Below are 72,089 nucleotides of genomic sequence, written 5' to 3'. Positions count from 1 at the left end.
ATGCTCGTCTGGTTTGCTATCCTTACTGTCCCTGGTTTTCAAACAGGATCCTTTAGAATATTTGCCTGGCATAAGATTTTTAGTGCTATTAAGTCTGGTTGATATCATACCATTGAATATTCTAAAACAACTTGCTTGTAACGTGGTAGAAGTGTTGCTGGCAAGGGTATCAAAAAGGGAGTAGAAGAACTATTAGAGGGCAGGTGGTCTGATGTATACAGTACCAAATCCAGATAAGACCAGAATTGGGAAGCAAGGGACAAGAAATCTGCCTACAGCAAACATTCAGGAAAGAAAATTATCTAGCCTAATGAAAAGGAACATAGCTATGAATAAGGAGATTAACTTAGGAAAGGAAAACGGCACTTAGGTTGAATATCAGGAAACCTTCTTGAGGATGAGCAGAAGTAGAAGAGGACACATTGAAATTGTATTAGAAATTAGACTGTTTCCTAAGGGAATCCCTCCACAACCATTCTTACCGTAGTTGAAGATGCTTCATTTTTCATATATCAGTTGGGCACAGCCTCTTTATGTTCATTATAAATATATAATCGTTTGCAGTATAATGGATTTGTATTTTATTGCATCTTCTCCTTCGGAGCACACACACAAAATCTCTTAATAGGTCTCTGTTTCTTTTCAGTGCCCTGATTCAGCAATGTATTTACAGGACGGGAAAGCGTAGATGTCATCTCACATTCCTTCTTTGAATGGCAGTATTGCCTAAGTACTGAACAAGTGATGAGGTTCACATTTATAGACCTTCCTTTTAGAGTAAGTGGTTGTGTATTTGTGATAAACAATTAAAGCAGCTTTACTCCAAGTACTTCAATGTGCAATAATAGATGGCGAAGGTGGAGGAATAGGAAAACAACAACACATTCATCATGTAATGAGAAAGCCTATGCAGTTCAAGAGGAGGAAATAATTGTGCCTTTTCTTTCACCTATTATTCAAGTCAAATGCATCAATGGGCATTGCAAAGGTGCCTACCTTTATTTAGGTAGGACAGAGGAATCAAACAGAAGCTAGGGAGCAAAGTGAGAAATATTAAATATTAATACACTAATGAGCACTGGGTTACTGAACTTTATGCAGTATATCCTATATTTAGTCTCCATCAGTTTCAATTTTTTTATTACCTACATTGACTACTTATCCATATCTAGAACCTAAATTTTATATTTTAGGTTATATGGGGAACATTATTTACTAATCCTGATCCTGATCATTTTGACTTCATATGGAACAATAAGCACACATATTGGGCACCTTTTGAAGAAATGTTTTAGAAAATTCTTTCGTAATGCAGCTCTTCCGATTTTAAGTGCAATTAAGTTGGATCTATTAACTCCAGTGTTTAATTACACAATTGTTATAATCCAAATTCTATATAACTTGTCTTCTGCTTTGTGTGTTTCTACTACATGTCCACCTGAAGAGATCAGGGTAAGTTTACCCTATCCTCTGTGACTACACGTATACAGAAGAAGCTAGTGGGAGTGTATTCTTACTGATATGATAAACCGTGGGGTAGTCGCCGATGAGCAAGTGCCAGACCGGCAGCGTGCACCCACCTGCCAGCCCCAGTCACCTGCAGTCTCCAGGTGCTGGGCCAGCATCAACTCCAGCACAGGTAGGAACTCCCCTGAAGTTACTGCAATTGCGTTTTCTTACAGCAAACACTCATTATTTGCTTTCTTGATTTATGTATTAAGTTACATTGGAAATTAACACAGGAAAGTGCTTTGAAAGCATTGCCAGGTTCCATTTAGGGAGTTTTGATCTGGTGTAACAAAAGACGACTGGCTTTTGGGTGTTGTGTGTGAAGTGATAACGGCTGCTCGACAATGACTGACAGCAGTGCAAAACACCAACCTCAACACGCCGACATTCAGGGGTGTGAAAATGAGCACTTTTCTGCTTCCCAAGCATTGTTGCTGAACTATATGTATTTGTAAAAGCTTTAATATTTGAATGTGTTCCATTGAAAAAAAGAAAGTCCTTTTGTATTTAAAAAATACATGATATGATGAAATGGAATGTTACTTGTTAGAATCGCAAGTATTTTCCAATATTGAGGCAGATTCTTTGCTGCCTAGAACTGGGTGAATCACTTCTGTAGCTACATCAAGACCCAGAGTTTGTCATGACCTTCTCTCTTATTCTTTTTTGGCATAACAGTGTGGTTCATCTGTTGTTCCTAATCTCTCTGAAAAGCTGAAGAAGCCTTCATTTTGCTTACACTTGTACACTGATATCCTCCAAGCTGAAACTATGGGTAGGTCAGCCATACTAACTTGACTGATGTTTCTATTATTCTGAGTTGTTTCATGTTTTTTAAGAATCAAGAAGATGTCTCTGCAGCTATTACTCTGAGTACATGCTTCCCAGCTTTTCCTCACAGCCATGAAAAGGAGAAAATTTTTTAAAGCAGCAAAGATTTCAATAAGTTTCTGTAACTTCAGAAACTGAGAGAGGACACGTGCATTTGAAATCCTCATGTTTTATTTCTCCTTGGTGATGCTGATGTAATTCCAGGATTGCTTGCTGCTCATAATCTCTAGGATATTTAAAAAAAAATAAAAATCTAAAAAAAAAAAAAAGTATCTCCTGTGAAAAACATGAGATCTGCTTAAATATTTTTGTGCAATACAATTTTCATGGTATATGTTTAGGAAGAAAGTTTACACATTGATTCTCTTCTGAGTCGGACAGACGTGAATACATGATGTAGATTTAGCCCAAACACAGGAACAGCATCTTTACATGTAGCGTGGCTTTCCATTTTGACAGAAGAGATATTTATTAAATAAAATACTTTAGTTACAGAGTTTATACTTTTATGTTTCCTTTGAGTGTGTTTTCTAAATAAACACACATAAAAATGAAAACTGTAGTAGGACAGCTGTATAAGAAAGACCTTTTTAGTCCCAAAATGGCCTTTAATTTGATAACAATAAAATAATAATAATAATAATAAATCTTTCTTACTACCATCAGTCACACTTAAATCACTGTGAGTACTTTATTAAAAGGAAAGACTGCAACAAAGTAAATTTAAGGCAGCAGAATTTAAGTCAGTTCTTGTGGGAATGGACTACTGTTCTTTCCTTCAGTCTGTGATTAATTTTTAAATAAATGGAACTACACAGGCATGAGACCTTAGAGGCTCCTGATTTTACACTCTCTGAAATGTTCAGATTAAATAGTAAGACAGAAGGTTTCCAAAGATCCAAATTTGAAAACTATTGTAAATATTGCAGTTTGTTTTCTACTAGAAACTTCTGATATAATGGACAAACGCTGTGATGTATATTTTATTCCATGCTATTATCGGGACTGGTGTGATACAAGTTATCTGAACCAGGGAGGACCTTTCAAGTCTGTGCTGCAGAGTGAATTCGAGGTACTGTAATGGCATTGTTGACAGCTATATGCAGCAACTATATAGCCTGTATCCTATAGACCCAAGTCTCAGCTCCTTTGCTCACACAAGAGAACGGCTAATCAACAGATTTAGCTTCAAATCTTCAGAATAACCATTATTTTTCTGCTGTGTTATGACACATGGCAGGCAAAGGAAAGAAAACATGAAACTGTGGCCAATATTGCCTCACTGTTCATCATCTCGCTGTTATGAGGTTTAGCAGGAGCTATTTGTCATGATCAGGCGTACAATAATATTGGTAGCATTCATTAGGGTGGCTTTATGTATTCATTTTTGCGGGCAGTTGAAGCTTTGATTTAAGCTCAAAGTCAGGTCTTGGTGACTCAAATTGGTATCTGAGCACTATAAATTCAGAAAATACAGTCCATAATCCTCAAACCAGCAGATGTTTACTGTATCTGATGAGAGCCTATGGTGCACAGGCTGGAACAGCATATATAAAAAAAATACCTTAAGTGGCTTAGGTAATTGTGCCAAATCTTGTTTGATTAATGTAGTTCATCTTGCCATTACTTCACTTATAGCTTTGGACCATTCTCAACAAAAAAAAAGTCTCAATTGAAACAAATTTTAGTGTGTATGCAGCACCTCCTAACAGTGGATTCATAACAGCCTATTAAAGCTTAATTTACATTCCTGTCTTAGAACGCCTATGAAATCTGAAGACCCAAAGTTATCATAGCAGACTTTTTTTTCCCAGAAAACAATTATTTTACATGACTAATTCAATCATATTGTTTTTAAAATTCTGGTGCAACTACGTAAAGTAAAATTGAGCAAAGCTTTTTGATTTATTGCAGTTGCCAACTGTCTCTGATATTTTTCATCCTTAATCATCACTGCATGAAATCAGGAATAGCATGTAACCGATCTGCTAAATGAGTCAAAGTGGTGCAGTGCTCCTGGACACTAGATGAAAGCAGTGTTATGTGACAGAGCTGATCTATTTTAGCAGACTTTCTGTGTGGATTATAGACTATAAATCTGTTATATGGTATGTTTTGTTCTGTTCAATATGCTTTGCATCTAGACTGTATTACTCAACATGCCTTCTATCACAGATGGTATCCGATTCATTCAGCCTAATGTGGTTTGTAGCCATTTGGCTATCTATTAAGCATAGATTTTTAAAAAAATATTATAATTTGTCATTTTATGGGATTAATTAGATTCAGACAATTTGTCTATTGAATTATGTGGCGGCTTTGTGTAACTGTGATAAGAACTGAGTTGGCTCAATATGAAGAAAATTTGAATATCTACCCCTTAGGCGGTAGAAACAATACAAACTTCTAAGGGCTCCCTACATGGATTTCGTGCTTTAGACATCTGCTCCGATAGCAGAAAACCCTGGATAAGTGATTAATACTGTGTCAAGGATTTGGAAAGTTTTTGCTTAGAGTAGGGCACTTCTAACAATGAACCCACTAATCTGTTTGCTGTGTTGGAAATAATAGAACAATCTGGAAAAAGGATAATTCTCATGACCCCCAACCTGAAAACCCAAAACTGTGCTACTTGAGAAGTTACTTACAAAACCTTGTTATTTCTTACATCCTAGGAGGCTTAGAATGGCACAAAATATGTGATGTTGATGGACAATAGTTCCACCATGCACAGGCTGTGAGTTAGCGTTTCTGGTGTCTGGAGTAGGAGTAATGGTTTCTAGATTTCTTATCTTATGATATACAAAATGTTTCAGATAAATCTCGCTGTGCATTAGTTATATTATTAACAGATCATTTAAGCTGTTGATAAATGGGCAGCTCTGCATTGCGAACGGGAAGCACTAATCCATATATCACACAGGATCATAGTAGCATCTCTGGTAGTTACCTGCATAACTCAGGAAAATGGCATTGTCAAACCACAGTCTGTTGATAATGTTGCAACGGGTTGTGCATAATAGCATAATGAAAAGGAAAAATGGAATTAAGAAAGGTGTTTGAAATAAGAAACAGTGGTATCAAACTGGAGATATCTGTATTACTCTATGAGGTAGTATCTGAGAACTTATGCAGGGAAGGCTTCATCTGTTGGAGCATCATCTCTGCAGGTCTGTCTCCAAATCACCCCACTAATGTCCACTCTGCATCACACATGGGTGCCATGAGTACAACAGCTACCACGGAAATAGCGTAGATGCTAAGCCAAACTTTCACTAAATGGTAAAAAAAGTGAGAAAAGTTGGGTGGCTGGGCTCAACAGACATTAGCCATAGGTGTGTATAATAAGGCTATGTGGATGGGGGCAGCCAGGAGATGGAGGTACCTGGATCTGGCCAACAGCCATACTGCAGGCAGACTGGAGCTACGCACCAAAATACAGCTCAGAGACAGCAAAATCAAAGAAGTGAAGTCATTGATGACTGCAGTGATATTTATAAATAATAATTAAAAAAAAATCTACTTGATATAAGCCTTTATTATGTTTACCAGTAGCTGTTAAACAAATACCATCAGAGAATATACAAACTAAGCAAGCTAGTCACTGGGGCACAAAAGTGCTTTTTTGCCAGCATTCAGTGAGTGACAAATCGAATCCAAGAATCTCCAGTTGAGAAAATGATATGCCATCTGCTCGTCATTCATTTGTGAAGTCCTTTCATACTGGGATGGGAAAGATACGATTCAAGTGATTACGATGCCATGGACAGAGATATAGTCATGTGTTTTTATCTTTTTAGGAAACCACATGGCCTCATACTTTGAATTTTGTATAAATACAGGTTTCAGATTCTGAAATATAGTATTTCTGTTTAAGGTGATGAATCTTAAAAGGAAAAAAGGCCATTTTCCTTCCTTGCAAAGTCTCCCAAGTTAATCAGCTGGATTCCTCTAACGAATCTTGGAGTATTTGCCATTGACCAGCAGTGTGTTGGCATTGACAGCAAAGGACTGATTGCCTAAAAGAGAAGCAAGCAGATGAGTCAAGGGAATCAAGTTAAATGTAGACTGCTAATGAAAGGGACAAGCACTTTCCTCCTCCCCACAGCTCTTCCTTGAAGTGTCTCTAGAGACAACTTCCAAAGCAGCAAAAATTGAACCAGCATAATGAAGAAGAGTGATTTTGTAAAAATCATTAATATGCACAAGGAAACTTTACAAAATGCTTATTGTAAGGCTGTTGATTCTAAGGCAGTAAATTACAGTTGTGGAGATGCATACATTTGCCTTTGCTCAAGCTTGGTAAGTACCATGAAGCATTAGGAATAATTTCATAGTTGTTACATTTGAAATTTCATTATAGTTCTGATTTTGTTCCTTTCTAAATTGTATCCAAAACCATAACAGATACCAGCTTTTGGCATTGGTTTTGAAGGATTAAGTCTTACTCTGATCAGATTTGAAATCAAATAGGTAAAGACTATGAGCTCCTGGTAAATCCCATCATAATTAAAAAAAGGAAATTTATTTTAAGCCTAGTTTGAAGGATTTCTTTAGGATGTTATTGCTGTAGTTTACTACCCACTATAATTGCAATTAATAATGTAATCACAAAGAAAATGGATCTGAAGTAGGAATATTGATAAGAGATAGTGACTCTGAAAAGCATTGCATGTCATGGCAAAACTTGTTGGCATATGACAATATCAAGGACTTTTGTCTCTCACTTTTGACGTTGTTTGACCAGATCTGGGAGATGCAAGGCCAAGAAGTTAAAATAAATGCCCTTATTTTATAGAAAGTAAAGTCACCGAGTGACTTTACAGTTCATGTCAGTGCTGCCAACTCCAGCAGTGAACTAAAATTAGAAGCTGTTACATGAAGAGTCTACAGGAAATTAAATTTAAATTATTTCCATGAATAAATATTTTCTAAACTAGATATGTATATAGCTTGCTGAATTGTTTTTAAGATACCTTTGACCTGACTTGCTTGCGTTCTACAGAAATAGTCTTTTTTAAGGAAGGTTTCTGTTCAGTGATTACTACGAGCCCTTGACTCCAAAGAACACAAATTGCAAGGTCCAAGCATGTTAGTGGAGATCATGATTGACAGACAAGGAAATAAACTCGAGCCTCCACCGTCAGTTAGGGATAACAGGTAAAGTCTTGAAACATGAATTGTTTGCTTTCGGATACGGGACGGGTACAATATGTCAAGATGAACAGCTAGCTTGTTTTCCCTGATTTTTATGAATGTTTGCCATGCCTATACGTTTGAATGTAGCTAGTGGATTTCGGTGAATTATTGAAGTCTTGCTCAAGTACTGAATTCAACGGAAAAGATAATGTGTGTTAGTAAGGAATCACAAAATAAAATATATATACATGCATGACCAGAAAAGTCAACAGCAACGGAAAGCTGCTCCTTTAGATAAAGGTGAGGCCAGGTGAGAGAGAACTAGAGAAAACAAAGTCTTGAGCAGAACAGCACCTTTATCAGTAAAAAGGGGAGCCGTATTGGCTGTCGGAAGAGTAAGAGAACAAGATTAGAAGAGAAAATGGCACAGCCTTTTCCTGTTCCTCTTATCATGGTTCAGCTGGGTGTCTTTCTGAATTTAATATTGGCATTATCTTGGGACAGTTATGAGTTACTGTAAATTAGAGGTGATATTTAATTGTTGGTAAATTTGCCACAAAATACGAAGTGAAATCTAATTCTCAAGCTCTCTTTGTAATCCACATCTTTTTTTTTTTTTTTTTTCCCCCTAAATAAGCACATAATTAGTTCTACATAGATTTGTGAACTGATTACAAAATAGTAAACTTTTCACTGGATAATTTATTTAGCAAATAGTTTTTGGCAGTATTTAACCAGCTGTCCAACTAGTTGAATAATAAATAAAAGCAAATTCTGTCTTACTATTAATCTGAATTAAATGGTATGGGATTTGCTTGTTGCAACTGCCCCATGAGTAAAATATCTGAAGTAACTAAGATTAGTACATATGAAAGTAAATATGAATACAAATTTGTTACTTATACGTTCCCGTGCACTGCTCCCAAGGCAGCTGCTGTATTTATTAGATACAAGATGTCGTGGTTTAACCCCAGCCAGTGACTAAAGCACCACACAGCCGCTCGCTCACCCTCCTCTCCCCTGGTGGGATGGCCGAGAGAATTGGAAGGGCAAAAGTAAGAAAACTTGTGGGTTGAGTTTAAAGAACAGTTTAATAATAGAAATAATAATAATAATAATAATAATAATAATAATAATAATAATAATAATAATAATAATAATAATAATAAATTGTAGGGAAAAGGAAAGCAACAACAACAAAGAGAGGAACAAAACCCAGGAAAAACAGGTGATGCAACCGCTCACCACCCACTGACTGATGCCCAGCCTGTCCCTGAGCAGCGATCGCTGCCCCCCAGCCAGCTCCCCCCAGTTTCTATACTGGCCATGACGCCATACGGTATGGCATAGCCCTTTGGCCAGCCTGGGCCAGCTGTCCTGGCTGTGCCCCCCCCAGCTTCTTGTGCACCGGGCAGGGCACGGGAAGCTGAAAAGTCCTTGACTGGCATAAGCACTACTTAGCAACAACTAAAACATCAGGGTGTTATCAACATTATTCTCATCCTAAATCCAAACCACAGCACTGTACCAGCTACTGGGAAGAAAATTAGCTCTGTCCCAGCCGAAACCAGGACACAACATCTGTATGCAAGAGTAAGTAAGAAAAAAATCAACAACACAGTTAATCTTAAAATAACTCCAGGCAAGAGCTGTTGCACAGAAGGACATTGCATTGTGAGAGGAAAAACACTGTGGACAGATGCAGTGAATTAAGACCCTTTATACAAACCCCTGAAATGCCATTTAACTATATCAAAATATTGTGTCAGTCAGCACACATTCAATAAAACACCTAAAGGGATTAGGTGCCATGTAGTATTTTGTGCTCCTGAATAAGGCAGGAATCTACTAAAATATTATTTTCACCTTTCTAATGCCACAGAAAGATTCTCACTCAGGCCAATATGCAGAATCTGGTTTAGATAAAATACTTGACACAAAGATATTTCAATTGTACCAACTCTCTGATAAGTTTGTCTAAACTATGGTTCTATAGTTCTACTGTATGTGTTAATGTATGTACATGTGTACACATATATAAGAAAGCTGATGAAACCTAAGTCTAAACTGGAAAGCGTAAGGTAGAAAAAATATGCCATTGCCCAATTACTGGAAATCATTATAAACTTGCTGTATGAATTGCAGCACTGTGTAACAGAAAACTGTTCAGATGAACTATTCTGATACTATTCAGAACATTTTTTTTTTATGTTAACATAACCATGTACTGCATATGCAGATTATCTGGGCTTTGCAAAGTGCTGACTGGCAAATTAGGAATAATGCAAAATACATTCTCAGTTTCGCAGATTCCTTGTTTGTATTGCTAGCAATCTGATGGTAAATCTAATGCTGGCAATGCGGTGATACCTGCAGAAAAGAAGTGCTTGTAAGACAAATTCTGATAAATTCTGTTTGACAATGCAATGTGAGAGAGGAAAGGGAACGGTCCTCTCACACTGGCAGCCATAACCAAGCGTGGCCCTTTCCATGCAATCATGGCACTATTAACCAGGGTACAAGACAAAATAGGTTCTCTGAAAAAAAAGTTATATATGAATTCTTCATTACAGAGCTGTATCTATACCAGTCACATTATAGATTTCCATTACAGCTTAATGTACATGGCTAGAAGGGAAGCCAGAGTAAAACGGAGCTTGCAGGTCACAAGCTGAAGGCGCCTAAGAGGACTGTGGTGTGGTCAATACTGCAGAGGAGGAAGAGGCTGTGGAAGATCGGGAGGAATGACTATTTCTGGGTGAATGGAGTCAAGCAAAGAACTGAAAAGTGAGTTTTTAAGTGATCGCCAGCCCTGTTCCCAGCCAGGAACCACTTCTAGCTGGCCCAGCAGTTGTAGCAATGAGAGTAAATACAGTGCCTAAGGAAATGCCCCAGGGTTAAGCCTTCTTCTGGACAGGGACCAGCACAAGACCTCACCAATGGATGGATGAAACGGGCCAGCAGATTTGTTCCTTTATATGTACAATACCTGGGCAAAACATCAAAAGTAACAGAAGAGGGATTTCTGTAAGCAGTATTATTTTTTTAATTAATGTAAACCCTTAGAAAACTTTATAAAATGTGTGTATCTATAAGGCTAGGAAAGCTATAATCATCAGGAAAACATATTTTCTATTACTATAAAATTAAGGCAGATATCTAATGTTCATCTCCACATGTTAAATGTATCCTCTCTGTCACTGTAATGCTGATCAGAGCATCAAGAGAATTTTATGGGATTTATTAAAATGTTATGTTCCAACACAGATCAGTTTTTTGGCATTTGGGGGAGATGTCATGTGGAAATATCTCCCTGTGAATCTCCCGTGCCACATTCCCACTCTAAAATGAATCTCTCTCATAGAGAAAGGAGATGCTGCCTCCCAAAATGTTTAATGGTAAAGAGAAATTTGTAGCTATGCAAAGAGAAGGAAGCAGAGAGCTGGACCGTGGAGTTCAAACAGTGATTATAGAGCCCTAGCAGGCATAAACAGCGGGACGGGAATGTGCTGACAACCTTGAAAGAAAAGACTTTGCTTTTATGAGGTCAGCTGAAGCCATTCTGCTCTTTATGGGTTTGAATGATCTAAGGGAGGATTTTGGAAGAGCAAAGATTGCCTCATGGTGTTCATTATCCCTTGATCTGCACAAAATGTTCCTATTCATATCAGTGACAATTTCCTTGGCAGGTTTCTCGCCCATGCTCTTCCGCGGGCTGTCGGCGCGCAGCCCCAGCGAGCCCCGTGGCCCAAGCCCCCTTGGTTGGCTCCTTCTGCTCCGATTTAACCGGTGTACGCTGAGATCTGTGAGCTGCAGAAGATCAAATAAGCTATTTTTGTATTTATGCTATTATTATGGATGTTATCAGAGACCCAGGAGGTCCTCACAAGTCTCCCAATTTGATTTTATGGTAATCTTTTCTAAATGATAATTTATGTGAGAAGTTCTTTATCCGTGCCAGTAATAAAGCATTGGCACCACATGCTCCTCTGCTACATTTGCCCAGAGAGATCAGGCTCAGAGTGGTTTCCTGGGGAAACCATGGAGACAATTTATAGTTTCCAAATTTGTGAGAGAAGCGTTTTGCCCTCAAGTGCAATGCATTCATTATTAAAAATGAACTGCAAAGGTTCTGCTCGCATGGAAATGTTCCTTTTAGTATCACAAATAAAATGAGGTGGGAGGGGGGCACTATATTGAAATTCCCAAATATAATTATTATTATACTTCAGAATAATTTGGGATACAAGTCAGGTCCTAAATAGTCAAAACTGCAAACTTGCTACCTCTTCTGTCAGAGAAAATATCACTATAGCTCTTTTAAAAGTTGGCAGAAGTCTTGATGTTCTAAATCTCCTTTTGCACCTCTAGGTAACTTAAAAAAAAAAAAAAATCCTTGTATTATGTAGCATCTCATACTTAATTTTAGTACAAAAATGAACTTTTGGGAAAGGTCTACAAATTTGGTTAAGCCACGTTTTTTATTATGTTCAGAATAAGGAAAACACATTCCACTTATATTTGACAGAGGTTATTTTAGGGACTCCAATAACCCAAAAAATGGGTAATTTTTACACTATCTAGGTTGTACTACATTTAGACCATTTTCTTCTTGTGGGTGAATGACTATGATGGATTTGAAACTAAAAATAGTTGCACAATAACTATAATAATACAAAAATTATTACAGGACCCTGACATGGATCTTTCTAGCCGTTGACAGTACCTCATATCTATAATTGTGGAGGAAGATGTTTCAAAGGACTAATGCCAAGTCCCACTGGTTTTAAACTCCATGGGCACGGAAAGCCCTCGCTGCAGTAAAAGGGCAGTCAGTTTTCAACCCAGCTGAAAACTTTTCTGCTTCACCTGAATTACTGCTTCATACTTTGAGATGTTGCTTAGCCTAAATTGTACCCTGATTATTGTTTTTCTGTGCACACATGTGAAAATTCTGTATTTTGAATAGAGGTAAATAACCTATATGGATTAAAAACCTCATAAACAAAAATAAAAATGCTTTTTTTTGTCTTGTAATCAATATCACCTGTCTGTTAATATTAGGTACAGCTTCTTGTACAGGAATTCTCTGACCCAGAAATTGCTGGAGGCTGAGAGTTTATTCTATACAAGTTTAATGATAAGGCTATTTACATTTTTTTCATTGGCATCTGCTAGTAGCCACATGGCTAGATGGCTCATTCAGTCTGAGCCAATGTAACCTTTTTCTTGTAATAGTATCCCTTTGTATGATCTGTTTTTCTTAATGTGCAGGCATTAAATTTGATTCTGGATAATTTTAGCACATTTATACTTATGAAAAAATATATATGCATATGAAATTTTACTATAAGTGAAATATGAAATTGCATTCTCCAGATAACCATGGCCCATTTTTTTTGTAGGGAAAGTGTTGCTTTACACTATGAAGAGCATTTGTTTGGCAAAATTTTATAAATTCCTGTCATTTCCAGGAGAAGAATAAGGTAAGTGGGCAAAATATTACGGGACCTTCCAGTAATGAGATTGTTTTTCTCTTCCACTCAGCCTTATTAGTGTTAAGCCCTACAGTGCACCTCTCCAATTGCCAGATTGATTGAATAATGCAAAACTTGATACAAACATTGTACAGTGCATTATCTAGCTCTTACATTTCTAATTCCTGAAAATTAGAAGTGCCCTGTCTATTGCTTAGTTTGGAATGGCCGCGATTTAACACTGTAAGGAACAACTGGATAAAATATCTGAAATGTGGACAAACAGGAATCAAAATTCCTCCATATACTAGGTTTTCTATGAAAATGTACTGGTGTACCTTGCAATATATCTCCTGCACCCAGATGGCAGTAACATGCTCTTTATAATAGAGGACAGTGCTTTGGCTAGTAGGTTCAACATTTGCACGTATGTTTATTATGATTATTCAAACCACTTAAAAAAACAAACACCACCCACAAACTAATAATTGTAAGGCAGCTTAATGATCTTGTAAAGGCTCGGTTAAATACAGCTGTATATTTTCCTACCACAAAAATCTATACAGAAGTGGAATAGTTTTATAAGGCCAATTTATTTTTTTAAAGAGGAGGAAGTACCTTAATGTTTAGGGCGGTAATATATCCTTGTGGGATTTAGGTTCAATTATCTGCTTTTCAGGAGGATTTCTTATATCTTCTCAAGTAATTTAGCTCATATCCACACTGAGCTCATGTCCATTTAGTTATGCAGACCTTGATCTTAATGGGTGGTGTAGTTGCCTAGGCAAGGACAAAGGTATTGTTGAGCCTTAAAGGTGCCGAGTATCAACTAAATACTGGTTGTGTCAGTAGGATCCTGGCATTTGGGACATGTTTAAATAGCTTCTAATGGAAACCTGAAGTTCTGTGTTGACTATATAGTATAAACTATAGGAAAATTCCTTGCTGTTGGCTGCTCTGTAACATGAAACTAGGTAATGCGTTGTTTGGTTTACAAAACCATTTCCAGGGGGGCTGGCTGCTGGCTATAGGATCAACTATTAATGTTATGTGCACATAAATTCTCTGAAGATAAAAAGATCCTGAGTTGTCTGCTTTGGGAGCCAGTTTGACTCTGAGCCCAATATCATGTTGACCAACCCTTTAAAATTCAGCTGTGTTTGTGTATTTTAATACATTTTCAGAGTATAAAGAAATGATTGTTGTTCCCTGCTGCAGACTGTGATTTACAATGGTCATTTTAGGTAACCGTAAATGTATGCTAAAACTCCTTAAAAAAACCCCACACATATATTGTGCCAGTTCAATTAGATGCTTCTAAAATTGAAGTATAGGATATTCTCTTTCTTATGTTCAGCTCCAAACTCGCCAAAATTACTTTTAAAAAATCTGAATGTTACTGCTTGAATATTACACTTTCCCAACAGGAACATAATGAAGATTCAAGAATAATTTGGACAAGGCAGTAAGAAGCTTAAAAAGGATGTGTAAGATGGGTAAAAATGATCCAAGCAGACTTTTTTTCTTAACTATCATAGACAGTCTGTAATAAAAACACAGCACGGTCTTCCTAGCAAGAAATTATGCAACACGGGTGTTAGGTGCATGGACTGAGAAACCATATCAGAAATGCTACCTCCTGCTACCATGCTGTGATTCATGGCAGAGCTGGTCAGCGCTAAGTATTATCGACAAGTAGAGTAACGGCTTTTTCTCCTCTCTGGCTGATAAGGTCCTTTAGGGTATGGAGAGGACAGAGGACATGCTGCAACAGGGCAGCGAGATGCCATTCTCCCTCCCACCGTTGCAGTGGACACAACAACACGACTTTGCTTGAGCTTTGCGTGCAAGCAAAGCATGATTTTGAGCACCAAAGAGGTCCAGAGCATTACAGACAGAGGGATGCCCTGTATTTCTTTTCAAATTAATGACCCAAATATTGATATGAAGATGAACTCTTTCCTACATACTCTTATTATATTATGGTATAATAACTGTGTCTACTTTGCATTCATATTTTATTTATGTTCCTACCCTTCTTATCTACTAAACTTTTCATCTCATTGTATAATTTTTTTAAGATTTAAAAGTATGAGTGACAAGGAGATGGATAAGGGGTGTAAGATGTCTGAGGCTTAGCTTGCCCTGTTGCATCTGAACTTTTGCAAGAGGAACTGCTCCTTATGGGATGGTGCCAGGGTCTGCGCTGTTGCAGATGGCATGAGATAGCTGGAAGGAGTGAGGAAGGGCAGATCCTATTCCTTCACCTGGTCAGAGAAGAAAGTCACTTCATCGTGAAGTGAGTTATCTCACCTGCTAAAGGTTTAAAAAGTTTCAAGGCCACTATTAAAAAACCAGAAGCATAAGTAACAAAGGCATATTTGGAGAGCAGCACTGAGATGATCAATCATTGATGACAAATCCAAGTTTTCATGTTAGGATGTGCAAAAGCGCATTGTAGACATCTGTTCTGTGTGCAAAATGAATAGCAAACACTTATTTTCTCAGCTCTTTTCAAATGAGTAATCTACTAGAAATTGAGCTGAATTACATGGAGTATAGTCATTTTAGTATACATAATCTGGAAAAGAATAGATCTCTAAACAGATGAATTCATAAATTATGTATTTTTGACATTTAGATACATCACAGGGACCCTATAAATCAGGCTCTTTTTGAAGTTATAGTGCATGCAAAACACTTTCAGACTTGCTGATATTATTAAACCAACATGTCTTGCATTGCACCACTGAAAACCACACTCCAAAGCTTCATCCCGCCACACTGCCCTTAACACCTTTTGGCAGACTTTCAGACAGGCACCTATCAACCCAACCTCCTGCTATGTTGCTAAAGCATTTTACTGTTGAATTATTTTTATAAGCCAGCATTCCTAGTTAGGTGTCCTATTTTTAGACCTTTAAGTTCAGTGTATATTTGGTAGTCAGAATAGTCCTCTATATAGAAACTATATATAGTTTAGTCACTATATATATTCTTATATTCTCTCTGTATATTTATATACAATTTATGTAGATATTCTCTCTCTATATAAACTATTTTTTATAAGTGTTATATCTATATGTTTATATATCTATGTAGAAATATGTAACTTTTATATAGATGTTATTTTTATATAAAGGTATGAAGGCAAGATCAATGCTATGGCTCTCAGGAAGGATGGTCTCGGCTCCCGGCCAGAAGCCTCATAAGCCACCTGCGACCCATGGTCGGGCACATCTGGCAACGCACTCACCTGGCACACACAGGATCCAGCCGGTCTTTGAGTCTTCATGTCCATACAAAAGGCAAGTCTGGTCCTGGAGATGATTTCAACCAGTTCAGGATTTATACAGTTTTCATTAAAGGTCTGAGTGCGGTGGGGATTTGATTTCCTTTCCTGCAGCCATCTGTAAGACTTGTGAGAACAGCTGCTCCTGCAGCGGGTGCCAACTCCGAGATTTCCTGGGAGAAAAGCTAACAAGGTTTTAGGAGGTCTGTCTTTTAGCTCAACCAAGGCTGTCATTGGATATTCCTGGTTTTACTTTATTAAACAGATACTATATTTATTACAAATTAGTAGATGAACACCTGGAACAAAATATCTTCCTCAAAACAATGTCTATGTAGAGACTGGAGATTGCCACAGAGAAGAACCTGTACTGAAAGACTGTGTGATGAAGACAGGGTTTCTGGTCATATTTTTAGTAGTTTATTCATAATTTCATCTATGGAAGCAAGAGCCAGAAGCAAACCGAATATATAAAAATAGATAAATACAAATAAGCAAGAATATTCAAAACTGGTCTAAAATGGAAACTCAGCTCTGTTCATGTAAACCATGGGCATGTATCATGTTACATGATAGAACACAATGTAGTCATTCAAATATTGAAATTATTTATTCAGGCAAGTTCCAATAGCCCTGTGTATGTGAACAATTTAGCAAATTCTAGAGTTAAATTTCCAGTGTTGCCCTATTGCTTAAGAACAGAGCAGTGTCATTATGTGAATAGGACAGCCACGGCTTGGCCCATCATCTGATGCTCCTTGCTGTGGCTTAAGATCTCTGTCCATAACACACTGTTGATTTTTATTTTTATTTTTTTTTTTTTATAAACATTCTGGCAAAGTGCTTTGGGTCATAATGCTTCTATTTATTCCTGCATTCGTTATCCTATTTATGTTTTCTTTACTTTTGTAGAGGCAAACTTTTTTTATGGCTCTGTTTAATTCAGGTATTTGTCCAGTTGTCTTTGAGGTTCAAGCGATCATCATGATCAATGCTTCAGATCATAACCAGTTAACTGAGGTTACCAATTTCCACTAAGTACTATGCTCCAAACTATAGAGTTTAGAAACTGCAAAATAGCATACCTTATCGCCAAAACTTGTCCAGACTCCAGTGAAATAAGGTGGTATTTTGCATAGAGAATTTCTAGGCTGATCATTTCACAGTTAACGGAGTGCTGCTTGCTTTCACCATAGTTGGACCCAGTTATAGAAATCTCATTAATTCTGAAGGCAGTTCCAGTTTTCATTGCTACATGTTTAAGTAATGACAATAAATATATTAATTTGCTATCACAGTAATTCACAGAATTGTCGTATAATTTTATTAGGTCAAATCAAAGATACTGTACTGAAAAGAACACATATGTATTAAAATTTGACATTTAAGTTCTGTTGATTTATGAGAAATATATAGACAGTAAACATTGATGAACATTCTGTTTATTTTAATCATCATTCTCAGCTAGCTTGGCCAAATATTTAAATGACTGCCATAGCTGAAATGCAGCTACCAGAAAAAAAATTAATAATCTCTCTGGGGTTCATAACCCAATTACTTAGGGCTTGAAACTCACAGGACCTTCCCATTGGGCTCTTTTAGTTTCCATAACAGAAATCATGCAAAGCTGAAGGTCTGTATCAAATGAGTTATACTTGGATTCAATGATATATGTTGCAAGAGATTTTCTGTATAATTTTACCATGCTTTTTAGACATTAGGGTTAATTTTCTCTTGTTGTTCACTTATAAAATTATCTTCGAAATAGTTGTAACAACAGTGTATTTGATACTGAAAGTTGCCTGGAGGCTTGGAAATGATTCAGTGGAGGCAGTTTCCCAAAAGAAAAGAAGGCTTTTTTTCAAATAGAATCTAAAGGTCAGACCATTTCAGAAATATTTTAGCTATTAGCAGAGATGCTTAAAAGCTTGAAGGAAAAATCTGAACCTGTCATTCCCAGTTTATAGTTGTCCTACAGTTCATTTAATTTTAAGATGGTCTCACTTTCATTAATGTTGTATTCTGCAGAAGACTTGAAGATAGAAATGTTGCAACCGAAGAAGTGAATTACCTATAACCTTAAATTTGAGAAAGATTCCATGCATTTTTGCATTCTAAGTAGGGACTATTTGAACACTGCTTTATCTGGTGAGAACATTTGAACAAGTAAATGTGAGATCAAAATACAGCTTTTGGGAAAAACAGTTTATGTGTCTGTGTAAGAAACTACTGCTGCAGTGTACTGTGATATATAAGGTCATTGTTTTTCATAATTTGTAAGAAATTCAGCAGAGCACTAATTATACATGTGTGACGAGCCTGAACATATACTTTTCCACAGCTGCTGTTCTGTAACTCCATTTTCTCTAGAGACATTTGAAATTATGCTGTTCTGGAAGTTGAATTAGCAGCCCTCTGGGGAATACAGGCACATTGTCTGAGAGTAAATAAGACGATGGCGAGGATTTCTTCTCCAAGAGCAATAGTCAAAGGCAGTGTTAGATAGGGTCTTGAGTTCACTGGACTGTGGTTAAGAAGATTTAATTTCTTAAGAAATAATACCTAAAAAGCAATGCAAACAAACAACTTATTGAAAAAATATTTTACCTGTAACTGGAATTATATCTGCTTCAGTGAACTTGAACAAGTTCTTTTGTTATTAATGCCTACTAACTAATTTAGTTGCTAATACCTGCTAATTCCATTTTTATCAGCTCAGAAAAAACCCAAAACCCATCATGAAAACACTGCCTGTAGCCAAATAAACTCTCTTATGACACATTTAAAATGGGTTACATAAAACTTCAAGCTTGATGGATATTAAAAAGAAATAGGAAAACCGTATGACAGTCACAAAGGGTTTCAGCTGCTCACTGCTTAGCTGCACTCAGCCAAACAAAGCTTCTGAGGCTCTGAAATAAATTTTGAAGATTAAGGCCAGAGGATGATGGAAATCTTTGATAGTCAAAAATGACTGTATAAACTCTGAGTACAAAGGAAAACCACATGCATGGAGTTACCTGCAAAGCCTGTCTCTTCAGTGCAAGCCAAGAAGTGTTGCCTTGGCAGAAAAGCACACAGCATCACCACTACAGGAATTAAACCTAGAACATGAGCAGCCAGCTTGGTATTGGGGACCTTGTATACAAACAGTCAACATGCGAGCACGTGTTGTCACTAAGCCATCTCTTTGGGCAGGACTAACTGAGCAAATGGGAGGACTTTGACTGCAGTGGCCCTGCTGACGCAGGCATGCTTGCCTCCTTGTGGCTTGGATTAGGATGACTGATTAAAAAAAACCCATCTAATTAGTTCATGAAGGCAAAAGAGAAACCTATATCCACATCAACCTCATCTTCTGCAACTGAAGAACTGTTTTCACTGCCTTTTCAAAGCCACTACGGAGCCAAGCCTTCTAAATCAGCAACCTACTGTTCTGATCGCTTCTGTTTCTTGAAGCGTAGTGTGAAAGTAATATTATTTGGTCTTGGAAAAGGGATGAAAAGATCATTTTACTGTTATTTACTGTTTGTTTGTTTGTTTTTTTTAAATTGTTCTTTTATTTCCAGAAAACCATGCAGCCTATGTGTCGACACAACCTGGACACGTGGTTCCGAACAAGATTCTGCTGGATTTCTTGTGAATACTGTGATATAGATTTCAGTTTCACATTTTCTGTATTCATTTTATTGATTTGCTTTATCATGTTGCAAGGAAATGCAATTACCTGCCAGAAGCATGCATCTGGGAATGTTTTCTGGTGATCCAATGTTATCTCCTTTCTATTTTTGTCTGCTAATGCCAGGCATTAAAAACAAAGCTGGCTCTTTTCAAAAGGAGTGCCGATGTTCTCTACCCACATGTACTCAGCCATAGTTTTAAGATCATGAAGGAAGGGATGGTATTATCATGTCCCAGTTTTACTTGTCTCTTAAAATCTCTGTGTAAATTCCTTTGGCATTTCCACAGCTGGGCAAGCTCTGCTCTTCTCAAACTGAGGTGACGAACAACCTTGGCCAGGCTTGAGCTTCTTGTTGCAGGAAAATAACAAATGTGTGCTTGCAAAGGTGGCTTGGCAGAAAGAATAATTTGCAAAATATACTGTGACTATTATACAGGAAGGCTTGAGACCAGCATGGTCACTGAGCTATCGAGATTATCAGGGTTGTGGATATAAAACTCCATATTACTGGCAGGAAAGAGACAGTGTGTTTTTGCTGAAATTACTTTTCACAACTTTTTCCCACTGTAGATGATTCCTCTGTAATATATTCTGTGCTACTTATTGGCAAGAAGCAAAAGATGTTAAGTGGGAAACTTAAAGAGAAAAGATATCGGGAAGACATCAGGCCTTTCCTGACTCTTCCACATGATGCTGTCATACCTATTCAGAGAGACCATGGTTAGTCTTCTAAAAAGTAAGTTTATCAAAAGTCAAATCAAGCAGAAAATGTTTATAGCCTGCAATTACTTCAGGACCCATAAATTTGAATGGTATTATGTGTTAATATCTGTCCATATGTAGTAGTGCAACAAGGTATCAACACTGAGTGTAATGTGAAGGTAATTATTGACACAAGCCTTTAGCTAGATCTTAACATATTTGTTAAAATTCCCTTTTATAATCACTGTTGGTCTCCAATTATTATAATTTTGTTCCTTATTCAGCTGGTGGGCTATGACCTTAAAAAAGATACTTGTAATAACATACTTGTCACATTGTTTTTTAAATATGTAGTACACATTTAAAAATATCTTATTAATTCTAGCACTCATTGGTGTAGATTTGTCTATGAAAGATAAGTAATTTCCCTCATCCGATAGTACAGGAATAAGAGATGAAAAGAGGACTGAACATCTTTTTAGACAATTCTGTGTCACTCAGCAAATTATCACATTTTCTTCATTCCGTATAATCAGAAATGAAAGTGTAAAGAGTTTGCTAACAGCTAAGTAGTGAAGGTTATAATAATTTCTTTGGAAGTTTGACTTGTAAAAAAAGGACTTAGTGTCAGATAAACACCTTATCATGAGACAAATAAAGCCTTTTTGCTGAATACCAGAGCTGAGGAAGCAAAATCGCATAAGAAACTTCTCAGAGTCAATAAACAATAAGTAATCTGTCAAACGTAAGTAAAAGGGGAAAAAAATTAGGCAATGTTGGCATCTACAAACATCTACTGGAGCAACAAGGCATAACAGCAAGAAAATTAATGCCAACACCTCTTACAGAAATTACCAGCCACTTCAGTTTCTCGCAAGTAAATGTCAACTGAGTCAAAGACAGCAAACACCTTTGTAGCTTGAATATTAAAATGACTTTGAAGGCAAATGCCTCAAACATAGAAAGAAAGGTGCTAGACTTTAAAATGAGTATCAGTGAAGAAAGCATTACCGAGTAACATCTGACGAGAGGCAAACTATAAGCCTAGGAGTTCTTTATGCTTATGTGCAGTCCCGTGGGTTGTATTACTCTCATTTTGGGCAAATTGCTTGCTGACGGCTGGATCCACCTTTGCTATAGATTGGTGGGACACAGATGAGAGCAAGATAGAAATCCACAGTAGGATCATCAAGCACAGTGGAGTTAGTTTGTGTTTACACTCCAGTAACCAAGCTGGGGATTTGGTTTCCAGCATTACATAAAGCAAGATTTAATTTTCATTACGTTCCATGTGGACATAAATAAATCCTTACTAGGAGTCCTTTCTAATTCATATTTTGTTAAGGCAGGCTAGGACCCACAAAAAGCATTTTTCCTAATTCATCTGCTCATTATAAATCTTTTATTATGCTTTAAAAAAATTATTTCAGTATTTTCATCTGTATTGTCAATCTTCTTCCTCCAAAAGTTTTTTTTCCTGGAAAATGTAGGTAATGAATATTCACAAACCCCGGTAAGAGCTGTGCCAAAGATGTGGTTCAAAACAATAAAGCTATAGCCAGAAAGCTATACAGTGTGTGAACTGCTTGTTCACCATTTATATGCCTCTCCTCCACCTTAGACCTAGTCAAACCTTTCTGTTTAATTGCCATTTTTTTCTTTTTCCTGATTCTGTTTATTTTGCTGGATAAAGCCAAAAGCAAAAGGGTAGGACAGCACCTTCTACGCTCACTCTGGTGTCTGCTTTCTGGTAGAATTGGCTGGGTGTGAATACGTGGGAAAGAAAAAGTGGATATTTTTCCGTTGCCAGAAAAGGCTGGGGTTGAGCTTTCTCCTCTTAAAGCCTGATGTACGTAGAACTTGAGTGGTAGAAGTGCTATTAAAATGATACTAAACAAACAATAAGTATATGTTTTAGTCCCACATCTACAGCAAGGTGAGTTAGAGGACCAATTCTATGTTAATTCTTACAATACTATGTCTTTAAGTATTGTGGGCCAGCATCATCCACACTATAATCAATCAAAATCATTGGAAATATGATACAAATTAATATGCTACCGTGGCTGCCACATTTCACTTGCCTGTATGAGTTTATATAACAGAATTCTCATAATACCTTAAAGGAAAAAAATAGCAGGCAAGAAATAGATGTGTCTTCCTCTTTCATCTGAATTTAACTAGAAAAATAGTTGCAATGAAATTAGAGATGTGCTGAACTATCTATAGGAGATTCCAATCCATTATTAGCCTACTCACCTTGCTACTTATCTTCAAATGCACACACTACCAGCAGAAAGGATTTAGGTTACATTTTAGTAATCCAAATCTTGTAGGTAGTGGGTTTTAGTGAAACTGGAGCACTTGTTACTATAATTTAACTACAAAAAACAGCACTTAGTAAAGTAAGAGGTCTGACTTTAATGCACAAAAGCAAGGAGTTTTGTGGCAGTATCAGTAAGGTTGGAGTGTCAGTCTGGATTTTCAGCCTTAAATCCGAGTTTCCTTGGTTTTGTGGATTTGTCAAATACTTAAAAGTGCTTAAATGGAAACTTTCTTCTTGATGATATTCAAACCTCCATAATACAGCCTTTTAAAGAAGGAAAAAAAAAAAAAAAAAAAACCAATAAGTAAAACAAGTAACATTGCTGTGGCTGTGGTAAGGAATAGGTCCTTGTCTTGTGGTTGTGTGGCCGTAGTGAGAGTCAGACGGAGTTCCTTCCTAGCCGTTGAGCAAGGGCAAGCTGGGACCTCTCAGGAGGGCTTTTGCCTCTCTCTGCCTCATTTTCCAGAACGATCAATTGGAGAGCATATCTACAAGTCTCAGAAGACATTCTAACTAATTAGTCAATACGTAATATGTGTAAAGAGGTTTAGCATGCTTGAATGGACAGTGTTATGGACCATTTCAGATGGGATTTTAATTGCCACTGACCAGACAGGACCCCAATGCAGAGTATGTGTCAGCAGAGTTTGCCCCTTCCCAATACCTTAAATTAAAATTGGTCAAGGACACAAGCTCTGAGATTCTCATTCCTGCCAGTGTGTTATAGAAAAGGTAGATTGCACTTCTGCAGAATGAATATCACACATCTTGTTTTGTAAATATTGCAAATATATTGCAAAATACACGTGTGCATGTTTTCTGATATTCTTGTGCCTCTGGAAAGAGCTATTGGGTTTTGCTCTTGGTTCATGCATAACCAAAATATAAGTGCACATGTTGCCAGCTTTTGGGTTCTTTGAGTTTTTCATCTTCAGCATAATTTTAAAAAAGGAAAATACACAGGCCTATTTGTCTGGTGGTAATATTGCCATTTAACTGAAATGAAGCTATATGAATAATATGATAATATGGCCCAGTATGTCTAAATCTAATTGATCAAAGCCAATAACTATGATGGAACATTTAATTGGAAAATTCATCATCAGAGATACAAAAACTATATCTATTTCTCTACTTAATCTGTGGCTTGTATTTCCCAAGTAATCCAAATTATTCTCTCTACAATTTCCTTTATTATTGGTGCTATATGGAAGGAGGAAGCATCACTATGTGCAACATAAATGCATTATGAAACGTTGTAAAATCACATTGTGTAGTGTGTGAAAATGTTCAGGCCTGTTTTTAATTCTATAAAATTTAACAAATACTGGACAACAGCATACTTTTACATATACGGCTTTAAATGAGTGCAGAGTCCTCATTTGTACGTGTCCTCTAGACAGTGTGCTGTGAGCTGCTCAGGCACTGATTAACAGAGGTTACTGTAAGGGTCTCCCAATTAATAAAAATAAAAATCAAAATTCAGTGGTCCAGCTGTCAAACATGGAGCTGCATCTCTGATGGCATATTCATTAGTTAAAGCACTCTCAGTTACTACTTTCTATGTTATATCACGCTTGCTTGCTGAGCTAGATTATGAAGACAAAGTTCACTCGTTGGTGGAATAAGTTACTCTAATTTGAATTTGAAATGGATGACATCCCATTATTCAGCTTAATCGAAATTCAGAAGAATATGCAATTAAAAGTGCTGTTACCTATAAAATTTAAATCCTGAACTGCTTCTAAATATCTGGCTCTGCAAGGTAGTATTTGGACCATCTATGAGAACATAAGAAATAATCACTTAGGGTGGACAGACAGTAATTATTACAGAGGACAGCAAAAAGCATGAGAAAGTTTTTTATTACATTTCCACCAGGATAAACAAGTCCTCAGAATGGCTAGGTCTAATAAGAAATTATGTAGGCGTTGAAATATATCACCATAATTAACTGACATGCAAAACCTTTTTCTTATTTATTTATCATTGTTCATCAAAAAAGCTATAGAGAGGAAGTCTCGAGACTTTGTTAAGGTAATGATGTGCTGTGAGATGTGTGACCCCTGCATGTTCTTTAGAGCCGCTACAATTTGCATACAGGTGTGCTAGTGTCAGCAGTAAAGAGAACAACTACAGCTGTGCCCGACTATTGGTGGGCATGGTGACAAATTATGTTATAAATACTTCTTTGGGAAGTTTTTTGCAGATTTGTATCCTATGTACAGACCTATTCCTTCAGTTCAGGGTGTTATCGGTTGCCTAAGACTCAAGATTGATATTATTATTTCTCCAAAGTTAACCACTTTTGGCTAAATTAAATCTGTGCTTCTTAATTGAAGTTTGTGTACCTAATGACATAGTAAACCTGTTTGTTATCAATAAATCCATGTTTTTTCTCCTGCTTCATGTACGAACCACAAAGGTTTACTGTGTTACATTTCTTCCCAAGAAAGTATAATCTTGAGTATCTTTGAGCAGGTAGAAACTTGTGTGCGTACTCTGTGGACAGGCACAACAACACAGCGTAATGGTAACGTTCACTTCACGGACCTTTAAGACCTGTTACTTGCTGCATATCTGGATATGCAAGAATTGGCTCAGTGGATTGTAATTTGAAATCATTACTCTCAATTTTCTAACAGTAAGCAGCCAGCTAATATCACAAACATCAGCCTTTGCAGAAATCTTCCATTTATTTCCACACCAAACCAAGAGTTTAATAAGTAATTAATTGCTGAAATGATGCATAGCTATCTGCAATAACCATTTATAGGCATTGCAACAAATTCAATTCAGAAGAAGAATAAAGCTGAGCTGGCAGATATTTCTAAATGTACCTGTTTAAAAAATAAGAATAATAATAAAAAGCTAGCAAGAAAGGTTATTTGTAGGAGGTCCTGAGTGATAGTGAAAAGGGCAAGCTGTCACTTTTTAAAGTAAACTTTTATAACTCCTACTTGTAAACTTTCAGCACCTGGACAAGCTGTAAATGAAGCCACGGGGAAGCATTTCTGGAGCGGTGTGGATAATCTCGCTGTGCAGGCACTGAGGGCAGCAGCAGCTGCCTGCAGAGCTCACGAGATCCACCTGCCCCTGAGGCTTTCCTAGGTCATCCCCATGGAGGCCAAAGGATAACACCTGAGCAGCTTCTTGAAAGTAAATGACTGAAAACAGGCAACTAATAAAGCATTGATAAGTAATGGCACTATCCATATGATATTTTCCTTAAGATACATATTTATGTAATAGATTATAGAATAAGCCCTTTGGGATCTGCTGCAGCTTAACATGCCAAGGAATTTGCATGAAGACAGCACTATTAGAAATCAGTTAAAAGTGCCAAATTAGTGTATTCTTAGAGAGAAATGGCGTCTAGCCCTTTGTTGGGCAGGACAGGAAGAGAACTTTTCCCACCATATTTGTGTGCAAGAGGATGGTGGGAGACAACTAATGCCCACCACTAGATGCAGGACAACATATGTTGCCCCTGGAATATCCTCTCCGTTCCCAGCAACTGGCAAGAGGCAAATGACTGTCACCCCCAACCCCATTCACTGCTGTCTGCAATATAGTTGCTTATAGACATTTAGCCAAATTATAAGTTAAGGAAGTTTGCAGTAAGTGTTTGCAGGTTCAGAAGTAGACAGAGGGTTTGTATTTGTTTTGGCTTGAGTTTAACCCAAAGAAATAAAACACATTTTTCTTCCTCCACAGCTGAAAAAGAGCTGAAGTCCAGGAAAGGTGTGCCTTTGCAAGAAATCTACCAACTCATAAATCTCTCCTGATCTTGCTTGAAAAATTTTAATAGCTTTGAAATACATTTTTATTGCTTCAAAATCGCCAAAGGTGTGCATTTTCCTCTCATTGCTCAGCCTTTGCTCCATGAGATATGGTAGTACCTCAGACCTTTAGTTTATACGCAACTTGTTAGTAAGTAGGAAGACTTTGATTTGTTTCAGTTTGCCAAGAAATAATGGAAACTACCCACTGATAATTACAAATTGGTCATTAAAAGGTAGTCTTCTATATATTCATGTTCAAATCTCTAACTGCCCTCAATTAGGCTTATCAGCACTGACTAATCCACCAGCCCATTCTGCAGTGTAAATGTGTAAATTTTGAAAACAAAGCCAAAGTATTTAAAATAAGCTGTCCAGAAAGGTTTGGAGTGTGTTTATACACTAAGGGAATGCTAAGTAGCTCTTATGGTAGGTGCTTTATAGCTAAAGGCAATATTATCTAACAGACCTATTAGGTACTTGTTGATGTAAATTGCTATGGTCTTTAACACTACTTGTAGTTCCAGAAAGTTCATTAAAATTGAGGTAGTGGCTTGATCTAATTAAGCAACCAATATCCATCTCTTTCTTTCAGCTTGTTTTCCGTAAATCTGGTTTTCAAACCAAGATTTTCTTTGAAAGCTCTTGATGACACTTTTATATTTTTATTCATGTCTCTAACTATATTTATCTGATCTTCTGGTAAATCCTTTAGGGCTGAATCTAGTGAATCCATTACCTAGTCTACATTACTAGAATACAATTCAATAATTCAATACCATTAAAAAAAAATTAAACCTATTTTTAGACAGTTCCTCATTCAGCTTTTTCTGTATAGCAAGTATAACTAACTGCAGCTGGGGACGATTTTTCATATTTTCCCTGTCAAAGTTTTATTAGCTATTTCAGTTTTGGATTTTAATTGAACTGAATTAATTCTTACCAACATACTGTGAAGAAAATGATAAAAATTACACCCAGAGTTTTATAAATGTTACCTCTATAATAAGTGCCATTTTTAATGGATACATGCTCTTCTGGGTACAATGTTTGACCTCTAAACTAAAAATAAAAAAGTAGACCATTCAGGAGGGATTCATGTGGTATGAGAAAATATACTTTAGTAATACAGTGGGAAAATTATACTGATATTTTGTTAGTGTTTGCACATGAAATGTGCTATGTAAGTTAATTTTATTACTAAATTGGTATACAAAACTGAAAGGCTGAATCGCCAAAGGGGAACTCGGCTCTCAATTTTTCAAGCACAATGCTACAACTGAAAATAATAAATTCAATGTTCACATGGAGTTTCTTGGCTTAAAACGTGCAGAGCAGATTGTGCTACCCTTCTTGCTACTGAATACTAATTTTACATGTAAACATTTCATTAATCTGTCTGGGATTGTTTGAAATGCATCTACTACTTAATGTGACTCCTGAGGTCGCTAATATCTCACAATCATTTAAAAACTAGAAATTACAAAATTATACCTCCTTAGAAAGGAGGGCTGAAAATATAATAGATATGAAACTATAGATGAAACAGTCTTAGAAGTAAATTGTATGCACAATGATGACTATCAACATCCCTAGTTATCCTTTGCCAGTGATTCCTGTTACCATGGCATTGCCTGTACTTCTTACGGTAGCTATAAAGTTCTTCTGCAGTAAAGTTAATCCTGGGTGAACTGGGTCCATGTGGTAAAATATTGTAAGTTCATCTATGCTGTGCATCAATCTAAAAATAAAAATGCCCACGCAATCAGTAAGATTAAAAAAGGAGATTGTCAGAGCAGAATTAGGCAGGTTTATTTTCCCATTTGCTACAGGAAAGATTCCATCAACAGGTTACAGAATGAAAACATGTTAGTTGTGTATAAGGTTTAGGGGAGAGCAAAAAAAGATTTTTATGAATAAAGTACCTCTAGTATAGTCTCCTTCCCATGGATAAGAATTACAATTTTCTCTTGGCATACTATGGGGCTGTATGAAGTCTTCGCAGAGACTACAATATGTCACGAGTAGGTGTTGCTTTATGCAAGGCCCTTTAAATTCTGGGGCCCAAAAGGAAAAAAGTAAGGTCTTGTCACTCTCTAAGATGGGGCATTCATTCACCTTGTGAAGTTATATTACGTTTGGCAGCCTGCATCTGCAAATAAATTTTGCTTTAGTATCTTGTTTCCTATTTACATTTGCCTGCACTGGTAATGCTATATCACATGCCAGGGGTACCCCTGGGCAATAAGCTGGCAAGAGCCTTGTTTTCTTGTCGCAGAAGTCCTGTGATTCCCAGCCAAGTGTATATACTCACTGCATTATATATCCTTGCCTAACAGCAACAGCCATGAAAAACCCTGCAGCTCGTAGTTGCTTCAGGCTGAGACATGTGATTTAGATTGGCAGAGAAAGGGTTTTTTTGCTGTTACCCTCTGCAAATAGTGACATCTTCATGTATCCATTCCTTTATTAAATTAGAAGGTTCCCCAAAGTCACCTTTCGTTGGGTGCATGTGTCTCTGCTGGTTGGTTCTTCCTTCTCATTAAAAAATAAAGCTCACTATTTTCAGTTCATAATTTATGGTTGGTTTGATGTGGGTGCACATGTATTTCTGTAAATGAAATTTGCATCAGCTGGTGGGAGTGGTCAGTACACTAAATGCATATTAAATCACGTACTATGGGAGCTGTTCAACACTCAAAGGCGCTTGGGGTGGTATATAGCCTCATACTCTAGATCCACCAACTGCCAGCTCCGCTTCTCTGCCTGTTCTTGAACACTGACCTGTTGTGTGCAAAAGTGGTGTTTCAGGTAAGATTTTGGGCTTCGAGCGTGCAGGAAGATTTTCCTGAACGCATGGCCATATTTTTAGATGAATTTAAGAGTCTCTCTTACTAGCTTTTAAAAGAATAATTCAGATCAATAAGTGTTTCAGTTTTTCACATGACTCCAAAGCCAGGGAAATGTTTCATATGGCAGTTGATAAGAGAAGCAGGTGCTGCACATCCAAACAACATCTCATCATAAAGACAAACAGCAAAATGTTCTTTCCTTGTGTTTTAAGGTCTAGCGAGCAAACTTCTTTGATGGCTTATCAGACACTATGAGTTTAGCATTTGAGAATTTTCAAGAGAGAATGTGATAGGAGAAACAGCATCTTTCCACAGTGTCATTAGGAGATGACATTTAGAAAAGAGAGTCAAAGATTTATTAAAATTTGATGTGTGCTTCAGGATCTTCTTTAAAGTGAATCATTCACCCTTCCAGCGAGGCTTTGTGCAGACTCCCAGGCTGGCACACATATTCCCGAATCCTCAAAGCTTTATGAATTCACAATTACAGAATGTCAGGAATTCAAGGACCAGCTTGCGACAGAGCATGATTAGGAGGGAAACATTTTAAATTACCTGCCTGTACGTTGTTCTGTGCCCACCAGTCTGCAGTAGACATGCTGGTTGCTGGTGGAGTAGAAAGCAATTAGAGAAGCGGCTGCTGCTAAAAGCTCTTGCTGTAGCTGAACTTGGTAGTTGCAGGATGCAGGCATGCTGAGGACTGTTTATTTGAGAAGAGGCTTACTAAAGGGAATGATAGTCATACATTTGGTTTGGTGACAATTTTATGAAGAGCTGTGAAACACTTTTTTTTTTTCTCTCCCTGGAAACATGGTCTGTAGCAAAAACAAAACCCTGCAAACAGAAGAAGCTGCCAGAAAGGTCAGAGAGTAATTTCTATGACCAGATCTGATCAACTAGGGTTGAGGAAAAGCTGGATAAGGAAGGAACTTGTGCAGCTTCTTTGTTTCCAAAAGAAGAGCTGATTAAGACATCAGCTTATTCTGCTTCCATCTTCATTTATTAAATTGTCAGCTTCTATCTATCCCACGAGATATGCCTGTAGTGAATCTTCACTACAGAGAGAGAGATTCCTGGAGCCTCGCATGATATCTCAAGGTTAGGTTCCCATTAAAATCATATTAATTTCAAGGGTTTAAAAAGTTGAGGTAAATAACATGTTTGGTCTCAACTTTTGTCATTCATCATATATGACTTTTTTTGTCAAAATTTAAAGACCAGTCCTTCGACTTCATGTTTCATCTCCACTCATGCTGTCATATGCAAAACATACATCAGTAACTTTCAAGTAACATTGGCTTCCCTCTGAGCAGGTCAGGCTGACCTGGGGTCTGGGAGGAAAGAGGAGCTGGTTCATGTTGGAGCCCTTCCTCCTTCTCCAGGCTGACCTGGACCCACTCTTCTTACCAGAATGCACCATGGGTCACCATACCCCACCTTGCCCTAAACTGGCCTCAACGTGTTCTCCTGGTGCACCCTGTGATTTCTTGCTATGTAAGAGGGTTGTGCACAGATCAAAAAATGACTTATCACATAACGATCACATATCGAGTCTCTAGGTCTCATCGTACTACAAGTGTTAATGACAGCACTTGAACTGAAGGAGAGTTTCCCTTGGCTTTCTTTTTAGTTGACCTGCTTACTCCTTTCAAGGTGAAATCATAGCAAATGTATATAAAGTCTAATAACTGAACCTGGGTGTGTGGAAAGGTGCAAATCCTGATTTAGTTTATTGAAGAGTCTTCAGTTTGCAAGCACCTTTATTGCATTCAACACAAGCCAGATTCAAGCCCACATTCTGGAAATAAAAGGCCCTAATTTGTGTTATCTGCCCCCTAAGACATACGTGAATCTGTAGCTGTCTAGTGAGGGAGGTTTCCTGGAGTTGCAGTAGACCTTTTCAAAATAATACTACAGCATGCTCAAAGTCACAGCATCCTTGAGCTTTCATTGCCTTACTGTTATTATTGTTGTTATTGTTACCGTTATTAGACTTTTTAATGCATTGAACTCCCAAGTGCCCTCTGCTATTGCTAAGATTACACAATACTTCAAGGAATTTTAAAGACAGCTGTTTTGTGCGTGCTCCAAAAAAACAGGGGAGGGAGAAGAAATTGCTTTTTATACTGATACACAGCATCACTGTACAGAATTAAACTGTGAAAGTAGATGAGCCCTCCCACCATGTGTAAGTGGTGGAGAAAAAGCCTGCAAAGAGACCTCCAATGTGCAACAGGAGAAGGTAGGGACAGCTGTTCACAGTAAGCCTGTCCTTCATGGCACAGCTGACATTTTGATAGAGATCGAATGAGTTGTTGATTTGGGTCAGAAACCAGAGAGTCACAGTAAAATGGCCAGAAAGGCCTCAAAAGGTCAAATGGTCCATCCCAGTCCCTGTCCCACAGCAGAACCACACTCACAACATTTCTCTCTAAATGCACTTAAATAATGGAGGTTGGAAAGTGGATGCAAGAGAAGATGGTGGAGACCAGAAGAGGAACAAAATAAGGAATGCTTTTAGCTACAGGTTTTTGAGAAGAGGGAGTGAAAGACCTTTATGTTCGCAAACCTCCTTTGCATTTTAAAAAAGATGCTGTGCCTGTAACTGGAATTGTGTAGCAGGATATATCATTGATATTACTGTTAAAATTTTTAAATTCATTTGAATTTCCAGGGGCATCTGAATGCTCACTTTCTGTCTCAAGCAGTGCGTCCTGAATTTCTGCCCAGAGTTTTGCTTAAGGCTGAGCCTGGGCTCGGACAGGCTGTTGCAGCCTGTGACATCTTCCCTGCATTTCCTTTTAGAAGAGATCTAACAGAGTAATACACAAAATTTCTGTGTATTCATGAAGTCTAAAGGGTTGGAATAATTGCCACAGCTGGGATATTCCAAGAAGAGTTTATGTGAAGAAAAACCCCTCTGACCCGTCATAAAAATAGTAACCTAATGCAATATTAAAACAATTCAGTTAAATATTTAAGGCTGAAGAGCAACTCACTTAATTTTCTGCCTAGTACATCTAATAGTGCAGCTAATATACATATGTGCTTACTTAAGAAGGAAAAGATGTGGTGGTGAGAAGAGCTCACCATGGGACCAGGGAGCCTAGGTAGGGCATTAGCCCAGCCTGAGGCGGGTATGAGGGCGAGTTATTGGCCACACCTGCAGGGCAGCCCTGAAAAGGTGCTGCAAAAGCCAGGCTGAAGGTTTGTGAAGCTGAAGTAGTAGGGTGTAGTTACAGCAGGAACCACCCCTGCCTCGGGGGAGTAGTTAAAAAATGTGCAAGAAAGAAGATGAGAAACGTGAGCCACGGGTGGGGAAAATATGTTTAAATCAAGTTGCGTTTGCTTGGATTTCCGCTGAGAAGATTGCTGCTCGAAGAGGGGAATTGAGGAGCATATGCTTGGTAGAAACCATGCGGGGTAAGACTGCAGAGAATAGAAGGAAGCGGAACGAGCACATCTGTTAAGTTATAGTCCATTTAAAAGAAAGAAGCTCTTATAATATCGTAGTGGGTAACATCAAGTAATTTAATCACAAAAAATGACAATCAAGCTGAGGACAGTGAAACCCCAAGGCCACAAGGGCCTACATGGGTATATCTCAAATGAATGGCTGTTGTTATTTCGTTTTAAGTGGATGTCTGCAAGTCCTGCTGACACCTCCTGTTGAGGTGGGGAGGCTCTGGGTGTGGGAGAGAACACCATGCTCAGGAGCCTTGAGTGAGATCCTCAAAAAAGCTTCTGCCTGAGGCATTGCAGGGAGGAGTGGTCCAACATTACAAAAAGCAAGCGGACACCTCCAAGTGGGTGTTGATACCCAGTCTTCTCCAGGGCTGCAGAGCCGAGGCCTTGAGAAAAAGGCAGGTAAAGTGAATTATAATGGAGATATATGGATCCTTCTGACACCTGAATACCAAAATTTACGTAAGTACTTCGGCTTTCCTTTTGACAAATCTGATCCTTAGAAACTAGTAACCATTGATATTCATTATTTTATAGGTATGTTCTGCTCTGTCAGAATAGACTGTGACAAACCAATGGGGGGGGGACCAACTAAAAGCCTTCCCTTTGTGCATAGCAAAAGTGAATTGAGGTACAAAAACTGCTGTCATTTTATGCTTCTAAGCTCAAGTTTTCCAAAGAGCATCAGGAAGCTGAATGGTAAGGGGGACTCATAAAACAGGGATGACTGGGTGGTGACCGCAGAGGCTAGGACCAGATAGCAGTCTCCCAATAAATAAACAAATAAATGTAAAGAGTGTCAAGAAGAACAAAGGATTATTTATTGTGACACTTGGGGCATCATGAGAGGTAATAGGCTGAAAAAAGGAGAAGAAAAATGTAAGCTTTACAACGGGAGGGGAGGGGGAACCTTGACAGAGAAATTTATTAGGCTGTAGAACAGTTCCTGATGGAAGTGAGATCGACTTTCTGGTTTGGGAAGCTAAAAACTATACTGAGTAAAATACTGGTAAAATGCACAGCAGGGAATGACCTTTTACAGTCAGAAATATAGTAGAGATGATGTATATGGTTGGGCTGGGTTTTTTTTGTTGTTGGGTTTGGGTTTTTTTCTGAACCTCATATGGGGAAAGGGCTTGGACTTTATAAATGAGGACTTTTCTAAGCTGAGCTTTGCCCTCATTGCGATGCACTCAGAGAACAGCAGGCAGACGCTGCATGGTAGCGTTTAATGCAATGGTGGCAGAAGCTGGTCTGTGCTGTTCTGATTTACCTCCCGCTGTACAGAATAGTAACCGCGTGGCTCCTTGCTTTCGGGGCTTTTGGCTGTCATACCTTACTGTCGGCTGTCATACCTTACTGTCGGCTGTCAGATCAGACTGAAGTCCAGCTGATTGACTAGTATTTGTGTGTATAATGCTGGTGTAGGTGTTGGTTTCATGTCAGGGACAATGTACCGGGATCAGTGGAGCAGTTTTAACACTGCAACACCTTCAGCTTCAATTCTTGTGTCCAGAGGCAGGTAGGCAAGGAGACTCATCCATTCCTGCAGTGTGGCATTTTTTTTATTCCTCTTTGTATCTTACAACTTGAAACAGTTGGTAAATGACATATAATCAAGAAAATCAGTGCATTTTGGTGTCCGTGCAATGTTTTCTTGGGTAATAATAACTCCCCTTTCTTCACTGTAGTTCAAAACATCATAATTCATACCATCATCAAGTACTGTGATACAGATTTGGGTACTTTAAAGAAAATCTGATCAATGATAGGGCATCTATCATTAATAAAACTATATATAAAATATCAATAACTGTATATTTAAGTAATAGTAATAAAGAAAGAAGTTTTCAAAATTTTGTACGTTAACAAGGATTTAAAAAAAATCAAAACTGAAATGTAAACATCGTGTTCAGCACAGCTTTTTGTTTTGCTGTCATTGAGTTTAGTGTAACACAAAAGTAGGAGATTGACTAGTGCTGGTTTGCATTTTAACAATGTGTATTTTTCTAAGATGCAGACTGAAATAAGGTCATAGTCTCAGATTGAAAGTAAATTAACTCAGGGAGCAGAATGAAAGTTCATACTAATCCACTAATGTGCATCTCAGTGGTAATTAATTCAGGTCTTTGTAGTGGCTTCAGGAAAGTAAATTAGGAAGAATCTACAAAATGTTTTCTTTGATTCTATGGCCTTCAATTATGATGAATAAATAATTGGCATAGTTTTGTTTTACAAAACCATTATCTAGTCTTGGAAAACAAATTGATTTCTATTGTGAATACTGTTCCGCAGAGCGAGGGAAGCAAGAGGCAAAGAAGGATCAGGTCACTTTTTAAGCTCTGTACTACTATTTAATTTAGCTATGATAACCACTTACCTAGACTTATGACCTTACAAAGCAGGGTCAGTTGCCCAGCTAACTTTAAGAATGACACAGTAAATATCTTAAAAGATGTGAAGATGCTCCTTCGCTTTATGTTAAAGAGAATATCATTGACGCATACTTAATTTCAGCATGAAATACTTACTTTGGCACAAGAGTGCCTTTCAGACACTATGTGTCTAATGCATATGGTATTAGAAAGGGCTGTTCAAGGGTAAACTCTGAGGGTGGAAGGGTTTGCTTTTACTATATAGGAGCAGGGACACTCAAAGTGTGATGAATATTTTTTCCTACAGTAGCAGGAATTATCAACAAAAGTATAGTGACAAATTAGATCATTTATGGAAAAAATCTTGAATAGACATAGAATAAGAGCTGTTGGCTCAATCACCCAAATCTACAAAATATCTGTAACTTAACATAACTTGCCTTTTTTTAGCCACTTATAGTCTACTGAGTTCATAGCTGACTTAGGTTATTAAAAAAAAAAAAAAAATTATATGAAATATCTGCAGAGAAATTAAATGTTTCCATTATAAGGTTTGCATGTTTTGATTTGAAGTTAATATCCTATTTCACAAATATTAATCTATTTTTTTGTAAATTAACCTATTTTTTTAGTTGAAATCAATGTTAAAATACCAATTACATGTCACACAAAAATAGAATGTAAAAGTTTCACTCTTTTCATGGTTCAAAGAGTGGATGATTCACAAGTTGCACAGTTTTGAGTCCACCAGCCTGCAGTGAAGTTACGCAGCCTTATGGCTTGACAGTAAGCCTTATGAAGAGGGTTAGAGAAGCTGGAGCCAGACTCTTCTTGAATGTGCCGGGTGATGTGACAAGAGGCGACAGACACAAGGTAGAGCATGGGAAATGATTAGAGATAAGGATTTATTTTTTTAACCACAAGTGTGGTCAGATATTGGAAGAGGTGCCCAGAGATGTTATGGGACCCCCACCTTACAAAGTGGTTAAGAATATTCGGAGTGTAAGGCTGCTGGAACAAACATTTGTTTTGCAAACACTAGTAGAACATGTCAGGCTATTATATTGGGCTTTACGTGTGAAGGCAATCAAAGAGAGAGAAGAGAACTAAAACCATCCATTATGGCTCACTGCCAAGCAACCTGAATCCTGGCTCTGTACAGGATAATAATACCAATTGGCTCATTGTCTTTTTTAAAAAGCCATTGCCATTCATTCTCTTCTCTAATTGCTACCCAAGCTAGCTTTTCATTTACATGTTACTGTGTTTGGGCTGCGTATCTGAATTCTGGGTTGCTCTCTGTTTCAACTACTGGTTTGAATACCACCATGTAGGACCCGTAAGTCTAAGTGCAGCAGTACACCATCCACGAAAAAACAAAATAGCAGAATGATGTCTTTGTAAGTCGTGTTTTGCTAACGAGAAAATCTGCAGGGAATTATAAAAGGGAGAATGTAAACTAATGATTGGAAGTGATCTTCAAATAAAGATGATCCAGGAAGCATTGTGGTGCACAGTATGCGGGGCAATGAACTGGCTATCTCAGTGGAAGACTCATTTCCCCTCTAGGCTCTGAAGAGCTGCCTCGCAGCTACTGCTGCTGTTTCAGATGATGTTAAAATCCTCATGTTGTTGTCTCGTCCATGCATTTCTTATAAGTACAAACCTGCAAAATTTGGTCTTTTTGTAGGGTATTACATGGAGCATGGCTCTTAAGGAAGCTAATCACCAGAAGCAAATGAAATTGAGGAAGAGTGGGTTTTAGTTTAGCTATAAAGTTCAGAAAATTAAAAATGAAGCCCAAGGGTGTTTTGGTAGCTGAAGTGTCATAATGTCTTTACAGCGTTGTCCCAGGACAGTACGCAGACCACGTAGTGCAGGCGATGGAAGGGGAATGGCCATATGGAGCAGCAGATTGCACTTCTTAACTAATAAGAAGAGTTAAAAGTGTGATGAAGGGTTTTGACTAGTCCACACTCATCTTTTGAAGACCAAGTATTAATTCCTACACTCTTTCTGGCCTGAGATTTGATTTCACTTCTCTCTTGCTTTGTAAGACTAGGTATTTAGTCTTTAGATATTTAGTACAAATTAATTGTCTGGATGTTGCTTAAAATCAGTGGATATATGAAGCGATCAGAAATGACTTCTGGATAGACAGCTCAGGATGGTTTGAATCACCCACTGGATAACATGGCTCTCTGTTGGCTACAGGGGTGAACTGCACCACTGGGCTAGCTGAAATATTTAAAGTTAGGTGAAGAATAAGCCATCACTAATGTCCTAGCCTAACAAGTTTCAACACCATGAAATTAAAGTTGGGTGTGAAATCAAGGTTATGTGGTTGCTTACCTCTTGTTTGTTCAGCAACATGAAACCCACAAACACACTAATAAATGTTACTCTCCATTCTGGACCCTGAATGGATGTTTTGGTCAAATTTGGCTTCACGAATGGTATATGCAACCCAAATAATTCATAGACAAAGTTAATTTGAATCTACTACTTGACACAGAAGATTGCAGTACTTGAATATTTCCACATATTTCTGATCTCTATGCTCTCCTTTACTCTGCAAATAGCCATTTATAAAATTGGGATATGGTACATCTAGAATGACTCAGTTCATTATTAAAGATACTGAGCCTGAGAGACTAGAGATAATTACTTTTGCATACTATTAAAAGTGTTCATAAAAATATGGCATTATTTTAAGGTTCAGTGAGAGGTATATGACTAAAATAGCATTAAAATTTTATTTTTTACATTCGACAAATCTAATGACATTTAAAATATGACATTTAGAAGCTGCAACCTCTAATATCAAATAATGTCAGCGTATGTGGCAGTATTTCTTTCCCGATTACAGACAAATGGCTGTCAATGTCACCTTCAGCACCTGCCATTACTTATCACTTGTGAAATTCTATTTCTAAAAGTTTTGTAGCATTTTATAGCCATCAGCAAAGTCAATTAATTACAGTCTCCACTGCTACATGAACAGTGCAATTACTTCACCATTCGCTTTGATTTTGTTGACCAGCGGAGTTTTCAGGCAAATGCTTGGAGTCCAATTAACACGTTGTAAGATTGCACAGAAGCTGCAGCTCCCATTTCTGTGTGGTTTAGGCTCAGTATCTGCCACGTGTAATTTATTTTTTCATCTGTTTTATTTTTCTTCTCATATGCTACCATTTGTATTGCTCTTTAACAAAATTCCTTCTTTTGGGAATTCATTGTACCCATTGTACCCATGTACCAGTACTTAAAGGGGAGCTACAAAGAAGATGAAGACTCCCTTTTTACAAGGAGTCACATGGTGAGGACAAGGGGTAACGGGTACAAGTTACTCCCAGGGAGATTCCGATTGGACACGAGAGGAAAATTTTTCACTATGAGAACAGTCAATCATTGGAATAATCTCCCCAGGGAAGTGGTTGGCTCCGCTACGCTGAACACGTTTAAGACTCAGCTGGACACGGTGCTGGGCCATCTCGTCTAGACTGTGCAAATTCTTGCCTAGAAAGGTTGGACCAGGTGATCCTTGAGGTCCCTTCCAAGCTGGTATTCTATGATTTCTGGCATGCACAGATTTTGAAACACAAAGAGCAATTTGGAAAGTGAATGGATTCAGAGTCAAATCTTCCAGAGTTTTTATTTAAAAATTATTTTGTCTAATTATACAATTGCAAAAAATCCTGATTTTACTTTTTTTTTCTCTTTTCATTAGCTATCTGCGATTATGATTGCGTATCAGACTGAACTCTGAAATTCCAGTTAGCATTTAGTCAAGGCCCCACTCAATAAAATGTCATATAAATAAGTTAAGTGAAGAAGTGAAGTTTTTTAGTTCTGCCCACCACTATGCTGAGTTCTTGTGAAGCTCAGGCAAGTCTTTACTTCGTTTTTGAGATCATTGCTGAAGACGACATCAGGATCCTCACTGAAAAAACCAATACTGCTCTTCGCAGCATCTAGGATTTATTCCTTTCCCAGTGTGCAGACTATGACTTAAATACATTCTTCTGCATTAATTAGATCTCTCCATGGTGCAAAGTAGTATGCCAAAGCTTTCTGTTCCTTTGTAGGATTTTTTTGGGGAAAAAACCACAAACATCAGTAATAGTATTCTACCGTTATTGTAGCAATCAATGAGAACTTAATATGAGGGTAAACTAAAGAGAAATGACAGAATCATATGTTTGGGGAACTGCATATATTTAAAATTAATAGATTGAATATAGTAAAGCAAAAATAAAATAAAAACCATCAGCCGTACAATAGGACTGCTAAATATAGAAATGCTATATCTAAATAAGGGAAGAACTAGGTCTAGGTCTGTTACCTAAATGCCTGGTGAAAAGATCATGGAAACTAGGAATTCAGTGAAGTTAAAAAGCAACAGCATTGAAAGACTTCAGATACCCAGACAGAGAGTAGGCAAGGGTCACAGAAGACCAAGCAGCAGAAATCACGTTTTTTTGATGCAATGATGACTACTTTAGAGTCTTTTTGCTCCAAAGTGGCAGATCATCTAAACCGAATCAATTCCATCTAGTGATTTCTTTTCCTAGAACTGGCATGGGGGTGGGGGAAAAATTGTTTGTATTTTTGTGGCTTCTGTGGTTCTTTTGTGGAAATTCAAGTATGCAACAGACAATTAGTATTTTTCAATAAGTTTTGCAGCCCTGACAAAATACCTTTGTTCCTCTAGAAAGTTAACCACATGTGAACAAAGAATAATAAAAATCACTATTGTTCTTCAATAAGGAACTGAAATCAGTAAAAAAAAAAATTTAAAATCTACTAATAACTAGCAAGTTAACAATCCTATTGAAGATCAGCGTCTTTCTTTTCAGGTGAATGCCATGCAAATCATCATTTTTACAGGGGTTGTACAGCCCACAAAACCCTTCTTTTGCTTGCTCGGGAGATACGATGAGTGGAAGTACTCACAGCCTGTGACACAAATGTATTTTTCCATTAGTCGTTAACCACCTTGTTTTCAGTGGCACTCCATTTTAATATGCTTCCTATAGAAATTATGTGATATTTTACAGGTCAATGCAATCCAAATAGGGTAGCAGGGAAGAAATGGGTGTAACCTGCAAATTACTGGTGAAACTTCTGTTCCAAATTGGTACCAGCAGGTGCTAGAGCTGTTTCTTGGGGTAATAATTCTCACTAGTCTGAGCCTACTCTCCTCTCATCACATGAGGACATACTGCAAATATTGCAAAAGCAAATACTGAAAACCAAATTTGGTAGTAAAGGCAACTCTAGGCTATAGCAGTTACCAATCAGTTGTCACAGCGTGTCTTCAGCATCACTTTCCTAAACTTGCTTGATCATTGAGTTGATTCTTTCCCCATCACCATACATTCCTCTTTAAGTCAGTTTAGTGGTATAATTCCTACTTACTGTAGTTTTATCAAAAATTTTGCTATCATGTATTTATAACTCCAGGTATGAATGCAGCCTGCTTCCACATACTGTTCCTTGGGTCACCTGTCCAGTATTCTTCCCAGCAAAAAGTGCATTGTAGAAGGTGGCAGAGTTATGAGGGGAAGGGATTTACAGAGCAAAATCCTTTTCTCTTTATTAAAGCAGTTACTTTTTCTCTCTTGTAAGAGAGAAACAGCTCCCTGAATGTATCAGATGGCCCTGAAGGCGAGCATGCTGTCTGGGAAAGGAGACTCTCCCAGGGAGAGCTGAGATGTTCACCATTTAAAGGTGCTAACAGCAATGATGCAGATGACCAAAGCAAATTTGAGAAATGAAAAAAGAGGCAGAAAATAATTGATGATTCATTTTGTCTTTATAGTACACTTTTCACGCACATCAAAACAACTTTACACATAAAGTCCTTTACCGTGCACAACAGCCATGTGTTTACTGAGCTTAGTACCCAGGCTTTATTGGAAGATTGGCTATCAATTACAAGTCAAACTCTGCTTTACCTTAAGCTGAAACCAGTTCAGCAACAAGAGTACAAAGACAGTCATTTAAATGCTGTTGCTCTTCGATAGTTTTTGCACAATATCCCTCTGGCCATGCATCAGCAGCAGTTACCCAGACAAAAGAAGATGTTGTTCTCAGTGTTGGGCATTATGTACAATATCTATTCACTCACATTGTCATGGATCTTACCTTTTGAAACGAAATCTTTTCTGTTGTCCTGATATCGCAAGCAATAGCATATATTATTAAGTAGGAAAAAAAAGCGCACGATTATTGTTATTTTTTAAAATTGTTCTAAATTGTTTTGCTTAAGTTTTTTGCAGTACAAAGCAGGCAGTTGTATGAAAGAAGAGAGAAGGCAGCACCTTCCTTCAGATTTGTATCAGGGGTAAGCTTAAAAAAAAAGTCAACTTGTTATGTTTTGTTGGTTGATTATAAACACTCTGCTGCTTCCAATACTAAGGGAAATGTTAAAAAATATTCTCAAGGGAATACACTTTTGTGGGATTTGTGTAGGAAATATGGATTCTAATGCTTCAAAAATTACACATTGAAAAGTAGAGTTAATATTTAAGCCAGCTTTGGAAAATAAGAGGCTTTTTGCCAAAGTTATGAGAATGGGAGAATTTTTAATAAAATGTCATGAAAGTGGGTCTTTTTTCATTTTCTTGAATTTTGGTGGGGTTTTGGGTTTTTTTCTTTATATACATCTGAGTTTTATTCCCAATGAGGGAATTCAAACGAGGGAGAGCAGCTCCTAGACCGATGCCCCAGTGGCTCATCAAGGAACGTAGATGGATGTAGCATTAGTTAAAAGCATCATTATGAAAACAATGAAATCTTCAATGTCTAATTTTTAACTTTAAAGGTATAATAGACATAGACTTAGGAAAGGGAAGTCAGTTTATTTTAAGGTTGGCTGCAGCCTAGAAGTACAAAGTAAAAACAGAGGAACCATGTTAAGATGTGTCTTAGGAGATATGGTCCTCTTACATGTAATCTCTGAAGCTGGGCAGACCCAAACTTTTGGGAGGTAGCAGCTGTACTCGCTCCTAAAGGAACTATGACTTGGCTTTTGAAAGACAATATATAGGACTAGAGTCCCAAAGAAGACTTGGAACATCTATTCTGTCAGTCCCACTTCCTTCTTAATTTTATATGTATGATTATCCCATGTTTTTAGGCATGAAAAGCCTGGGCATGTACAGATAGGGTATCACGCTTTCATTTCCGCCCTTGTGTCTTTAGTTGTTGCTGGATTTGGGCAGGTTTGAATTAGTCTGAAGGCAAGATATGGCACAGGAAAGCAAATTAACTTCTTTCCAATTACCTCACTGAAACACTATCCTTCCTTGTTTTCAAACACTTGTTTTCTGTCTATATAATGAAACCTGATGTCTTGGAGGAACATGTGGAATTATTTAAAATACACAAATAGAAAGCCACATGTGAAATATTTTGAAAATTGAGTTGCAAAAATTAAAAAAGGATAACCAAAAACCCAACTCTGTATTGCAGAATTTTGTAAAACAGAAGATTACAACAAGTTTGGAATAGCCATGAAAATGTGTTTGAAACAGCAAAGAGGAAATCACAAAGATCTTTAGAGAAATGCTATTGCAAGTGAGAAGGTAGCATTTTCAAAAGCAAAGTTCGGTTGCTAAATGCTGATTTCTGGGCTTCTAAATAAGCAGGCTGATTTTCTAAAGTAATCGCACTTAAAGATTTTCCAGTTAAACTGCTGCTTTGGGCTCAGCACTTTTGCAGAGAGCTCTACTTCTATTTAAGACCATGGATGTCAAATCTGGAAGGCACTTGGGCACATGCTCCCTCCCCACTGAATTCAGCAGTCCTGAATGTGCAATGAGCTGACGCCTACGTCAGGAGTTAGGAGACTAAAGCCAGGCTCCTCTTTTTGGGTAAAAAAGTTGCTGGTTACTGCATTTTGTCACAGGAGGAAATATCGGCTAGCAAGGAATAATTTATATTTCTCTTTGAATTCCTTTAACTTAAATTTTTAAAAAGAAAGCAGTGTTTTCCACAAAAAAAGCAAATTGATTGTGAATTTCATATATATATACCCATCTAATTTCTCCTATTCCAGTTTTTTAACCTAGGAGACTTCAAGAACTGAATTCTGTACTCCAGTAAATGGAAAAGCATACTTGAACTGCTGGCAGGTCTTCTGCGGCTGTGGGAGGTTGCTGTAAAAAAGGTAACATAATGTATATTGGAATATTGAGATCTGAGCTCTGCAGGGACCTGCCTGTGTGCAGCCTTTGGGTGCAGCTGCCTTTCTGTGACTACAAAATCGTTGTTATTTTTTAAGCGTTTATGACCAATATGGGATATATAAAAAAAGACGGATAGATAAATTGGCTGTAAACTATAGCAGGACACTTTTACTTGCAGACATGACTTCAATTTTACTGCTTTCCAGATTTAGGGTCTGAGACTGTTTCTGGGAGCATATTTCTGATACGAGGTAGGATTAACCAGCAGGACAGTTAGGATATGCAGAGCAAAATGCAGAATCATCACTGAGGTCTTTAGGCAAAAGCAAACTTTTGTTCGCAAGAAACTCTTTTCTCCCATCTTCCGTAAACCAGCATATCCCATTGCCCCATTCCCACTTCAGTCTATCCCAGTGCAGGATCCAGCCCTTTTGCGTACTTTCTCAGACAATGTTGGTATCGGCTTGTGCAAATGCTGTCCTGTTAAGGCAGATTGCGTTGCCAAATGGCTCAACACTCAAACAGGCCCATTCCTTCTTGATTAACAAAGGCGTTGTGCCCTCCTGTAACAGCAACTAAGGTTTAACTCAGATCATTTTGTCTTTAATACCATCCTACAGTCTCTCTTCTCTCCTGGTTATGGCAGTCCACTAGTAGATACATCATTTGAAATAACTGAGCTGACAACCCAGCAAGCACTTAAGCGAATATTGAAATGCTTTCCCATGTTGAGATGCTTTGGCAAATGCTGAGTTTGCTCTGCCATCAGACTCAGAGCATGCAAGTTGTTTCTAAGGGCACCTTCCTGAAAAAAGGTTCCTATAAAAGCTTGTTTGTGTCTCTGATGCTGCTGATATGGGTAGCATGCCACACTTCCCCGCTCTTTCAAACAGCAAAATAACTAACTGAGCACTTTACGTGGTATTTTCGGAAGACAACAGAAACACTTTCCTCTACAGATGGAAAACCTGTCACCCAACATTTGAAGATTATACAAACCCAGTTGCAAAAACAGATACAGCTTCAATTGTCTTCCTCTGTCCTTCGTCTGAACCCAGGTCAGGAAAAGTGTGAAGCTTAAATGAATTAATTCATTCCCATCGCAAGACTGCAGCAACAATTACTTTGTTGTAAGATGTTCAGTGTGTTAGAACGATGCTCATTTGTTTCTGTGATTACTCATCTCTCTGCACAAACTAACAATAGTGGCACCTTCGGAGCATAATAGCGCGCATCCGAGGATGTTCAAGACATCCTCCCTCCGCGGCATGTGTAATTGAGGTATTGAGCTGCAGACAGGCAGGAGGCACAGCAATTGCTCGAGGTATTTAGTGTGGATGTTCTTGGGAACAGTTATTCTGCATTCAAATAAGGATAATACCCTTCATTGTGTAGGTTTTGGGTTGGGTTTTTTTTCTGTTCAGAAATCTTATAGCTGGATGAAATCAATGCTGTCATTTTATTCTGTAGCCTTGAAGCTTGAGAATGTCAGTGAAGTTATTTATTTCTGCAGACAGTGCAGTTACATGCTGGAAATGAGCAATAAAGTTGTACATGCCTTAAAATTTTAAAGTATCAACAATCTAAACAGTGCAGAAAGTGAGTGCATAATAGAAAATTCAAGTTAATTTATGTTCATAGCAAAATAAAATTTAAAAAAATCCATGCGCACGCAGGTCGGCTGGAACAGCTGCACCAACTTGCCGCCTCACAGCAGTCGGGGATGCTTTTCCCATTTGTATTTCCCATATGCTCGAGATCAGTGAAACACTGATTTTCTTTGCAGGAGATTTGGCCACCTGTACGTTTTAGCTGGCACCTCAGCACCTCGGTTCCACACTGCGAAAACACTTGGAAATCTGCGTGATCCTTCCCCGGCCTGGAAAGTGTTGCAACACCTTTGGTGAAGAAACGGTGGGAGAGGTGACCTCTGCCATGCTGAGACGGAAGCTGAAGGACTCCTCCAGGGACCAGCCAGGCAAGGTTAGGCAGAGAAGCATTAAAGTAATGATAAGAGAAGGGAATAAATGGAAAGGAGGAATAAATGAGCACCCACTTCTGTAGAAAATCAAGACAGTGGAAAGCAAAATGAACAAACAAAGGATCAGAAAAGGGAAAAAAAAAATCAAATAGCTTATGTTGAGAGAGTAATGAGGAAGGGCAATTCAAATGACTCATTTATAAGCCTAAATTAGACCCACTTCATGTTACTGAGACCTAGCAGGATTTCTGGCATGGCTGGGATGATAAAATCAATAGCGAGAACCTATTTAAGATGAATCAATTAGGGGAGGAAAAAGTGCAAAGAGCGGCATTTTATAATAAAATTGATATTAGTTCTTTCCTATCTCAGGAGTAAACGGTCTTCAGTGCTTATGGATCCGTGGCCTCAAAGAGAAAGACAGAATCGCTGTGTGCAACAGGTCCCCAGACTACACCTGAATGGCCTGAATATTGTCTTTACACCAGAGGCAATCGTGCTGGGAAAGACGGAAACATAAACAACCAAAAGCCAATGCATCTTCCATCATCACATGAGGCTTCAGAGTGAGCGGTATGGGGTGGGAACATCACTCTGCCCATATTCCACTGAATTCAGACAGCTGATAAGGAAAGGTCCGAACTCAAAACATGCTGCATCTTCAAATTGAATAGCAGAGTGTTTCTTGGCATATAGAATGATGTATACCAAGGCAATGAAAAGTTCTCGCTTAAATTTACAAGTTATCTTGAGCTGATTATATTTATTATGCAAAACCAGAATGAAGTCCAAGAGCTTGATACTTTAAAAATTTCACAAAACTGGAAAAAAAATGCGAGCCAAACAAACTGTAAGAAAAAATTTATACTGGGAGATCCATGAATGCTATTTGGCATCATAAACAACAAAGAGGACTTCATTGGGTTGATTGGCAAGCTGGGCTCAAACAACACTTACTTCAGTATTGTTGAATGAGGTCCTACAGCTGAGGAGAGGAAGGTGGCCAGTCCCATGTGCTGGAGGCTTAGTCCTGGGAATAAGAAACTCAGAGGACCTATGGTGTGAACTGAACTGAAAAAAACCAAAACCAAAACCAAACCAAACCAAACCAAACCAAAACCCAAATAACCAAACAAACATATGAGTAACCTGTTGTTAGTCATATTGGACAGAGTGCAGAATTTGACTAAGGAGAAGAATCCGATGTGATTGATCAGTGAGCAATTGATCCAGACACCCTCATACTCAGCAGATGCAACTTTTTAACAACAGAGGCAGTTAACCTGTGGAGTAACTTTGCAGGGATCAGTTTGAATTTCTTCTCACTGTGAATGTTTTGTACAAGACAACACATTTTCTAAGAAAGAATATTCTCACTCAACAAAGATTATGTCCTGTGTTGTATATGATGTCAAAGTTGATCATTCCATTGGTATTGATTTCAAGGAAAAAAAAAAAAAATTAACATTTCTGAATGGACTTTTTTTTTTCTTAAGATAGTTAATATCTTTTCTAAATTTGGCTGGGACCTTTGTTTCTTTTTATTGTTGTCTAAATAATATTTCAAGAAAATAAATTTATTATGAACTCCCCAGAGGAACTATTCACTCTTCAAAACTTCACTCTCTTGATTGAATACTGTCATTCAAATCTTGTTTATATTCAGGTCATGTTTTTAAAAAAGAAAAAAAAATAATAACACGACTGCACAAGACAGTGAATAGTGAATCCAACCTTTCCCCAGGAAGCAGAACATGATTCACATAAACCCAAATTCATTCCCATGACACAGATTACCCAAGCAACAATCATTTCAACCTGTTCTAAAAATTGAACACATAAATAACACCCAAATAATAATGAATACCTTTTAATACCTAAAGCAAAGGCAGTCTAAAAGTTACTCTTTGGCAGAAAACTGTTCTGACCTCTATCGGGTTTTGTTTTCACCCAGTTGTATACCAAAGGTTGTGCATTTTTAAGTGCATAGCATTCAAAGAGTGTATTCTTGAGAGGCAAGTGAAAGATAGCTGTTTCTGAGCTTGGATTTCCACTGAATAGTGAATGAATTTGGGGACTCGATAAGACAAGGTAGGATACAGGTCTCCATCTGCACTGTCTGACTCAAATTAGATCAGAAATCAGTGGGCTGTCAGGAATGAATCACACTGAAGTACCTAATAATATAACTGAGTCCCTGACAAGAAGAGGTAGGAGGGGTTTTTCATATTTGAAATGCTAAAAGGACACCAAAAAGGAAGGGGTGATTATCACACTGAGACAATTCCAGTGGCAGTTTGGCTGAAATCAGCCTAATTACAAGACTAGCATTTCTGGCTAAGTAATTACCCAGATTTTAGATCTTGTATGGCTGAATGCTGCTTATTTTTTATTTGATTTGCGTTTCTGTTCATTCTCTAATAAATATTTTAATGAAATTTTAGGAAGTGTTTGTGTTGTCTCCAGCTGAGCACTCTCAGAGCAAGAGAACGAGCTAAGGGCAGCGGTGGGACTCTGCAGGCAGCCGTCCAGCTGGAGCACGGCGGACAAGTCCCAGAGGAGAAATGCACTTGCTCCTGTGAGCAGATGACAACGTTCACTCCATCGCTACATGGACTTACAACAGTCCCCCTCCTCCTCTGCGTCTGCTCCATCCCTCGGGGTGTCTGTGGCACGACATGCTCTGGCCCGTGAATGCCAGCCCTGGTTTGACAGGGTGTTGAATTACTGTTAGACCACCTCTCTAAGGGTTTTTTTTGTTGTTTGTTCTTTTTCTTTTAAATTTCCTCAGATAAGGTCATATTCATTAAATCCAGACATGTATGCTATTTACAGTGCCTGGATTCCCTGCCATCCAATAGGAACAGTCTGTTGTAAAGCTACCAGGGAGGAATTTCAATTCAATAAAAGCAAACAGGCTGTATTATTTCAGGTGGTTCTGTTGTCAATAGGTGGCAATAATATCCTTCATTGCAGCTACTTAATATATGTTTACAGTTTTCCTCCGCCCCAGTTGGAAATTTTATAACATAGTCTCAGGTTAGTTATATCTGCAAAGTTCTGCATTTCCACCATTATAATTTTTCATGTCAGTATAGGCCAGCTATGGGGGAGGTATAGCATGACATTACTTTATTAAAGCTGACACTTTGCCTTGGATTGAATGAGTTTTCATCATCTCTATATGCAGCCCAAAATCATTAGTATTCCAGTTCTGTTTTGCTACCAACTAATCTGCTCCAAAATATTTGCATGAAATCAAATGTATATACTGGTCAGGTACGTACAAAAAAATATAAAGACCCAGGTTCACATTGCTGTTGTTTAGGTATTTAGATCACAGAGGAGTTACTGCTCAGCCTCATTACTGGGAACAGACGGGCGATGCTTTCTGCAAGAGCTGTCACTGTTTTTCTCTCTGGTGCTGATTTATACAGTACGAATCCCAAGTGTTTAAAAACACGTGCTCTCTTGTGGCTTATCAGAAAGGGTGATGACATTAAGGCTTCTTGCAAATTTGTCATCTTTGAAGTTTATGGAGTGAAAATGCACCTTTTTATTGGTGAACATTTGCTGAATTTATTTAAACACACTCACACAAAATACAATTGAGTCTGTAAAACATTCAGACAAATATAAAAATGAAACAGGATGGACACTGTCAAGTGCTTTTTATAGCGGTTAATCTGCTTTCCTTCATTCTGCTTTTTTAATCTCTTAAAACATGAGAACACTATTTTCATAACAGTTTTGTCCTGCTTCAGCTTGACAGCTGTGGATGTACAATATTAGTGGTTACTCATGAAACACTTTCCCTATATAGGATTTTAGAGATTCTAGAGTTTTAAGGTCACATACAGGTCATAGTCCCAAAGGTCCAGTTTCTAAACTTGATACACAATATTCACTAATATTTTCCTGAAATCCTTCTGACATCAGAAACCCGGATCTTGCCCACACTGCATATGAATACATATATATGCAGAGAATATATATATGAATATATATATACAGAGAATATATATATATATATATATATATATATATACACAGAGAATGAAGTTATCCTGAGATCTGGGAGGAGGGGACCAGGGCCAGGATAATATTAGAAGATGTATACCACAATGTCTGTAGTTCTTGTGCTGTTTACTTGATTTTTGCTGTGACATTTCCAGAGGAAGATTAAAAAAAAAAAAGTTTCTTCCAGAGTATCCTCGTGGGTATTTCTTTCATCACAAGGCGAAAGGATTTTTATTTCAAACAAACAAAAAAAGATCACCTAGATGAATTTATCAGATAAATCGTACGTCCTTTTAGAAATAAACAAATGTAATCAGTTTGCACCCAACTTTTGCCTTGAAGAAAAAAACCCATCCTATTTCAGCAAACTGTAACTGCTTTTTTAGACCCTTAACATGGACTTTGGAAGCACAGAGTGTAGACACAGGTTTGTGCCACATGAGCAATTTCTTGGTGCTATGAAGAAAAGGTACTGGTGATCATTACCATTCTTTATTTTACTTTGTGCTCTCTTTTATCATTGAAATATGAAATAAAAAAAAATAAAACCACAACTTGCTAATATTGGTAGAAATAAATCAGAATTAGTATCATATATTGACTAGTAAAAGAGGAAAGACATATTAAGAAAATAGCTTCCTCAGGGCTATTTCTCTTCAATCTTCCCTGTTCATGATGATTTAATTCTTATATCACTGACGTGAACATGGCAGGGCAACATAGTGGTTAGTCTTGAGTCTTTCCATACTACAAATTATTTCTTTTATGAAAAAAATACCTCAAGTAAGGGAAGATGTAAGGATGTAATAGAAATTTTTAAGACTTCTAGCGGTATATGAGAAATTTTATTTCCAATATATATATAAAAAAAAATAACTGCCTTTTTTTTATAATGTGGAATTCTTCATCTACATTTGCTATTAAACTCACAGCTTGTAAAGCAAATGAAATTAATTCCAGGAGTTACTTAAATACTACACACTTATAAGCCACCTGCAAGCTGTCTCCTCTTCCCCAGCAGAGCAGCAACACGGCCGCTGGGTGCTGCGATGGTCTGGAAGGAGCCCGGCGCAGCCCTCTGGCTCCTGACGTCCCATAACCTCCTTCTTCCCCCCCATCAACCCGGCCTCTGCGCCCGTCCTGACTCTAATTGTCAGTCCAAAAGCTGAAATTACTTTCAAAGAGCAGTATTTCCAAAGATGCATTTATTTAGGTGGGCAGTGGTTACACATAAAATAGTATATATTTCATCATTTTTATAATTTATCCTTAAAATCTGTAATAACTGTAGTACATTTTTATCCTTATTGATATTATTTTTATTAGGGAAAACACAACAGATTCCTATAAATTTTTTAACTCCACAGCTACAAAACTTAAAGTACCACATTACTACACACTCTTATTTTCATCCCGTTGTCATGTGCGATAGAGTTAGATCTTTATCTATCAATATTATCCACGCTAACCTTGCCAGATTGAGTTTGTGAAAACTTTTTGGTATTGATCTCTTCTGGTTTCATCACATCTTCTCGAGCAGATTGCTTTTGGGCTCGGCACCGAGGGAATGCTGATTAGTGAGGCCTGTTTATTGTAATACCGATGGAGAATGACAATGAAGCTCCTGTTAGAAATGCCCTGCCTGGAGAATTACGGTTACGAGAGAAGCGAAGGTTAAATGCAGATAACAATATTGGCAAGTTGGTGCAATAAATCTAATTGTATTGTGGGAATCTTAGACTAACGCTTTGGTTTGTGATTGCCAGTTTCCACACGGGGGGTCTAAGGCTGGATATTTAGGGCTGGATCCAAAGGAGGAGGTGACTCCTTGCTTTCCACAAGGTGGGAGACAGGGGTTTGGGCAGAGAAAGGAGTTGACCCCACTGCCTGCCTGCTCCGCCAGCACCTAACTCCCATCCAAGAAGGGCAAATAGCCCCTTCCCTACAAAGTATATGGGCTCTGGAATAATTTTGTTGTTTCCATGGTAATGCAGCTGAGCAGAGATTTTCAGGATTTGGCTTGTAGATTTAGGTGTGTGAATTCTGCCTAAATCCATTTCAGACTTCAGGGCTAAAAATAGTATTTTTAAAAGCACTGATAGTCCAAATGTCCTTGGAGCTAATCCTTTGCTTAATTTTAGAGTTACCAGTGCAAACTGTGACTAAGAGATTGTTCTTGTTTCTTATTGCTTGTTCTCCTTTCCTCTTGAAAAAACAGTGTTTGGGAAGTTTGGACTGCCCCTTCCCTGTGCAGGGGTGGGCAGAGCCTCTGGGCCAGGCTGCCCCCAGGGGCTGTGCCGTCTCCATCCTGTGAGGTTTTTCAAGACCTGACCTTGAGCAACCTGGTCAGATCCAGTAACTCTCCCTGCCTTCAACAGAAGGATGAGCATAACAAAACACAGGTAACACTGTGCTGCTCTGACGGATGAAGCACGGTGGCAGCTCTCTGCTTAATTTTACTTTTTGGCTATGCAGAAGTATATCAACAAGCAGAGGAGACCTGAGGAGCTTTTGTAGAAGGAATGATCCCCGAAAGCGGAGGGCGGCATTCCCCGGTCCCTGCCCTTCACCTCCCACTGTGTGGCACACGCAGCGCTCCCAGCACAATCTGTCTCTGCAGGGTGGTGCTGCTGCAACATAAATATAATGTGAAGAACGAGACCAAAATTTTTCTTTTTTTCACAATTCAAAAAACTACAGATAGGATTTTACTAGTCTCTGAAATAATCCTTTGGAAAAATTGCTGTTTATCTACAACAAGTGAGTAACGAAAATTAAAAACACATATACTTTTTTTTTTTTAAACTTGAGATTTTTCCACATGGGCCCAAAACTCCCCGCAGGTGCCAGATTAACACAGCTGACAGCTGAAGTCCTCTGTTCCAACGGTGGGAGAAGAACAGTGCTGATGCCCTTATGCTCATAATAAGTGATAGGAAGTGGAAGAGTTATGCACAAATGTGGAGGTAATTACATGGAAAATAGTAGCACAGGAAAAATAGAATGACAAAGGCAGCAGCAATTAAGCATTGATGAGAGCTATAACACAGAGATGAGTGTACTAGTGCAATAGATTTTAAGTTTTAGGTAAACAGAAATGATATTTCAGGAAAAGCGTAGACAGCACGATACAACAAAATGAGAATACAGTAGGAAAAGAAAAATGCAATGAATGAATGAACGTTAATTACTAATTGTAGAGCAGCAGCACACAAAATATATACAGCTTGGTACGTAGCATAGCAAATATATATAGGTTAGTTTTGTACAGAGCTATTTCTATTACCCGCTTTGCTCCCCAAGCAAAACAGAAACAATTTGCCACACACTCACAGCCTCAACTTTAAAGAAATGGTGCAACTTTGTGCAGAATCAGGGTCAATCACTGTTGCTGCTTTTTAACCCTAGTAAAGAAAAGTCTTTGCACTTACTACATCAAAAGTATTGTGACTAAAGGAAATCGTGATGTTCAGAAAGCACCATTTGATTTCTTAAAAGGACAGGGATAAGAAATGATGCCAGTGAATGGAAGAAAGGCAAAAGGGATACAATGAGATGTGAAATTTAATACAGAATGCAAGTGGTCAACAGCAAATCACAAAAAGGCATTATTGTTTGGTTTGTAAGAGCTGTAAACCCTGCTGCTGCCATTGGCTCCTGGGAAAATGTTGTAGAACATGGTGTGTACCTGGCGGCTGGAGATGTCAAGATGTTGCTCAACCAGTTTGTCTGGCTTAACGAAACCTCAGGCAGCCTCCAGCCTCCTGCCTTGCTGGAGCACTCTGATCTCCATCCCCCCCCCCCATGCCTGGGCCCCCCCGGTCCCACCAACACGTCCCCATGCTGGTGGCTGCAGCCCAGGCTGCTCCTGAACCACTACCACCCTCTGCAACCTGCCCCTGCACCCAGGCACCTCTTGCCTGGACCGAAACACAACATTCCCACAGGTTTTATGAGCTACAACAAAACAGTTTCTGGTAGATTAATTCAGGATACTGTTTAAGAGCGATCCAATGCACTCTGTGTAGGAAATTATCTGTTACAAGCTTCCACACTACACTTTAGACATATTGTTGCTGCTACCAATGTAAAATGAAATTAGTGTGCAAGATGTTCCTGTGTCACATGGAAACTGATTTGGTCACTTCAGTGCTCTGCAGTCCCCGCAGAACCTGTTGAGCTCTCAGGTTAAATAAATGTTTAACTATGCTTCAGAGGAACAACACTTTAGAAGCTTTACTGTACAGTCCGCTATAGGCATGTGTGCATCTCCTCACTTTTGCCTCTGCTAATAAATTAATGTCAATAAAAGTGGCAACACAAGTGGAAGAGTAGAGGCCACATTGCAGTTTTTCCAAAGAAAGGTCTGAATATCATTGAAATAAATAATTCTATTTTGTTTAAAAAAAAAAAACACTCTCATTTCCATTAATTTCTATCTTCTAGTGACATTTATAATATGGGAGGATTATTTTGTGATACTTTTTGTCTAATTCTACATTTCTCTACTCAAAATAAAGAATACCACTTTTCAAAGCAAGACAGCAGATGACTGTGACTGCTTTTACATTTATGCTATTTACTGTGTTTAAAAATATAATGCAGTATCTAAGCTGTATTATTTAGCAAAGTACAGATAGTGTTTCCAGTAGAATAAAATGGTATCCCACTTCAGTAGAATGGCTGTGTGGACATAAAAATTCCCATACTTTCATTTACCAAAACTCCAAAAAGCCACACCAATAGCAGAGTTGCTAAAGGAATGTGAATAATCTCACTAGACATCCCAAGTGTGGAGATTTCAGCAGTTACTGATAGGTCAGCTCACTCTCTACAGAAAGAAGAATGCATGAAAAAAGTTGTTCAAAAGCATCGTACACGTGGTGCTATCAGGCTTCATAAAGATTAATTAAGCTGAAGTTCATGATTTGTGTAGTAATGACACAAAACTCAGTAATCCAGTGTTTTAACTTAAATGTCTTCAGAAACTGGTCATGGCACCTAGAATATATCTAGATCGTGAAACAAATATTCCAGAGTAAATACAAATACCCAGTGCACATCCATAAATGTGTCTATTTTGGAGCTGTGCGTTTTATTCTTGTGTTTAACTCCTATGACTCTGCTCAAGCTTCTTGAGCTGGGAATCAGAAAAAGTGAAAAACATTAAAAAATCAGCAGAAGCAACTTACACCATAAACCCCTCTTGCTTCTGTTTTCTAAAGCACCCGTTGAATTTGAGTGGCTCCATTTTCCACATGTCCAAGTTGAAGCACCTCAAAGCAAACTAGTTTTCAAAACCTGCATACTCGATATGGCCGGCTGAAGGGCTTAGCAAGGTGCTGAAAACAAAAGTACCAAAAATTACAAAATGCCAATCCATTTGATTTGAATGAGTTCCATTCTGTATGTTGTTGATATCACCAGGTACTGAAAATCTTGTATGCTATGTGACATGCAGAGACTTGAATGCTGCTCAGAAAACTCTAAAAATGGTGGAATTTGAATAAAGCAAAACAAATAAAACAAAACTGTGGTTCATGCTTTCTTTATTGTCACTTATCTTGGAAGGAGCAGATCTGATTGCATATGTTCTTTTGACACACGTTCTCCAGCCATCCCTAACTTCAACAAACCTTGGCTGAACCTGCTGAAATAATACACTTGGGAAGGAAATGCTAGTCTTTATTTTCCTCCTTGCTTAAATCATCATTTCTGCGACTGAACGTGTGACCGGAGGATGTGGAAATCCTGGGGACTGTTGCCAAACTGGCGCTCAGCCCACGGTGTGCTGTAATGTGAGGTGCCAGCTGATCCATTTGCTCTGTTTGCAAACATCACTTTTCTGATGTGAAATCAGGCTAGGTCTGAGAACTTAATTAAGGGGGAAATATGTTGTGCTGGCTGTGGCAAAGAAAACAATTGGCTTTTACAGTTTTGGGGCTGCAAATGTTAGATGTTTGTTGCTTCTCACGTCAAAACCTACACAAAGAGAAAATCTGTCTGCGGGTCACTGCTTTTCCTACCCCAGGCATTTGACATAATAGGATGGAAAATGGGTTACTGGCACCGATGAAAGCGGCACTTTGCCAAGGATGTCAGGCTCCAAGACGGTTATGTTCTGATGTTGTGGATACTTAGAAGCCTACCACCCAGGTGGTAGAGTCTAGTTTCATGATTTTAGTTTGCTATGTGTCCTGCTTTACCCCACGGGGCCCAGAGCCCATGGAGCAGCGGGTGTCCTGCACCACACAGGCAGCAGAGCCTTGCATACTACAACCGGCAGTCTTGGTGGTAACCCAGAGTAGATGTGTGCTCCTCGCCCTCAACCCAACGGTTCATAGTTAGTCTTAACGAAGCAAATGCAAGGACTCCATCCCTGAGCAGCTGAAAATGGTTAGAGTAGGGAAAACACGCAGGTGGAAGCAGCTGCTGGGTTTTATAAAAGCAGGAAGAGAAGTAAGTTTAGCTTTTCTTCTTCTGGTAGCATCACAGCTTTGGGGTGTGGGTTGGTTTTGGGTCTTTCCTTCCTTCCTTCTTTCCTTCTGCGTTTGCTTTGGGGAAGGAAGTGCCTTCTGCTATGAATGAGCAACCCAAATATTTATGGGGTTGTGCTTGTTCCCCCTGCTCTAGCCCATCCAACTGCTGGAAGCAAGAGAGGAAATCTTACTTGTCTCTATTCTCCCATTGTACAACAGGTAAGTTTTGTTACAAGGACGCTACTTGGCTCGATACAGCTTCTGGGAACTAAAAGAAAATTTGAAGTCTGTAACTTACTCTCCTCTACTTCTGCTAAAGGGAGTGTAAGTAACTCACTAATAGAGTTATTTTTTAAGGATCAAAGTTGTTTTTTGTTTTAGTTGATTTCACAGCTTTTGCAAAGCTCTGACTTTTTTAAACTATCGTGTTTATAATGTATGTGCATTGGAGTAGAGATGTGAGAAATCTGTTTTAATACATAAATTGCCTTCCAAGTGTTTTTTCCAAAGTAGGCTTTGAAAAATCTAATCCCCCCACCTCCTGCCTTTTTAAGGTATTTAATTTGTCCTTTTCCCTTATCAGACCCACCAATGCTTAATTCTTATAAAGAGACTTAAATGATTTCATGGTGAAACTTTTGCCTATAAGTAAACAAAAGCATAACCAGAGCATTGAATGAGGCAGGCACAGGCGACGAGTAATTACTAGGCGAGGCAGATGCTGCATTTGATTCCTGAAGAATTTTCTTCAGCAATAAAATGTGTGTTTCTTCCTTGTCAAGGCATAAGGCCCCAGAACTCTGCTGCTTTGAGACTGCATAGCTAGAAAAACACATTCATCCTTTTCTCTTCTTTTCTGACTTGGACTGCAGGAGCAGCATAAAGATATTCTAATTATCTCATTCAAACCACACCTTCCTAGGAAAGGACAAAGAAAACAGGCATGGGAAAAGTGCTGTAGGCATGGCTGCTTCTTGTGTGCCTAATCTGCAAAGAGAACAGGGTGAACTGTGCAGAGCAAACCCCCTTACAGCAGGGAGATTGCGTGCTCTGTTTGAAGTCCATCAGGACTGATCAAAATGCTGTGTTGGCCAGAGCATCGTGACCCACTCCACCTGGGGTACCATAAGCAATCCCGGGGAGCTCATGTTTATCCCAGGCAGTGCTTGTTTGGCAAACACCTCATTCTGAAGATAAACTTGTGTTTATAGTGTTTGGCTGTTTTGTATAATTAACATCCAGGCTTCCAGATGTTTTCTTAAATTGGCATGTGCCACACCTATTTATGGGGGCTGAGGGCCAGGTGTGCTGTATATGATGGGGTAGCCAAGCAAATGCATATAAGGAATAGACATCACTTTGTAACAATGCTTAAGCCAACCAAAATCTTTATTTATTTTTTCTTCAGGAGGAATTAATGTAGCTTGCTTTATACTTCTGTGCTCAGTGAAAGAGAATTTAAAAACAAAATACAATCTTACCAACTAATCAACAATGTATGTTTTCTGTTTTGATCTGTTAAAAGAAAATATTGGCTAAACAAAATTCTGTCTTTTTACCACTCTTCTTACTAGGAATATGTGGCCTTCAGTAGAACACACTTATATTAAATTAATACTTCTCAAAACTTTGAGCTGCCGCATGTGAAGTGGTAATTACCAGCTCTGCTACAATCTGCGCTGTGCAATATATGGGCTATTCTCCAAGATTCACTGTGAGTGCAGTGAATGAGCAATGAAAGCTGCTTGAGCTATAATCTTAACAAGAAGTAGAAATACAGTGCTGTTTAATTCAGAGTTTGTTAGGTACTACCTTCTCCAAGACATCACTAATCTTGGCTCTAAAGTGGCTAGAGATGGTGGCTTTAAAAAGCTAAACTGAAATCTCTGAAGGTTTAACTATTTAAATACTTAATTCAGATACATTTTTTCTTTTTCTTTTCTTTCCCCACCCACAAAATATTAACTGGGGTTCAAAGAATATGTAATTTGATCAAATTCAGGGAGGGGCTGGTAACTGCAGTGAGGTGACCTGTGGGCTATGTGATCTTACCCAACATGTTATGGGCAGATTTGTAAAGGACTTTGTTATTGCTTCCTATTCTACTACTTAATTCCTGTAGCAACCACCATTTAGTCTAAAATATACATTGAGCTATAAAGTATCTGGTTTTATACATGGAAAAGTTGACTTGACATCATCAAATGTTTGTATTCTAATCATGGCATGGGAACTTATTTAAAAACAAACAAAAACCCTGCCCACCACCAAAAATCCATTACAGTTACATTTGTCTTGAAAAATTGGGATGATTACCAAAAGGTACTGATTCAGCACTACTAACATACTGTGCTTCATCATCTGTGCTCCTTCTGTGTAGAGGTTCATCCAGGTGGCTCCATGTCCCTGTGCCCATGCTGTCCCCCGTGGGTGTCCCCAGACAGCAAACACTGTGCAAGACCTATTTTTCAGCAAATATGTGCAATAGAAATGTGGAATGACTGAAGAGTTAGGATAAATACTTCTTATTTGTCATAGGAAAGTGCATTGACTTGTGGATTAGTTGCTATAAACTTTGACTTAGGTGTTTCGGGGATTCTTTTCCTTATTCATGTTGTAGCAACTTATTCATGTTCTCAATTCCTCAGGCTCTAAAGTTCTATTATTTTTCTTTCAAACTTGGGAAAAGGAAAGGAACATAACTTTATGTTCTCCTTCCCTGTTCCCTCTTAAATGTATCATCCAAGGAAGCTGAATGGGTAAACTAAATAATTGAAATATAAATTACTCTTGTCCTGTGTGACTGCCTTCAGGACATAAAAATGGTTGTGACTTCTTGAAGAGTGAATGAATGCATCTTTTTCGGACCAGGTGAAAATAGTGCAGGAAGCCTTTCAAGTGTGTGTCCTGGGACAAAAACTATTTAGCCTGTGTTTTAACGTGATCCAGAAGAGTAATAAATGAATATGGGAAAACCTAGGGGTTTGATACCTGCAAATCCCCCTGAAGAGACAGGCTGTGGTTATTCTGTATACTAATGTCTTCAAGGGGGCACTGGGAAAAAAGTTTTAGACATAATTTAAAATTAATGTAAAGGAAAGCTCAGGGAAATAAATGACATTACCTTTCCTTTTCTTGTAGGCCCATTTTATAGTATTTTAGAAGCATTTTTATTCTTTACAGAACTACTAGATAATCCTTCTGGTCTGTTACCTACATTTAGATAATATTCATGTGCTTCCAGTTTGCTTTAGCATGGAAACTGTGTACATGCCATATATGCTGAAAAGATAAATGGGAAGAGATGAACACATTTTTCCAGGTTGTCTGGGAGTAATACATTCTTTTAATATTCAGGAAAGTTATAATCTAGAAAAGTGAGGATATTCTTTCTTTAACTTCCCACTAATGTATCAGTTTATATTAACATATCAAATATATTAGTTTCTTGAGCATTAGCAGTGTATTACAGCATTTCACTTAAATATAAATATTGATTATGCAGCTATTAGAGCACTAATTAGTCAAAAAAATGGATACAAGGTGAATGTATTTAACCACTAGAGAGTAAGAATAAGGTTGGACAGGTAAGTATTGAAAGTCAGAGCTTTTAAAAACCTATAAAATAATTAAATTAATATGCTAACTTAATCCTCATATTTACTAAGATTCTGCTCCAGTGAGTCCAAGATATCTGCTGAAGTTACCTGATATGCAACTGCATGATGCTACTGACTGCAACATCAGAAGCTAAGGATGTTCTTGGCATATAACCGACTTCCTTATTTCATATTTTAAAGCTGTCTTTCACAAGTGCTATAGGACTTGGGGTCAGTGGAGCTGAAATGATACACAATGTGAGTAGCTGCAGTGAAAGGACTGGGGCGGGGGGGACGACATACCACTGTCCCTGAGGGTTTTGGATGTAATTTCTGTCTTGGAAAGAAAATACTGTTCTGTGAAATCAGGAGGTGTAGTCTCTTTTCTTTCAGGCCATCAATTACTAATGCCTAAATAATCTCTTAGGCAGTACAAAATCCCTTGTACTGCTGTTTATCCCTTTGGGTTTATACCTTCTAGACACTGAAGCATGGTATAACTTTGATAATTTTCCTTAATTGGGTTGTTAAATCGAGAATTGATCCCAGGTCTGAGAAGTTAAGTTGGTGCAGATAGGTCCTGGGTATCTTCATCCTTTAGTTATATTTGCTTACCTAAGATGAATACAAAAAGGAGGTGATCCTAGTTTCTTCAAAAGTCTGAATTTTGGAGTCTGCCAACACCCACTGCAATCTTTAGGTCTTTATTATTCCACAGACACATCTTGGCGGAGAGAACAGACTATCTGTATGTGTTTTGCTATGTGTTTTACAAGGCGCATACAATCATTCACTGCAGGAACTGCTGGGACTTACCTTAGAAGAGAAAGTGAAATACAAAGTTTCTAGACAACAGGGAATAGCTTGTCTGTTGTGTCTTGGACATACCTTCATTGAGAAAATGCACACCTGATCACACTTAAATGTGTTTGGTTGTTCATTTTAAACAAGGAATTAATCTTAAGACTTTTTTTAATAAATAAGGATACTTTTATGCAATACAACTGTATATCCCATAGAGATGTGGTAGTTCTGTCTACCTAATGACAGCACCTGCCAAGGAGACCAGACTGCCCTGGACAGAGTGCCTCGGTACCTGCCAGGGTTAGGTACCTCGGAGCGAGACCCCAAACTGCCACGTCCTGCAGGCAGGAGCCACCCGTGGACTGTGGAAAATGCTGAGCAAGATGGCATGTTTGGGGCAGGGCAGGGCAGGGTGCTCCTGTGGCCTTGACTGGGCAGTTGCAACCCTCCAGGGACAGGATGAGCCGGACTTCCATGCTGGCTATCAAGTTCTGATAGCTTCATATACCAGGCATAAATCACTTTTTTTCCATCTCCTTCCTTTATCTTGGCCCTTAAACAGTTTAAGCATTTGAAAAGTTTAAGATCATTTTCTGCTTATGTAACTATTTACAGGCTAACTGTACAACCTCCTGTACGTGTTCTCTCAGCAGGTACAATTGTACTGAAAATGTGTAGCGAGTACTAGCAAATCTTGAAATTACAGTGTGTATATCTACTAAAATACCTGAACTGATTAATCAGGTTTCCAGATTAATTAATTACTTCCCCATTAGTAAGAAAAAAATCACTGAGAAGGAATAGCAGCAGGAGAACCTACACTAAGTCAGACCATAAAGGAAACTTAGGTAAAAAAGTTTGCTTCTTTGTCTCCTTTTTACCTTGCCAGGTTTCCCTGACCAAGGACCGAATAGATATTGGCTGTTAAATCCTGCAATAGAAGTTTTTCCTTTGCTGAAATGCTGTATGTTCATTCTTTGCCTGCAATGGCTTTTTCTTTAAAACAGCTAGACCATAAAGTGCAGAAAGTAGGGGTTTATAGTGGACCATGGTCCCCTCAGTGTGGTACTCAGCGTGCTCGTTCCGCTGTAATGCGCTCCTGGACACACTCTGTAATGCACTCTCGGACACATCCTTTTCAGGCTGTTTCTTTTTCCACTAGTACGTTATTAGAACAGCAATGGCAAAGGATATATCACCACAAGAATGCTATTGTCCGGAAATAAACTTGGAATGGAAGGATCAAGGCTTTCAGTCCATTTACAAATAATGTGAAATAATTTTCTTTAACATTGCAACATGATAAAATCAATTATTCTATTACTGAAAAGGAAACATGGAGATAATTTATTTTACTGAACAGTTAGGCCATGTTATAAATTTCATATATATATTAGTTGTAGGAGTCAACCACTTTGTGTTTTGACTATACAAAATGCAGTAACGCAGTTGTATAAATTATCAGGCTTTTCTTCCACTGTGGTAAATTAATGCAGTGCTTACATCTTCTGTAGCTCAATTGCTTTGTGCTGCTTGAGGATCGGTCATTTTAAGCACTATAATTTTTTTAGTATTTAAACTGAAACCTAGTGTATACACAGCCACTCGTTTTCGTACCCCTCCGGTAGGACGGTCCGAAGAGGTACCAAGCTCCATTTACAATAAATAGAAGAAGGAAGAAGGATAGTGGCTCCGGGGTTTGGAGCAAGATCATGGCTTGGTGAACATGATGATTACTTTGCCTGTCACCACCTTCCAAAGTATGACACTAACTTTACAGAAGTTGTTGGAGATACCATACAAGTTATTGCATGTTACATTCTTCATGTACAGCGCCTTGATTTACCTAGTTCTTGGCACTCTGCTTCAGGAAGATCTCATGGCAAAAATGGCATTTAAAGAATACTGGTATAGGAAATGTCTGAGAAGAAGGGGGTAATATTATGGTTTGGATCATAAAAAAAAAGAGGAATAGCGGAGTCCTACAAAGCAATTAATAGTGTGAGGAAGGTTTATCAGATGCTCCCACTTATGCTTTCAGATGGGAACATAGAGCTTAATGGAAAGGTAACACACTTGGAATGAACTGAAATAGTTACTGTGCATAATGCACAATTAACCTTTGGAGTTTTTATCACTAAATAACTTTAAGACCAAGAGCTTAGAAGGATAAAAAAAGGGATTGTGATATTCATGTGGATAATGAGAAAATAAAGATTTATTACAGAAAATCAGAATGCATAAGAGAAATCCTCATGTTTTTAGGATTTGAACTGACAGGATCACTAAATGTTAACTGACAGGGGTAGGTAAGAAACTTCCCTGAGGGCAGGTTTTTCACCATTAGGTTTTTGCAACCTATTTTAAATTTTTACTATTACACTTGCTACTACTAGCCCAGAATGGATTTAAGATTGAGTAGTCTGTGAAACTAAGATATACACCAGAATTTTCAAATCCCTAGTAGCTTTTAAGAGCAAAGAGTTGTTCTGGGCATAGATTTGGAAGTATTTACTACACTATGAAGGTTTCTTTGAAGTATTTTAAACATGCAGTAAAATTGAGGTTCAACCTTTTCAAGATGGAAAATGCACACTTTGGGAGGGGAGGGGGGATTTTTCCACAAAACTTACTGCTCTCACTCTCAGAACAGAGATGTGGGCATGTATCTGAGTACTCTGGCTCCTAAACACTGGCAGTAACTGCCATGTCTTCTTCAGGGCGCTGCTTTTCACCTGAGACTCCAGCAATGTGAGAAATGCCTGCAGCTCAGAAATGCTTCAGGGCTTGTCTCTAAAGCTTCCTCCAGACATTTCTACACCTATTTTTGCATGTTCTTGTGTCTGCACTAGTCCTGACTGGCTTCAGGAGTTCAGCAAATATCTCTCACTTCAGGAGTTCAATTAATGAGCGGGTAGTTGCCAAGCAAGTGAAGCACTGAAAGAACATTTGGCCAGAGTAGGGCCAACACCATCAGTGACGGAGCCTTAAATATTTGAGGTTTTCTGCTTTACAGTCTTCCTTGTCTCTGTCTTTGCAAAGGATAACTCTTCCTTAAGCATTTTGCTAAATGAGCTTTACAGGACTACACTTGCAATCTGCAGAAAATTTAAGATGGAAGTCAAGAGTTCCTGATTGCTTGTGAAAAATCAGAAGTTCTCACTTAGAGCTCTTATGCTATTGTGTTTGTCATAGAAAATACACTGTTTTGGAGTTTTTTTAACAATGGATCATGATTATTCAGCATAATGAATGATTTTTTTTTTAAATCAGGAATAAGTGAAATCGGATTGTAATATTAAAAAAAGGAATCTCTATCTTGTGGATTGCTGTCATCTAGACCTGAAAAAGGGCAGGCATACCCCTGAAACAAAGGATTTTATAGGAAACTGTAATGCACAGGCATGGCCTTCCATGTCCAGTTACTATTTTACAACTCTAATTCTAGGATTTTGAGATAAAGTAAGAACAATACACCAAAAAAGATGCAGAATTAGTCAGTGAGACAAAGTAAGGAATATTTGCTTTTAGTCATTTTTTGCCAATCAAAACGCACATTCTTAAGTAATGAATAAATAATCTATCCAATGATTTAGCACTGTTTATTTCCTTCAATACTATATCATCTTATGAGGCAATTTACAAACTTGGTGAGAAACTGTGCAACATAGTGTGAAATGATATTAGTAACTGTGCCTAGGACCCTACCAAAATTGATAGATTTTTGCTGGGCAGATCATAAATTCAGTGCTCCCTTTAATGCAGTCCTTTTATTATTACTTGCATATTGGTTGTTGCTATGCCACTGAAAACTAATTTAAGAGTATATAAGAAATTTTGCTGCTAGAAAGTGAGATCAGCGTATGAAGCAGTAAACAGTGAATTATGATTATCATTCACTTGTTAGCTTTTCTGGTTTGATTTAGTTTGAAGTAGATTCCAACAGTTAAGAAAGACAATCCTTGGAAAAAAAAAAAATTATAAACTCTGAAAGGCTAAACTGTGAACACTAGTTAAGTCAATAAAACTCTTTATGTATAAATAACAGCAAAGAGCCACTGATTCTTGCTAAGGGCTATTATTGACCTAAAGAGAAATCTCATGTATCTCAATCAATAGGTAGATTTGACCATAAGATTTTTACTACTAAGTGAAATGAAGTAAAAAAAATGATGTGAAGTTAACTATCTTAACATGTTATGTTTTGCAGAACTGTGTTTCAATGAGAAACTGGAGTTGCAATAAAAATGAAGGTTTTCTTGAAAGTGCAAATACTTAGTGGTACAAAAATTAGAAAGAATGTATTTGTATATGACTTGGCTACTGCAACTAAGCAATGTAGATTGTGTTGCTGCTGCCGCTCCTGGCCCGTGTGGACCAAATTAAGAGATCTCATCTACACTGAAAGATGTGTAGACAAAAAAGACTTACCCAAGTTTCAAGAAATGATGAGAATGAAATGGCTTGGATTTAAAGCAGGTAAAATACAGGGTAACACTGATAAGGCAGAGAAGGAACAGGAAGGAGAAGAAATGCCGGATGATATAGAAGCCCTGATTGAAGACTTATGTATTTGTAACCCTTTATAGGGCATAAACATGATCACACTTTGCACCAGATTATTTGGCCTTGCTGGAGGTGCTGATAACTCCTGAATGCCCCTATGATGACTCCCACACCTTCCTTTTTTCTTTGTCTTCCGGCACACTTTGAATGCTGATTGTATGTATAGAAAGAGTTGCTGAAGTGAGATGGACTAAATCTCCTGTGGACTGTTTTTTTGTGCCTCTGACTACAAGAGGGGGGTAGTGATGGCTCTGCCAAAGTTAACTTTGTGCTCCTTTGGGGAGGAGAGATGTTCATTCAATACAGAACAAATGCCTACCTTTTTCCCTTTTATTAGTAAGAAGCTGGCTACAATCTAGTTGTTTCTATGACCTATTTGTTCTAGAAGAAAAGGTTAATTCTGAATACTTAAGTTTCTAAGAGAAGGTCTGATATCTGTTTATTTTTACTTTAAGAGAGCAAATTTTGTAAGAGAGCTCTAAAGGACCTGTTCAGAAAATACTCTTGATGTTAAACACCTTTGAATAAACAGAGCTAAAACAATCAGAAATGTCAGCTTAAAAGGATTCCTACTTAATAGTATATGCAGTAAATCAGTCTAGCAAATGAGATCCTGTTCCAGAAGAATACCAAAATCCAAGTGCTTCTAGAGGGGTGGGGCAGCTACTACCTTTTATGAAAGATATTAGAAACTACTTTTTAAATTTGTTGACATTTTCCCATGACTCTTGGCAACTTCAAGTCATCCGGAAACATAAAAAAGGAGTTTTTAGTGGTAAGACTGTCTACATGTAGCTATGTAAAAAATGTGCCTTTTATGTATTATGCTAAAGGATTGAAGAGTAATAACAAAATGGTCTTATGCAAGGGGGTGTTAAATTCTGTTTGCTTTCATATTGCAAGACCCCATACCACTTAAGGTGATTCAGTAGTTCAATCCACATATCAAAATATGGTCTGCTTTATTGATAACAATACCCAATACAGTAAAAAATATTCTGACTACTTTTTTCCACGTGTTCCTTCTGCAAGGGCAGAACAGAACAAACATCCAAAATGGATTATCTTATTGACTCTTTTTCTTTTATTCCTTCCTATTACTGAGGTGTAAAGATCCATCTTTACACCAAATTAATTTCAAATCAATTTTATCACTTTGATCAGTCCCAAACCTTTCACTAAATACTATTAGTTTATGCACAAATGTCTTCTGTAACAAAATATAATCATATTACCACAAGTTATACAGAAACAGTAGAAAATAAACAGATTTCGGGATCAGAAACCAACAAACTCATCTGTTAGTAGTCTAGAACCAGGCAACAATACTTTCTTCTTGGGGATTTTCTTTGTCAGTGATGATTATATTTTTTTCTTGATACATAGTTCTGTGTAAACATCAGGGTATCCAGTTTTAACCAGTAGGGTTCATTTATCCTTATCCAATGCCTGTTGCAAGGAGCCAGACTCTGTATTTGCAGATGGAGCTTTCATTCACATTCCTTGACTGTACTCCATGGTATCTGCATATTTCTAAACCGCTGTAAACTAAACAATCATAGGAGTGAACTCTTGTCGCAGTAATTACCATTTGGAGTGTCAGCTGCAGAAGACCTGCTGAGGCTGTGTCTACAAATCTGGGATGGTGTCCTGAGGGAGCCAGCTCTGATCCCCAGAGCAAGAGGTGCAGGACAACCCTCCCCTTTCCCTTGCTTCTGCTGGGTAGCCTTTGGCCCTGACCTTCCTTGGGCCCCAGGCTGTGTTGCTGTGCCCCTCATAATTGTCTGTGCCTTTTCACTTCAAATTGCCTGCAAAAATGATGCTGTCACAAGCTGCTGAGATGTGTTTTGCAGTGTGACAGTGAGCTTATGGGAATATTCGAAGGCATGGGGCGGTAGGCTGCGTAAAGCAATCTTGATGATATTCCTTGTACAGAGTGATCTCTGGAAGGAAATACCAGCTTCTGGGTTTGCTCCAAAGTGTGGAACTTTAACATATGTTTATTGTGGATGATCAGGGACCAGACTAGAAGATAAAGTATTTCACAGGGTTAGTATAGTACCTTCTAAAAGATTACTGTATTTAAGCTGTTAATACACAGCTTGGGGTGCTATGGCTATGTCAAGTAATAAAAATAACAGTAACAATGATCAAATGGCTGAGGAGCAATTTCTGATTCAGGCAGTCATGCTCTCAGTCTGTCCCAAAGCAAAGTAACAGCAGGAAAGACTATATGGACCTAATTAGGTACCTGTCTTCATTTGCTGGGGTAGTTTAAGTACTCAGTGTTATTTAAGATTTTCAGGTGTGTTTTTTTTAATTGAGATGGAATGATATTGCCTTGTCTGCAATGAGAGGTGTAGTGAGCTGCTATGGTATTTCACGCAGTACAATTTAGTTATGGTGACCTGTCAACTGAGCATAAAAAGACACGGAGCAGGTAAGCTAATGTCTCATAGCTCTTTAGTTTTATTGTGCTGTGATTCAGAGCTATAACAACGTATATGGAAAAATATCACTGCAAATGTGGCTACCATGTACACAGTCTAAATATTAGATCAGATTATCTGAAAATAGATACTACTGCATAGAAGTAATATCATTGTAATTAAGTCATTACAGGTGACATGAGAATCTAGTGCAAACCAACCCCCCACATCCTTCTTAGGAAGAACATCTTGGAGAGGATGAGGCCACCACGTACTGTGGCTCATTGCAAAGGCTGTTACAGGCTGGTTGGTCACATATAGGGATAGGAGCTCTCCTGAGGAACGAGTTGCTCCCTGCAGCTTTATTTTGCCAGAGCTGTATCACACCGATCTCATTTGCTGAAGCGGGTTTAGCTTTGCAGGTAGCACAGGGGCTTCATTGTTTCTGTTTTTCCTTGTTTTACAATTCAAAGCTATGGCAAATAATTAAAGATTAAAGAGAAGTTAAACTTCAGGAAATAGAGAAGAGACTAAAATTATTAGATTCCTGTCCCTAATGGCATCTCAATCAGGTTGGTGGTGTTGTGTCTCTGCCTTGCCTCCTCTGTCATGCAGTATGGTACAGCGGGGATCTCTGCTGGCTTTGGGAACTTGGGTGAATGGGGCTCAGCTTGAGCCATGGGCTTATGGGTAAATCAAATATAACATTGTATTGTCCAAAGAGCAGAACAGGAGGAAGAAAATTGTGGTTGTGGATTGATGTTTGACCTCTCTGAGGGTGCAGATAGACATGGAAAAATAAGCAAATGCCTACTCCAGTCCATGCATGCAGAAGAGCTCAGGGCCATTCAGGGAGGATCTTTCCTTGCAATTGATCCCACAGCTGGTAGTCAGCAGAAAGAAATGAGAAACATCTCACCTCTCACTCTCTTCTGTGCCCTGATATAGGGCAAGCCATGCTCCAGTCCAAAACACACAACCAGAATAATTATGGACACTCATGGAAAGAATGGATAATTATTTCTTAGGTATACTGTAGTATTTGTAATGCCTTCCCTAGGAAATGTAGTGAAAATGTAGAAAAATGTTGTTACAAAGCAACTGTGAAATCCCATTTTCAGTTGTACCCATTCTGAACTTTTTCCTTGATGATTCTGTTTCAAGAGTAGCCTTTTCTGTACAGTGAAGCATGACCTTTCTCTTCAGCATGAACTTTACAGTATGCTTGTTTCCCTGGTAAGCTAATAAGGAAATAGACATAAAAAAACCCCATGAGCTTCACTTGTAAATTCCTAGTATGTTCCCATTTTATCCCCATCCTCAAAAATGACCTTTCATCATCCATGTTAGGGAAAATCTCTTAATGTTGTAACATGTTTGTGGATGAAATTACGGTTTTGGCTAGACATGTTTTACAGATACACATAAGACCAGCAAAAATAGAAAATGTCAAATTCTGTTTGTGCCTTGCCCACTGAGTAGGGTTTTTTCATCTAATGGGTACTGAAGCATACTATTGACCTCTGCAATTTGCTGACAAGTAACTGAAGTGGTAATGAGCCATCTATGAAGGGTGAAAGTTTCCCACCCAGGTTTTGCGTGTCTGAAGTGTGTTGTAACATTTGGGGGGGTTATTTTTGAGTGTGTCAAACTTACACACAGAACTAGAAGTTTAGAAAGTAGCTTTTTATTTCCTTCAGGCTCTAGACTCTGCTGGAAAACCAAACTCTTAGAAATCCTTTCAAAACAATTTCATCATTATTACTGTAATCACTGCACAAGTGGGAAATCCTGCGCAGGATGCCTTTTGTTGCTATGGGATGTTGTGGTGGCAGTTCTGCTCACAAATTGATATTATCAATCACAATTTAGTCATTACAGGTTTGCAGTAAGATTGCTGGCCTGCAAATTTTTGCTACTTCTACTACAAAAGACTGAAGATCTACAGCACTGCAGAGTTTGAAAACATTGTTGAGTCTTTTTTTAGGAGTTGTGTGAATATTTGGATTATTTGACTCTACAGGGATTTTTTTAATGGAAGTGTTTCCTTGCTGGGTCTGTATAAGGATACAAGAAAATGTCCTTTACTTTATGGAGCCTTTTTGGATTAGAGGACTCCATGCATCTGAGGCAGAAAGTGCATATCAAGGGAAATCTGAAATGTTTTATCAAACTGAGTGCTATTTTCATTGTAAATTACTAGTTGCTCCCACTGAAAACAGGGACATAGTCTGTTCACATATTAGCAGACGCAGGCTGATATGGCCCAGTGTGAGATAGAGGATGACAGCTCCATGCACAAGCTGTAAAATTCCTGCTTTATTTCTGAGTTGAGTTGGGAATTGAGTCTCGGTGCATTCAGAAAGACAAGAAAATCATAATCCAGCTCAGAGAAACCTCCAGTACCGAATCCTTCTTTGTCTTATATCTCTGCCCCAGCACAAATGTCATGTAGGCAGCAGAACAGGAGGTGGAAGAAAGCACAGAAAGTCTTGCTTTACAAGCCTGGATAGTAAAGGATCTCATGGGACCTGGCAGCACTAGTCTATATCAGGATTTTCCAGCAGGAATGTTAGAAGATTGTCTTCAGTGCTGGCCTTCCTGAGCCCTCTTGAGTCCACATTGGTTTGTATGCATGTGAATAACAAGAGAGCTACAGAGCAAAACTTCACTGCTATGCAAATCCCACATTTTAGGCATGATTTTCCAATTATAAATTACTGGGGACACAGGATGGTTATGGTAGAGTCTTTAATAATGGATAATGAATTGTATAAGCAATTTAACTTTTGGTAAGGAGAGGGAAAGACTGGCTTGCATGAGTAACAATCAAAGGTAAATTATCAGCCATGACTCTGTACGCATACCCAAATCAAGAAATGCTGATTTTGCCTAACGAAACATCTCTGCTGAGATATACCTGTACACCCTGTCACAGCCTGCAAAACTTGTGGGGAGCTTATACACAACTGAATGCATAAACAGTTCTGAGTTGGTTTTTGTTCCTGTTTTTCATATCACTGATTGCTCTAATTCTTGTTTTAAAACTAGAACAAAAAACCCATTATCAGTTATCATGTAGAAAAGAGCTCCTCTTGCCACAGAAAGATGCTTTGTGATTATGTATCGCACATCCCTCACATTTATTTAGCTCAATAAACAATACAAAGACAGCTTGTAGGAAATGAATCCTCTCTGCATTATCCTGTTATCTGAATCTGTGTGCATTTCCTCTGGAAGAAAGAGTGCTGGAATTATTGTGTTTATACTTTGAATTATAATATAAATAAACTCACAAGAAGAAAATAATTGGCTTCCCCACATCAAAATTCTACATTTCCAGGTTCTGTATTTAAATTGCAGTATTCAGTATTACTATTGAATTTCCTTGCACACAGTGTTAAAAGTTGACTTTATGGCCAGATGTGATGAGTGGTATCTGTCAGATGGTGGGGAATTTATCAGCTCTTTCAATAAAAAAAATCAGATCCTGAAGAACAGAGTAGTAAAAACATTCATGTGATGTTTTCCCTGCCAAAGCAAGACACTACTATTTTTTCAGATGGCTTATTCCTGATCATGACACCAAAGTCTTCTCAGTATGAGAGTACTCATGGGCTATCACGAAGGATAGGATTAGTGTATAGAAAGCTTCACCTTACAGCAGAATGAACGCTTTGTCCTTTTAAAGGCACCTCAATTTCCTCAACCTTGAAACTCTTTGGAGAAGAGTGATGGGGGTGATTAAAATCATCCCATCCCTGGCTTGTGAGTATGCTGGTTGTTGAGTGTGTAAAGAAGAAATACAAACTGATTCCTGGAGGCTTGGACATATTCAGTGGCAGGCAGTATGTGTATACGGCTGGTTTTGTTGGCTTTTCGGGGAGGTGGGCTAAGATAAGGGCAGGAAATTTTTTTCTTTAGGAAAATGCTCTGGGAAGTCATTTAAGGTTTTAGTTTAAAAACAGAAGTGCTTATTGGGAAATTATTGAAAGCCCCAGTGTAACTGCAACGCTGTTCTCTTTATTATTGAACCTGAGGGCATGAGGGATTTTGGGATCCATCTCTTTAAGCCTTTGCCTTGCTGGAGAAGCTGAAAGCACATGGTGCTCTACCAGCACCAACCAGATGTTGGCAAGAAGGACTTGCTGTGCACCCAGCCCCTGCTGACAGGGACACCAAACCACCCCTCTGCGAAACCGCCTCTTTACATTGCAACAGTAATGTCTACGTACTGATGTACGGATTTGTTCTGTTGCCTTTGCTGGCCCAGGGTGACGTGTAACTGTGGAAGGAGCTGTGTTAAAACTGCCATAAGTTATCCTTGGTGAAAGGGCAGTGGATACTGCAAACAGGGCTTTTAATCTAACTGCTGTTTTATTTGTTTTGGAGGGAGGGTTTTATAGTTTAAGTGCTAACCTGTGCTCTTTCTGATAAGAAAAATCAGAAGAGTGTGTACTTCCAAGGAAAGTTTTGCCTGGCTGAGAAACAAAAATAGGTTAAATAAAATTTGAGGCAGTTTCTCAAGACTCAGCACTTATTAATTAGAAGATGAAGTAAATAATTACTACCCCATGAAGGTTT

Source organism: Platalea leucorodia, assembly GCF_965183815.1.
Source record: "Platalea leucorodia genome assembly, chromosome: 8".
Classification (NCBI taxonomy): domain Eukaryota; kingdom Metazoa; phylum Chordata; class Aves; order Pelecaniformes; family Threskiornithidae; genus Platalea; species Platalea leucorodia.
This window is presented reverse-complemented; position numbering follows the sequence as displayed.